General features: G+C 36.8%; 4 protein-coding genes across 6 annotated transcripts in view; 1 reads left to right on the top strand and 3 right to left on the bottom strand.

Moving 5' to 3' along the window:
* Positions 1–3,754, bottom strand: part of LOC113734854 (uncharacterized) — a 5,588-nt gene extending 1,834 nt beyond the window's left edge. The window contains exon 1 of the mRNA XM_027261600.2: positions 3,183–3,754. Within this exon, the coding sequence (XP_027117401.2) occupies positions 3,183–3,617 (435 nt within the window). The 5' untranslated portion in view covers positions 3,618–3,754. The remainder of the gene's footprint in view (positions 1–3,182) is intronic.
* Positions 3,755–26,211: 22,457 nt separating this feature from the next.
* On the top strand, positions 26,212–33,506 carry LOC113735728 (uncharacterized). The gene is made up of 2 exons (XM_072083021.1): positions 26,212–29,720; positions 30,026–33,506. The coding sequence occupies exons 1-2, from the start codon at positions 26,212–26,214 to the stop codon at positions 33,504–33,506; spliced, it is 6,990 nt and encodes a 2,329-aa protein (XP_071939122.1).
* Positions 33,507–42,633: 9,127 nt separating this feature from the next.
* On the bottom strand, positions 42,634–50,710 carry LOC113734853 (uncharacterized). The gene is made up of 2 exons (XM_072082500.1): positions 47,119–50,710; positions 42,634–44,311 (listed from the first exon to the last, which is right to left on the bottom strand). Exon 1 carries the CDS (start codon positions 49,900–49,902, stop codon positions 48,622–48,624), a length of 1,281 nt encoding a protein of 426 aa, XP_071938601.1. The 5' UTR covers positions 49,903–50,710; the 3' UTR covers positions 42,634–44,311; positions 47,119–48,621.
* Positions 50,711–50,889: 179 nt separating this feature from the next.
* LOC113734852 (uncharacterized) lies at positions 50,890–64,461 on the bottom strand. 3 transcript variants are annotated; one of them, XR_011841638.1, is made up of 5 exons: positions 63,541–64,461; positions 60,655–60,733; positions 55,330–59,396; positions 52,444–52,522; positions 50,890–51,185 (listed from the first exon to the last, which is right to left on the bottom strand). XR_011841638.1 is itself a non-coding variant. In XM_072082499.1 (3 exons), the coding sequence occupies exon 3, from the start codon at positions 58,111–58,113 to the stop codon at positions 56,833–56,835; it is 1,281 nt and encodes a 426-aa protein (XP_071938600.1). In that variant the 5' UTR covers positions 58,114–59,396; positions 60,655–60,733; positions 63,541–64,461; the 3' UTR covers positions 54,955–56,832. The 3 variants fall into 3 exon arrangements, 1 of the variants encoding a protein (XP_071938600.1); XR_011841639.1 differs by lacking the exon at positions 50,890–51,185 and having other exon boundaries at positions 52,471–54,461; XM_072082499.1 differs by lacking the exons at positions 50,890–51,185; positions 52,444–52,522 and having other exon boundaries at positions 54,955–59,396.
* Between the last annotated feature and the right edge of the window lie 7,628 nt (positions 64,462–72,089).

Below are 72,089 nucleotides of genomic sequence, written 5' to 3'. Positions count from 1 at the left end.
AGCATTTACATGTCAAAGCCCAAAATTAATATGATAAAAAAAGCATCTGAAAGAACCAAAACCAAGCTCAAAAGTTCTGAAAACCAGATTATTTCTCAACTTCAAAGGTAGCAGTAACCCAGCACAGACAGATTCTCGACAATGGTTAGCTTAGGGTGTCACCTTTGAATGCAGAAGCAAATTTCAAACTATTTATTGGTTCAAGTAGCATCAATCATTTCATGAGTTGAAGCTTGCATCTTGTTAAAAGCTTCCATTTGAGTTAGTTGCTGACTACCTACATGACAATGCAACGAGAGATGCAAGGAAGCAGCTTTTTTCTTTGGTTGAAGCTGAAGAACACTCGTTTTATTTCTGTAATCTTATTGGAATTTCTTATCAATGTTCAAAAAAGGACTTTGTAACAATATTGCAAGACTTTCCTTGATTATCCATTCATCCCAACAACCTTAAACACAATAACTTCAATAAGAGTTTTACTTTCTGAACAGTAATGTACTTGCATGCCTTTTCATGATTCTCTATGTCGTTAAAACCTTCACCAGCCATAACTTTTAATTGTTATCTTTCCTTCAAATATTAGAATTTAGAAAACAAGGCTTTAACCTCAAGCCTTGCAGAATGGGGTCAATGCCTTAACCTCATGAAAAAAAAGTTAAAAACGACTAGGACTACCAGGGTATCTAATCCCACTTGCTCCCCAAACTTTTATCTCTGAGTGCCACTGTGGCACAGCAAAGTGCTTTCACAGTTGGCATCCTTTCAGATCTCTACACATTTAGCACTGCCCCACCGGAAATTCCTCCTGCTTTTTACCATACTCCATTTTGGTAGCCTCCAGCACGTGTTCAGGGTTAAGCCCCGAAAGAGTTAAAAAGGACATGACCTCAAGTCTTCACCTTTTAACTCTGTGTCAACTACATGCGTATTTGCATAGCTCTATAATTGTTCACTGAGAATAATAAGGTAATGCAAAAAAAATCGGTCAATTTCAAATTTGGGCCTTAAAGCGAGGGGGAAAAAATCACAAGGTGTTTTTGTTCTCCAAAAAGCAACAAAATGAAAGAAGGTGGATCAATATGCTTTTTCCCTCCATGAAAGGTATTTAAAAAATACTTGCTAGTGTATTTTTGTCCCAAAAAACACCCTTCATATTTTTGCTTCAGTCTTGCATGTTTCACTTCCAATTCTTCATGCTCCCTTTCCAAACACTTTAGCTTCTCTTTTTTCTCCACAATTCTTGATTGTAATATAGCACAGTGTAGTAAAAAACGGGGTTCTCATCCAACCCCTTGGCTGTTCATACCTCTTTTCATGCTCCCTTTTCCCAAGTGTTGTAAGGGGTCGGATGAGAACCCCGTTTCTAGTGGTTTCATTAATCTTAAGGTCAAATGCTTCTTATCATTATTAATCTTAAGTTCAAAAAACTCCATATATCATTTCGCATTACGTTTCTTATTTGGTCTGATTTCATCTTGTTCTTTGAGATAAGTAATTTTTTCACACTGTATGTCATAGTGAAATAGAACTGTTATTTTTAACCATAGTGGTTAGAGGTGTAAAATGCAGAAGAGCACAACGGCCCTATTGGGCCTCAAGCACAAATTGCAGAACCACCTTATTTAAGCAAAGCACACTCTTACTATGTAGTATTACTTTGATTCATAACTCACAACCGTCAAACATACTGTTCGTGAACGTCTCAAGCAACAAAAGATGCATGATGAATAACAGATTCTAGCATAAACAGAGAAAATAAGCCATCAAAGACTATATGTATAAACTGACATACCATAACAGATAACTTATGCACCTTAATATAAGTACAGCAAAAAATTAGATATGCCTCAAGAATCAATAGTCTAAAGCACCATTAATGAGTACAACAATTAAGCTCCTACACATCTTCATTAATCAAGGCATTTGAGGCTTTTGCCTAATTATAATAACTTATCCACTGAGCCCAACGAACTAATCCCACTGCTTACTGACCAAGGGTCAAGATAAGACAAAAAGAGATCCGATGGCCTTTAAGAAAAGCAAAGCTAAAAAAACGCTAGGCTTGTTCTTCACTTTGCTATTTTTGTGCTTTTCCTGTACTTTATCATGGTCACTTGCTTCAGAAATGAGAAGTGCTAGGCTTGCTTGTAGCTTTGAATTGGACATAAGCAAGCAGTTCGTTTGGTTTTAAGTACCATGTCTTTACAGTTGTTCAAGACAATTATTCAATTAAAATATTATTCAGACTCCTTACATGCAGAAAACACCATAATTCTGCTAGGGGCAACCAGCAGAAGAAATCTAAATTGTGGATTCAAGTTACTTAATATGTGCTTTCATCCAAATGAAGGGTAACAAAACACCACATTACATTCTGAGAAAATCTAGATGAGCACATTTTTCCCTTACTACACAACATATAGTTTCACTATTCCAAAATTATCTTAGTCTGCATATTTTCTAGTGACCAAGACTCCTGCAACGAGTTGTATAGTCAACCTGACAACCCTGTCATTTGCGTTCATCCTAAACTTCTCAATTTGTGTGTATATGTAACAAGGTTTAAGTAGTTCAAATCCGACACTGGTAACTTCAATACAAATAGTTCCCTAGTTCCCTATTCACAATAAAAATCTTGCCAAATTTGATTCCCCTTTTTCTCCGTTGAAGAAAAACCACTCTTACAAGCTCAATAACACTTTCCAAACCAAATCAACCCTACATTGCTTCAAAAATCACCAAAAGTGCTAATAACTCATCCTCCTTGAAAAAAAAAACCGACTCTCATTCTCCACCTCACAGTGAAGAACTAATACACAAACTAAATCAACAACAAAATCAGTAAACTTGGTACTAATCAATCACAAAAAAATAAAAAAACCACAGGAAAAATTATTGAAAAGGGCTTATAAATTTGAGCAGCTTCTGTTAAGGGGCATCTCTACCGACTTTTCTACGAAAGGTAAATATATTTGTGTGCATTTAGAATTAAATTCAATCAATAGCCCAAATTTGTGCCCCATTCATCATTAAAGCTTCAAGAACACACCCTTTTCACTAAGTTTCCCACAAAAAAAAAAAAAGAAAGGAGAACAATCAACAGAATTAAGTACATTCTACTGCAGAAAAGGATTAAAGATCAGTAATAACGAAGACTGGGTGGCTAGACTTATTGAATTCACCTGAAAAGTGAGGCTAAAAGGGTTCTTAAACCCACGTTTGGGGAGGCGGCGGCGAAGAGGGGTTTGGCCACCTTCAAATCCAAACTTCATAGTCCCTCTGGCCTTCTGACCTTTGTGACCCCTCCCTGCAGTTTTCCCTTTGCCCGACCCGATGCCACGGCCTTTCCGGGTCTTCTGCTTTCTGGAGTCCCTGTTGTCTCTCAGGTCATTCAAGGCCAAAAGGCTGCTGCTGCTGCTATAGCCCCTATTCTGGTTAGAATGAGAACAAGAACAGGAATAATATGACCCCAGAGCTCCATTGCTTAAGCTGGTACGGCAAGGTTGAGTAGACAGGAGTTGTTTTGGGGCAGTTTGGGAGATGGGTTTGTTGATTTTCGTCCAACCATTGCAGATTCTCGAGGCTGAAACCAGTGAAGCTAGTTTTCTACGCAGCATTTCCCTGTCGATTTTTGTCAACTGGGTTTTCTGTAACTACAATTGAAGGAGGTTGAAATGGCAGGATTCAGAGGAGAAGTAAGAGGCCGAGGGAAGGAGGAGCTGCCCGCCCTGAGTTCTCAGAATTATGTTTTGAGGCCTACAGATTTAGGGAATTTTCATTTTCTACCCATATTAAAAAAATTTTTTTATGCCCCTTCAAGTCCTAGGTTATAACCGTCGCAAGATTCTTATCCCGTGCACTTGCACGGGTTATATTTTTAGTTTAACTTATTATCAAATTATATCTCGAAAATAAAGATATTTATTTAGTAGATAAATTTTATAATCTCTTCAAAGGGTGTCATTATCACGAAACTAGTTTGAACTATCGAAGAGGATATGCGAAAATTAAAAATCACAATAGGGACAAATATGAACCTTAAAATGTATGTTTTATACATTAGATCAAAACTCAAAGTAATTAAAGAAAATTAACACAGTAATTTACTTTGTTTAAGTTCTCTAATATAAATATCCTGAAGAAAAGCATATAATGATTAATTATTCAATCTTCTTGAATAAAAAATAGAGATGCTTCTTATATAGTTCGTTTGCACAATTGTTTACCTATTGCATCATTACTGTAATTCACGTAAATACATGCCAAAAATATAAAAATTAAAAAATTGAAACATAGGCTTATTGCTTATTTGGAAATAATATTTTCTAATAATCCCAAGCATTTCCTTATCAAAGAAAGCGGAAGTGAAATATAAGCCCTTAAAATATCATAACATGCGAGTATAATGTTCTTTTTTTTTTTTTTTTTATATTTGTCCTCTTATTTATACAATACATTCAATCTTAGGAATCAAATTCTTCTTGCAACAAAAAACAATATAAAAAAGGAAAAAGAAAAAAGGTATAAATGTATTTTTACACGAATATCCCACAAGGTAAAAACACAAAAAGTTTTTTTAGCACTAAAAATTTCATCAGGCATTATAATAAGGCCACATCCTTAAATGTGCAATAAGGTTCCTATGTGACCTGAGGCAATTGCAACAAAGAAATGTGAAACAATAAATTAACATTCACTATACAAAAAGATTAAAAAATTAATCATGCAATATGTATTAACTGATTGAAGGGTTACATATTCAATTCAAATATTCTTGGCTAAATCAAAAGTAGAATATTACGCTACTTGTGAAGTCCTACATATGAAATAAAAAAAATGACAATAATTCATATTATAAAGTAAAATAAGTATATTAATGAAGAAGTGAAGGATATCTGAGTTCATCAAATTTGTAAACCAAAACCCATAGAGAAACATTAAAGTTCGAAGAATAATCTTACATGATAAAAATATCTTAAAAAGTTAGGCAAAATTTTCTATCTAAATAGTTGTTGAACATAAATAAATCTTCTCAAAAAGAAACGAATATGCAGAAAATAATAGAACAATTGACGAACTAATTATTCTTGACATGATAGCAATGCCAACTACAAAGCATGCCAACATAAATAATTTTTTCTTCTTTAGAAACTAGTCAAGCTTTCATAATTGCAAAGCTATCAAGTCTCTCAAATCACGCGGCTTAACTACGAAGCATGCCAACTAATCTTGGTCCCAAATTATTTCATCACACAAGAAATGCACGCATTAACACCCATGAGGAGGTCTGAAACTCTCTCCTACAACTAACTGAACATGTCTCCATGTTCATGACTACAATATATGTTGTTCAATCTTATCTTTTAATCTTACTAGTAGTAATGAAAACGCAGAAAATACCAAGTTTCTTGTTGATTCAATGAAACCAAATTTCCAATGAAACCGAAATGGTTGCATTCGGCATCAATGAACCAAACCCAAGTATCAATTATTTCCTATTAATTTTAGAGTACAAATTCTTGATATAGTAAAGTTGATTACACTAAACACATGACAAATTCCAAGCATTCCTAAAAATTTTAAAGAGCAATTTAACTCCTATTATAAAGATAATAACATGCTTCGCTTCATCTTCAGGTTGTACGATTGTTGCAATACATATGTATATTATATAATATCAGTATATAGAAAAAACCTTCATGCATAGCTTTCCAATGTAAAAGCAAAATAAAACTTTCAAAAGTTAGAAAATTCATAGATGATTTTTTTCTCCTAGCATAGAACTGTCTAAACTTCCCCAACTTCCTCCTCTTACCCCAAACTTCTTGCTACTCTTTCTCTAAGTGGCTATGTTTTAGACAAAGTACTCGTAGAATGAAAAATAACGGTTGGAAGGTGGCGCTATCTATAGGGGAAGGTAAAATTATCTGCTAATTCAAAAACCCGCCATATTAGATCCGATTGGATATGAAAACTAGGATACGCAATCTATATTATTTGATCAGATCAAAAGAAGGTTGGGTATCCGCTAAGTTACGGGGTAGGTTAGAGTCACATAATTAAAAATCCGCAGATACCTGACCCGCCCCGCATATATATTTTTTATTTATTTATTTTTATACACATACTATAAAATAATATTTTTAGAGTTAAATAAGCAATTTCATTGAACAAATTGCATTACAAATATGAGAGACTATAGTTTATTTACAAGATTCATTTGTAAAGATAACGATCTTATGTTTTGTTAAAAGAGTTTAATTAATGTGGAACATATATTTAAAAAAAATGTGCTTCTTATTTCAAACTTTTATTGATTTTGAACTCTTTTAATTTTTTTTCTTTTTTGTTGTATTATCTTCGCATGCTTGTTTCTTAGTGGGAGACTTTTTTTTGAGAAAATACTCTCTATTAAATCTTAGATGAATGTATAAAATACAAAATTAAATTAGTATAAATTATTTTTTAAAAAAAATTAAATGATAAATGGGGCAAAGTGAGTACCCTATAATCGGGTATCCGCCGATATGTGTGATGGGTAAAGGTCAAAAAATGGCTTATCCGCAAGATGCGGGTCGAGTCAACCAAATGGTGGACGGGACAGGTATTCGACCCGTGCCCACCCCTAGCTATTTATAAGGATTCTTGGATAATCTTTGCAACACACTTGTCATGATCAACTTGCCAACCCTACACCTAGTATCATGCAGCCCTTGGTTTTGCCAAATCCAAACAATGGCTATTTCATCCTCTTTTTTTTGTTTTTTTTTTAAACACTCAATAGTTTGAACTTGGGCTGGGTTTGATTAATATAACTACAAATTTTGGACTGCTAACTTTATTACATATACAATTGGAATTGATTAGTCCAATCTAAAGTAATTAGTTAAATAAGTCCAATACACACAAAAATATTCAACCCACCAATTAACTTAAAAGCAATACAACAAAATAACTTATTGATTTAATATATAAAATAATTTATCTAAGAAAAAGATGAAAGTTATAGTTTATCAGTTAACATTATATTTAATTTTATAATTGAGTGGAAGTAAGCATGATCTCACAATTCATTCCCCCTAAAAAAATTTGTCCTCAAAATTTACCTTTTCTTGCATCAAATAAAGATAGGTAATTTTTTTTCATTTCCTCCTCCGTTTCCCATGTTGCCTCTTCTATACCATGATTGCTCCATAAAACTTTAGCTAGTGGAATTTTCTTAGTCCTGTGCTTCTTTATTTATCGATTTAGGATACGATGTGGCCTTTCGATAAACAACAGATTGAGTTGAAGTTGAAGAGATTGACCGTCCAATTCATGCGAGGAATCTGAATCATATTTTCAAAACAATGACACTTGAAAAATATTGTGAATTCCTGACAGATTGGGCAGTAGAGTTAGGCGATAAGCGACTTTCCCTATTCTTTTAGAAATTTTGAATGGTCTGACATATTGAGAGCTTAATTTTCCTCCCTTTCGATGCTTGATAACAGCTTTATGAGGTGAGATTTGAACAAAAACTTTATCCCCAACCTTAAACTCCAAATCTCTCCTACGATTATCAGAACAACTTTTTTTTGTCTACTTTGTGCTATTTGCATTCTTTGGTGTATTAGACGCACTTTTGTATAAGCATCCTCTAAAAAAGGACAATTAACTTGTTGTTAGCATCCCATGTGCACCCACTTCTTCCCAATAAATTGTAGACCAACACTTTCGTTTAGATAGGGCTTCAAAAGGTATGATGCTAACGGTTGCTTGATAACTATTATTGTAAGCAAATTTATCAAGTGTGACATATTGATCCCAATTTCCTCCAAAATCTGCAGCACAAGCACAAAGCATATCCTCCAAAGTTTGAATTGTCCTTTCTGATTGTCCATCGTTTTGAGGATGTGCAGTAGTACTACGTTTAAGCTTAGTACCTAAAGCACCTTGTAGTCGGGACCAAAACCTAGAGGTGAATCTAAAATCTCAATCTGAGACAATACTAAGTGGTATACCATGCAATCTATTAATCCTATCCAGGTAAATATGGGTGAGTTTCTCCATTAGACCTGATGTTAATAAGTATGAAATGTACAGCTTTCGTAAGCCGGTCTATCCATACTCAACCAAGATTTTCTTTGGTTCATGGCAATCCAAATACAATATTCATTGTAATATGCTCCCATTTCCACTCTAGTATTGGTAACGGTTGAATTAATCCAGCTAGTTTTTTTATGCACTATCTTAACTTGTTGCTACGTGAGACATTTAGAGACATATTCAGCTATCTTGCTTTCATGTTATTCCACCAAAAATTATCCTTAAGGTCATGGTATGTCTTCGTATCCCTAGGGTGTCTCGTTTATTTGCTGAAATGTGCCTCCTCCAATATTTCCCTTTTTAGGGTTAAATAATTCGGTACGCAAATACTCCTTCTAAACCTCATTGTACCATTGGTGCCAGCCACAAAAAAAAAAAAAAAATCATCATCCTTACCTTCTTTTAGCTTCACTCTTATCTTCTACAAATTTGCACCTTGTATCTGCATGTCTCAAATCCATGTGACTAAGTCAACATGCAATTGAAGGTTAGCTATGATAAAACCCTTTTGTACTGGCTTGGGTTTCCACTCTCTAAGATCTATTAGGACATACTATTCTTTAGTCACCAAATGAGCAATTTGGCGCTTTATGATTGAAGGCATCTGCTACGTTATTGGCTTTACTTTAATGGTAATTGATTATACAATCATAGTCTTCTAATAACTCCACCTATCTTCATTGCCTAAGTTCAACTCTTTTTGAGAAAAAAAAAACTACTTTAAACCATAGATATTAAAACCAACCTGAGTATCAATCCGGCAGGAGGATTGGGTTGGCCGGTCAATGGTTCAACTGGTGGGGCACTAGTTGAACCGTTGGATCACACTATATAATAAAAAAAATATAATATAATTAAACAAACATATAAATTATAATATAAGAACAGAAATTCTTAAATGTCAACAAGCCATAACCTATTAGTATTTCGTAGTTTATACACACAAACCATACCCAAACGTGTTCCTTAGTTTATGAATTTATATTGATATTATACATAAACATAAATGATAAATCTAAGTGTCAAAGAAAGATAGAAACCCTAATTTCCAAATCCTTTTTCAAAATTGCTTATCTAATTGTCAAAAAGATGACAATGCCCATGTTGGTGTGGCTAGTCAAAATAAAAAATTGGGTAAAAATGTAATTTCAAAAAAATTTTCAAAACCTGTCGAGTTTAACGGGTCACCGGTTTGACTGTTTGGATCAAATGGTTCAAACCGAATCATCTATAATTTCGATCCAATTGCTAAACCGGCCCGGTTCCATGGTGGGTTCACCTGTTTGATTGGTTCAACCACTAGGCCGGGTCGGGTTTAATAACTATGTTTTAAACTCTTATGCTTAGTAAAAACTTCAAAAAATACTCCATATAGATAGTGTCTCCATCTTTTCAGTGCAAAAACAACTGTTGCAAGCTCCAAGTCATATGAGTTTTCAACTTGCATGTAGCATACTCTACAACAAGACCAATTTTCCATAAGAGCACACCTCAATCCTTCTTTAGAGGCATCTATATACATAACAAAATTTTCTATGCCATCCGGGAGAAGTAAAACTAGTGACATAGTCAATCTCTTCTTAAGTTCTTGAAACTTTGACTCACATTTACCATTCCAATCAAATTTGATTTTCTTTTGCTTGATGTGGGTCAAAGGTCTTGCTATCTTAGAAAAATTTTTAACAAACCTTCGATAATAACCTGCTAGTCTTAGAAAACTATGAACATCTGTCACAGTCTTTGATTGTTTCAAAGAAGTGATTTCTTTGTAGGGTCTACTGCTAATCCCTCTCCCAAAACAATGTGACCTAGAAATGAAATTTTCTCCATCCAAAATTCATATTTATTAAATTTGGTAAACAATTTATGAAAGGTTTTCAAAATAGCATCAAAGTGTTGCTCATGTTCTTCGGGAGTCTTAGAGTAGGCAAGTATGTTGTCAACAAAAATGACTACAAAACGGTCCAAGTAAGGATGAAACACTCAATGCATGAGATCCATGAATGCAAGAGGTGTATTTGTAAGCCTAAATGGGATTATCCAAAACTTATAATGTGATGTAATGAGTGCTAAAAGCAGTTTTGAGTATGTCTAGCTTTTGAATCTTGAGTTTGCTAGTATCCTTACTGAAGGTCAAATTTTGAAAAAACTCGGACTTCTTGAAGTTGATCAAATAACTCATCAATTCAAGACAAATGATACTTATTCTTAATAGTTACACTATTTAAACATCTATAATCAATACAAATTCTTAGTGTACCATTTTTTTTGACAAAAAGAACAGTAGCTCTCTATTGGGTGTCAATCTAGAAAAAATAAAAATTTCTACTTGAAAAATATAATTTGAATATAGCAGTGAATAGGGTCATATCCACAGGGATTGGGTGATTTATTTCATTGTGAAAACAATAAATAAAAGGGTAAAAAAAAAATCCCTTGTGATAAACCTAATATACAAGAAAGCCCCTACGGGATTGAGAATTACCAACAATGTTAAGGCAAAACTAATGGCTATTTGGAGAGGAATGCACCTAGCCTGGGAGTTGGGGATAAAGAAACTGTGAATAGAATCTGATTCGAAAGTCAGTTTGGAGTTAATCCATAAGGAGTCAGAAGACAGTCCATATCTGAACATTATTGTGATGATAAAGGAATTGAGAAGCCATTCTTGGGAGCTTCAGTTCAAGCATTAGTGGAGGGAGGGAAATGCCAGCGCCGACCATTTAGCTAAGCTTAGTGTGCAGTTAGATTCAGAGATAGTTTTGTTAATCCCCCTGACTCGATTAGAAGCTTGTTAGCTTTCGATTTAGTGGGTGTTGCTACACCGAGAATGGTATCATTGTAATGGGTTTCAGCCCTCCACTTGAATCAAATAGAAAAAAAAAATAAGGAGATATTATTTTCAATATCCATATTTTGAGAGGTTTGCCCCTGCCCCTCGGGTGTTTCCATCTATATAAATATATATTTATTTCTCTTTTGAAAATGTTTACCAACATAAAATTATATAAGAGACAAATTTTAACATAAGAAAATACATAATTTCGTTCACATGAAAGACAAGTAGTAGAATATATATAGCATTCAATCTAATGCAGATCAAAAGTTTCAACAAGATATCTAACCAAAACATAATTAAGGATTCCTAAATATCTAACCTAATAAGTTTAGCAAAAAATACAACCATACTACATCAGCATCAAAATATATATTATCAAATCCTAATGCCGATCAAAAAGCTTCAATAAGGAACCAAAGATGTCTTCGGAGCACCTACTTGACTAGAAGTACAAAAGTTGAAAGTAAAATATCCATTCTATGGAATAATATCACCTAGGGATGCATATCCATTCTATGGAATAATATCATCTAGGGATGCCTCAGGCTACTCTGGTCGTATCTCAGCATCTTTCTTACCTGGTTGGGTTTCAAACTTAACCTTAGAATTCACCTATACCACATCATCCAATTGATCATCTTAGTTATTACACTCATAAAGCATGTGGCACATAACTGCCAAAGCTACGTTGGCCTGGGTCTCCCCATCACTAAGGTCATCCTTACTCTCAGTAACATCATCCAGAATAATAGCACAACCATATGTCTCTGACACATCCTCTTGAATAGAAGCAAGTCTAGTTCTTTGGTCAACTCTCAGTCTCTTAAACCTCTCTTACCAATGACATCTATGCATGTACTCATCAAAATGGAGGTTAGAGTCTCAAGTATTCTCTTGTTCCAACTGGCTCTCTCGAACCTCGAGTGCTGCAATTCTCTCATTTGCTGCCTCAATTTGCTGGTCAAAATTAGTCCTCTCTCTATATAATTGATTCTTCTCAGATATTACCTCAATCACAACATGATCAATGTATGAGAGCTAACAAATACATCTACCTCCATGTGCTCTACCCCTATGCATAGGTGGGACATAGGGTCTCCTCAACTACCTAACATAAGAATGACCATAGCAAATAACAGGGGAGTGCTTCTAGCAATCCATGACCTACGACACCATTTACAACTTCAAAATTAAAACTTAATAAAACAATTGCTAGCTTGTCTGATCATTAATTTTTTTAAACTAAGGCATACTTAGATATTTGCTAACTTTTCACAAGCCAAGAACCCTAACTTATCATAGCCTAACTTTAAGCTCCAAATGACAAACTGTGACACCCCACTTATGTAAGTATAGGAAATTTAGTTTAGCATTAGCCTACCTCTCATAAGGGCAATTTCTTTTTTCACACAAGTCACATAATCCATAGAATTACAATAACTATATAAGATAAACAGATTTACAATGATATCTCAAAAGGTAAAATATTTAAAAACTTGTTATCTCAAACTTGTCAAAAATAACTTGGTCAATAAAAATTTTACATCTCAAAATAATACATTCCAAAGTTAAGCACAACGAGAAGACATCAAATAGTAATATGTATTGAGATGTAACTTCGAGCTTCCTGCCAGAGTTCTACTCTTCCTCATCTGAAAAATTATCATAAAATCATGTGAGTTAAAACTCAATGAGATTTCATGTGTGTTAATGTAATATCCATTTAGAATATATATATATATATATAATTTTTAAAAGAACCTCCTTTTCTTTTTTAATAGCCACTCCTCTTCAAAGCATGATGCAAAAAAAACACAAAAATGGACTTTAATTTTTTTGTATCAATATTATCATCACAAATAACAAGTATTGCAATTTAGAATTTAGAAATAATACTAATGCTTAGCCATCCTTATAACCCTGAAGATGCATGCATGACTTGTAACTACTTCAACACTCCAGTGTCAATCATTGGTCAATATGATGTGTGCACGGATTTGAGCCCAACTGATGAACACGTAAGAGTTCCACTTGGCCCAGTTACCCGCGCAAGGGCAAAACAATTCAAAGAGTCTCTTCAATCCCTTGTTCACAATGTTCAAGATCAACAAGAGGTCCATAGGAACATTGAAGGCTTGAAAGATACTAAGCAGGTTGCCTACACAATGATCCAAGCCCATGAACCGGCCATTTCTGACCACGCGTGTGCTTAATGTAGTGGCCGAACATTCACATCACTAGTCATTTAGTTGTTAGTTGGTTTTTGAGTCTTGTGTCGTGTTAGAATAGGAAGGCCGAATCGAAATGGTTTTCGATTGCTATGACTATAGCGAGGAACAAAAGGTGAACGTTGCTACTGTTGAGTTCACCGAATATGCACTCATTTGGTGGGATCAAGTAAGGACTGGTAGGAGAAGAAAATGGTGAACCGCAAGTCCGAACTTGGAGTGAACTCAAGGCAATGATACCCAAGAGATTTGTTCCAAACTACTACAACCGAGATCTCCACTCCAAACTGCAAACTCTCACTTAAGGCAACATGAGTGTGAAGGGTTATTACAAGGAGATCGAGATGGCCATGATGAGGGCTAATCTCCAAGAAGATAGTGAGGTCACAATGGCAAGATTTCTTAGAGGGTCAAACTCTGACCTTCAAGAGGCCTTGGAACTTGAGCACTATTTGGATATGAGCGACCTACTTGAATTAGTCATCAAGACCGAAAAGGGAAAGAAATTAAGGAGAGGTAGCCGACCATACCACCTCAAATTCGAATGTTTGGAAAGGAGGACAGCCGAGAAGAACATCCCACGATGCTGGCCATTCGGCCACTCCATCCACTCCTAGCCGTATCCAAGGCAACTTTCCCAACTGAACTCTCAATTCTACACCTAACAAAGTTGTTGATCCATCTAAGTCCACTTCGAAGCCTACTCAAGAAACTCCTAAACCTAGGAGTAGGGATATTAAATGCTTCAAGTGTCAAGGATTCGAAACATATCCAATTTTAATGTCCAAATCAAAGGGTAATGCTCATCACTCACAATAGAGACGTCGTGTCGGAAAATGACGATTGTGAGGAGATGCCCGACTTGACCAAGGAGGAGTGGTTGGAAATTGACTCGGCCGAGGAAGAATATTCACCAACTCAAGGTGAAATTGGTTGTTTGATAGCAAGAAAAGTGCTAACCACCCGAGTCAAGAAGGATGAACAGTTACAAAGGGAAAACTTGTTCTACACTCAGTGTAAAATAAGTGACAAAGTGTGCAACCTTCTCATCGATGGGGGAAGTTGCACCAATGTAGCAAGTTTACTAATGGTGGAAAGCTTGGAACTTCCTACGACTAGACATCCGCACCCTTACGAACTTCAATGGCTAAGTGAAGATGGTGAAGTACGTGTCTACAAACAGGTACGCCTTCCTTTCTCCATTGGCAAGTACATTGATGAAATTGTTTGCGATGTTATCCCTATGCATTCTACTCATGTCATTTTAGGAAGATCTTGACAATTTGATAAGCATGTTACCTTTGATGGTAGGTCTAATAAGTACACTCTATTACATAATGGTAAACGCATGGTCCTAACACCCCTCACACCCGCACAAGTATATGGGACGAACTTAAATTGCAAAGGGAATGTGACTTAGACCGTCAAAAGAGAAAACTCAAGGGGACTGAATCTGGAAATTGTCCCAAATCATCCTTTGAGCATTCGGCCAAGAGCCATTGTGTTGTTCCTAGTGTTACAAATGATCAAGCATTGGTTAAGTCAAACACTAAGAAGCAAAACATAATAATCAAGGCTAAGAATGTTAGGACAATCGTGAATTCTGATCAGCCTGTGTTACTTATGATATGCAAACATGTGTTTTTGAGTGCTGATGAACTCGACAAGGCATTGCCTTTTAGTGTGGTTGTTTTGTTGCAGGAATTCGAGAACGTGTTCCCTGACGAGGTTCCTGATGGCTTACCACCCATCCAAGAGATCGAGCACCAAATCGACCTCATTCTTGGAGCACCCCTACTTAACAAACCCGCCTACCGAATGGGTCTGGAGGAAACTAAGGAACTCCAAAGGCAAGTTGATGCCCTACTAGATAAGGGTTGGGTTAAAGAGAGTTTGAGTCCGTGTGCTTTATCTATTATATTTGTTCCAAAAAAAGATGTTACTCGGCGTATGTGTATTGATTGTAGGGCTGTAAATGCTATAACTATTAAATACCGTCATCCTATTTCTAGATTAGATGATATGCTAGATGAACTTGATTGTGATGTTATTTTCACCAAAATTGATTTTCATAGTGGCTATCATCAAATTATGATGAAAGAGAGAGATAGGTGAAAAACGGCTTTCAAAACCAAATATGGCCTTTATGAGTGGTTAGGAGCCTTTTGGGTTGATTAATGCACCTAGCACTTTTATGAGATTAATGAACCATATTTTAAGGCAGTTTATAGGAAAATTTATCATTATTTACTTTGATGATATCTCGATCTATAGTCACAACATTCATGAACACATGGAGCTTCTAAGATTGGTACTTGACACACTTCGAAAGGCGCGCCTCTATGCTAACCTTAAGAAGTGCACATTTTGTACTAATGAACTTGTGTTTGAGTAACCACCTCAATTAGAGTCGCTGTTCTACCGCCTTTAATCAAGTTGAGTCGTCCATCTTGGTTCTAGGTTCCGCACTCCAAACGATTGATCAACCGTCTAGATCCTTGGGCAATCGTGCTACGTGTTTCGGAACAAGTTGGCCGAGGAGCGTATCACAATACCTGTGGATATCCAATATATCACCACTAGTTTCACTACCAATAAAGGTTAAAACTCCTAACCTTATTGAAGAAAACATGTCAAAATGGATTCTAAATCGATTACCAATCCATTACCTTCCCGACCAACCTTGACCACTGTTGACAGGGCCCATTATGTTTATTATACAAGCTCTAGAGATGACTTCCAACATATTTGCCTTAGCACTTAGTTGGTATAATCACAAAATGCATACCAATTTATCAAACATATGTACATGAATGAATAAAATTATCAAGAATATGTAATGACAATCAATAACAATAATTTAAAAAAAAGTAGGTAAAGCAATCATGTGGTTAAAACTTGAACAATCACATGAAACATTTTATTGTTAGATTCGGTAATGTCTCAAGTAGTCAAAATATCTTGAGATATACACTTCAAAATTGATAAGTTCAATTTAAATTGTTAAGAACCTTTACAAGACTGGTCCTATTCTTACAGACTCTCTGTGCTCAAATTGGATCTCAATGTTATAGAAGAATTACCACTACCTCTACTGAATTTTAGATGGTTTGGCACTTACTAAAATGACATTATCACACACCTACATCTCTAAAAGTTACAATTTTATAACCACTAGAAATAGCATTTGACATATTATAAGTCTTATGAAGGACTTAATATAAAATTCACCACTTAATTTCTTCAAATAGTTCTCAAAGTTACAGCATTTGCTTAAACATCACTTAAAACTTTTAGGTTGGGCAGTTGTGCAAGTATTGCTGTATCTTGAGATAAATAACTCAACTAACTTTGAGGATTTAGAAACAAGGTTCAGAGTAGAGAAACTCTCATGAAAAGATCTTTGAGTTATTCAAGACTTAACCTACCTGAATTTGCCCATGAATTTACAGCTTGTTTTAGTCGAAAGCTGAGTCAGTCTATTTAGAGGTTGTTTTTGCACTAGATTTAAATATCAACAAGATTCGACACAAGAGGAACCAGAGTGTGACCTTTATACCTTTTGTATGTAATCAATGGCACCAGAATTCGAGTTTTCTAAGCTGAGTTAGAGGTTATACTGTAAAACTATACAAGGCTAGCTGCAATGGTCAAAAGCTACGGATTTTTTTCTTTGGAAACTAGTCAAGCTTTCTTGGTTGCAAAGCTATTAAATCTCTCAAAACACACCGCTTAACTGTGAAGCATGCCAATTAATCCTAGTCCCAAATTATTTCATCACATAAGAAATACATACATTATACCCATGAGGAGGTCTGAAACTCTTTCCAACAACTAAGTGGTCCACTATAACAATATCTCTATGTTCATGACTACAGTATATGTTGATCAATCTTTTCTTTTAATCTTACTAGCAACAAAACAATGGAAATGCAGAAAATACCAAGTTTCTTACTAATTGTATTCGACAATCATGAAGCAAACCCAAGTCTCAATTTTTTATTTCCTAATTAATTTTAAAATAACAAATTCTTAATATAGTAAACTTGATCACACTCAATACATTAAAAATTCTAAGTATTCCTAAAAATTTTAAATAGCAAATGAATTCCTATTATAAAGACAATAACATGCTTCGCTTCATCTTCATTTACTTAGCAGTAACCAAAACCATAGGGCATTATTCAATCATCCATTTGCAAAAAATCAGAATTTAGGTCAAAGAAACAAAATCCATAATTTGAGAAGAGTAAACTCGTTGAAACAAGACATGGTGCTACTGCCACAATACATATGTATATTATATAATATCAGATAGTATATAGAACATACGTTTATGCATAGCTTTCCAATGTAAAAGAAAAATAAAATTTTCAAAAGTTGAAAATTCACAAATGATTTATTTCTCCTAGTGTAGAACTGCCAAAACTTCCCCACTGCCCCTCCTTACTCCAACCTTCTCGTTAATCTTTCTCCAAATGGTTATGTTTTAGGCAAAGTACTAGCAGGAAGAAAAATAATGTTTGGAGGGTGAACCTATTTATAAGGTTTCTTATATGATCTCTGCAAGACACTTGCCACTGGTTAAAACCCCACCTCTAGTATCATGCAACCCTTGATTTTGCCAAAAATAGACAACAACTATTGCATCATCCTTTTCTTAACACCTAATAGTTTGAACTTGGGTTGGGCTTTATTAGTATAGATACAAATTGTGGGCTGCTAACTTTAATGCATATACAATTGGTTTGATTAGTCCAACCTAAAGTAATTAGTTAAATAAGTCCAATACACACAAAAATATTCAACCCAACAATTAACATAAAAGTAGTGCAACAAAATAACTTACTAATTTAATTTATAAAATAATTTTTCCAAGAAAAAGATAAAAGTTATATTTTATCATTTAACATTATATTTAACTTTATAATTGAGTAGAAGTAAGTATTGTCTCATAGAATGATGCCAAGAAGTCCCTAGATGCTGCATGAAAGGAAATAGAAGCTTTGAAGGAGCACATTAACCCAGTTGCAATCAAACCTGGATTTTGAATATGGAAAGTTAGCTTCCCTCCAAACTAGCTATGACGCTGAACAAAAAAAAACATTGAAGAGTTGGAGGAGAAGCATGCTGTAGCTCCGGTTAATGCTTCCAGGAAATGGGCCAAAAGGATAATTTGAGCTTTCCTCAAGTCCGAGCAGTTTCAAGGGGACTTGGCCAAGCTGAACAGTCCAATTATATAGTTTGGCTATACTTGAAGCCTTTCAAGTAGTCTAGTCCCTCAACCTCCCTGGTTCTACCAGGTGTAGTTCCCAAACTATAACCCAAAGACCATCAAGATGGTTGACTGACTTGTGGAAGGGTACACAAGATTGATGATATTATCAGTAACCCTGAAATACAACTAGTCTCCCTGGATGAAGAGAAATTTGAGGGGAAGTCTGAAGAGGGGAGCCGAACAACTGTGGCTGAAGTGACCAGTAAGGCTGCTAGGAAGAAGCCTATAGAACAATCCAAACTAATTGCCCTTTTTGTATGAACAATCTTGTAACTATTATCTCTATTATTAATGAATTTCCATTTCAGATTTACAGTTCAAAATTTCCTATGTTTCCTATCTGCTACTCCTATTCCCCAGTATACTTTGAAAAATTTTCTAGGTATACTAAAGTTTTTATGCTTTTCACCTATCTCGGGTAATTATAAGAAGTTTGGCAAACATAGGATAGTTGTTAATAATATATTTAAAATATTTTGAAATTTACCACCTTTATTGAGTTCAGATAGTTGTTATTTATCCTTCCAGATGGTCGATAGAACCCAAATTTTAATAATGGTTAGGTAGTTTGGAAAGAAACCTCATTTTATTGCTAAGAATTGTATTACAATAAAACTAAGTTAAGCACTTAGTGAAAGAAAATTTTCAAATTGGAGGTATGCCATGTTTGAGGAATTTCTTCCCAACTAATATGAGCTAACTTATAATGTCCAGTTTAGCCAGCCTCTATAACTCTAAAAGGGCCCTCCCAATTCATAATCGAGCTTGGTGGTAAGACTAGATCATCTAGTTTAAAGTGTATTATCTTGACCCTTGAGTTGTAATACTGAGCTATCTGTCTTTCATACTTAGCCATTCTTATAGCAGTTTCTTCCCTTCTCTGCTTAAACACATCTAACTTCTACCTCAATTCTTTCTCATTAGCTTGAGCTATGAAGTTTTGAGTCTTAGATATGGGTAGTCTAAACTCTATTAGGATTACAGCTTCTGTCCCATAGGTTAACTCAAATAGAGTTTCTTGGGCAGCAGTTTAGGGGATAGTTCAGTAAGCCCAGAGGATATTTGGCAGTTCTTCCACCCATTCTAACGTAGCCGGGTCAAACTGAAACTTTAATCCACGTAGGATAGTTCAATTAATGTTTTTCACCTGCGTATTAGTGTGAGGGTGCCCTACAAAAATAAAATGCTATTGTTTTCTTAGCTCTTGACATTAGCTATGAAATGGATTCTCAATGAACTACTTTACATTGTCAGATTTTAAGTTGTGAGGTGTAGACACCAAATTTTTGTCAAATTTTGTGTTTTTTCGAATATTTTCTATTTGATGAGCAATTTATTTTCTTGCATTTTTAAGTATATTTTTGTCTCATTTTTGCAGATTAAAAAAAAAAAAAAAAAAAAAAAAAGAAAACACAACTAAACCCATTTGACAAAATCCCTTGGTTCTCTCCTGATTCTCGGGGGGACTGACAAAAAAGGGGGAACGGCGCTTTGGGGCTCAAAATATGTACTCTTTCGGCTCTGCCAACACTCAACATTTTGCAGAGGAGAAAACAGACAAAAAAAAAAACTACTTTGGCTACAAAATTTCCTCACTCGGCTCTCTCTAAAAAGTCGGACAGGCCAACTCACACAAAGACTCCACTCTTCCTCCCCAAAAATACATCCCTCGGCTCTCTCTAGTTTCAGGAGACAAAAAAAAGACAAGCCACAAAAAGAAAAAAAAAAAAAAAAGCACTCCAATCCCTCTGGACTCACTTGGCAGAGGCAGAGAAAAAGAAACGCACGAGAGAGGAGGAAGGGAAGCTCTCGGAATTTTGCAGCCTGACCCCTCACTCTCCCTCTCTCGGACTTGGGCGGAGGAAACAAACAGAACAGAAAAAAAATCTTCCCCAACTCCTCTCGGTTCCATCTCAACCTCCCACACACCTACATTGAGGTATTTTTTTTAGTTTTTGTCTAGCACATTAAATCAATGCTTCATTGTTTAGTTTTCTTTCATTTCTGCTGGCTGCCTCGTATTGTTGTTGTTGCATTGCTGAAAATTGGGAAATGGCATGAACTAGATGAAGGAAAAGGAAATGATGTCTGTGAATGCATATTAATTGTTTGAAAAAATGCCAAAAAGATTTTTAGGGACTGTTTTGCCTTAATGTAGTCTTTTGTTATTGTTTTCTGGTTAGTTAAAATCATAGTTGTATTATAGAGGTTATAAGGAGTATTGTAATATATTTTTTATGATTTTTGGTGAAAGATTTGGGTGTTTTAAAAAATAAAAACTGGACTGTATTTTGACTTTTTGGCCACTTTCGGCTCATTTTTTGTAAAAACTAAATCCGGAAATGGAATCTACGCGAAAAATGGAGTGGGGAGGTACATTTTGAGAAATTTTGGCCACCGGAGAAGTCGCCGGAGGTGGTGGCGGCCACCATGGCCGCCAACTGGAGTGAGCTTCGGATGGCCAGAGGAGAAGAAGAAACGAATGGGGAAGAAAGAAAAGAAAGAAAAAGAGAAGAAAGAAAAGAAAAGGAAAGGAAATTGGGCTGATGTTTATTTTTTGGTTGGGCCAAGAGTTAGTTTTGGTTGGGTTTTGGAGTTGGGTTCTGGTTTATTTTTTTTTGGGTTTTCCGTTGGGCTAAGAGGTTGGAGCCCATGTATTTTGGCTGGGTTTGAGGGATAAAAGGACGGGCTGGCCTGTGTGTTTTAGCTTGGGTTTTCAGTTGGGCTTAGGTAGGTTTGGCCCAAGTAAAATAAAAGAGCGGCCCGATGCCCTTGTTCTTGCCCAGATCTGGTTACGATTTGCACTTTGACCCCTGGTCTTTGGAGTAGTTTTATTGTGGCCCAGAACATTTTAAATTCCTTTCACCTAGGTCCTTAAATTAATTGCATTTTGGTCCCTGAATTTTATCTTTCATTTAATTTTGACCCTTAAACTTTGGAAAAATATAACTTCTGTCCCTAAAAGTTTTCAATCTTTGCAATTCAGTCCCTGATGAATTTTGACTCTCTTTATTATGATTGTTTCTTTTCTTTAATAACTAATTATGTTATTTTTGAACATATTCAACTTGCAATTTTTAGATGTTCTTAAATTTCTTTGCGTTTGACATGTTAATGTGAATTTAGTATTTTAACATTATTATTATTTTCAATTAAAGTGGTGCCATGATTCTTTTGTTCATTGTGAGTATAAATAGGACAATTTGACTCCATTTAGTCACCACTTCAAACGGGAGGTACCCCTATTTTATTATTTCAATGTCAATTACGTGCTCTTATGTGCTCCTATTTGTTCCTATGTGTTTATATATTTTTATATGCTTTATTTACTTGATTTAAATATTCATTCAAATTTTCTTATATATGTTTTAGTTAATTTTTATAATGATTCAAGAGGCATTTAAATACCTCAAAAATGTAATAGATAGGATAATTAGATTTGTTTTATTATATTTTTCCCTTCTAGATTGTAGTTAGGCGCCCCCGATGTAATAAATAGGTTGCGTGTTTATGTGGCTTATGTGTTATGTGTTTTGTCCGCTTTTCTTAGGATTTTGGCATCTAGATATTATGTTTACGTGTTATGTGCTACGTGCTCTTATGTGTTTATTTGTTTTAATTTATGTTTTATTTGTTTCGCTATGAATTGTTGATGCATGACGTCACCACACTAGTCCAACGCTAGTTGTAGTTTCTCCCTCCGCTTACTTGCTAGTCCAACGCTAGCAAGGATTTTTAGAAATGGGCTAGTCCAACGCTAGACCCTTTAGGTCATTTTGCGCTAGATTCATCATTGTATGCTATTCACCACATTTTCATGCATATTTTCATTTTTAGGATCTTTTCTCATTTGCATGATATTCCCTATTTTATTATCCCCTACCCGCTATAGGTGCTAATCATGTCATTTAGAATTGCATCCCATTTAAGCTAGTTCATTTGCTTGTTCATGTTAGGATAATTATTTTTCAAACATGGGAAATGGGTGATTATAACTTTCTAGTTTAAATGCCCTATTAATCCATGTATAAGAAAATTATGTCACGAATTTTTTTTTTTGCCTCCCGTACCCTTTATGTTGCATTCCCTTTTTCTTTGATCACTTATATCTATGTATATAATTTAATTTCCTTTCTTTACTTTTAATTTCATCATTTGCATACTCGTGACACCTTCAAGGATTCATTTTGGCCTTCGCAATAAATGTGATTGGTTCAATTAAACCCTTGGATGAACATTTTGTCCCTTTCGATATTTTATTTTTGCATTCATGTAGAAAACATTCAAATATGATAAAATTAAGGGTTAGATTAGGAAAATTTTGGGCTAAACCTCGCAACTAGCTTAGACTAGGTGGAAAGGGTGCCTTAGGTTTGAATTAATCGAACCTTTGCCTTCCCTTTCTTCAACCGTGACTCCCGAATCCATTTTCTTTTGTTTTTCAAAGACCTGGAGTTGTCGAAAAGGGTTTTATTTTATTTTATTTAAATACACTTTTTGGGTGACTTGGTACACCCAAACTCGATACCAAGTGGCGACTCCTAATTTTCTTCAAAACCCTTTTTGACTAAATCTTGGACCCAAATCGTCGCATTTTTCAAAGTCCCATTCTAGGTCCTTTTTTCATTTATTATTAATAAATCATCTTTCTTTATAAACACTTTCTTTTTCATCGCGAAAAATGGGGCGCGACAACTTGGCGACTCCACTGGGGACTTAGAGAGTCCAAGCATTTGGTTTAGTTGTCTTTTCCTTTTTTAATCCTTTTTATTTATCATATTTGGATGTTTTAGGTTGCATTTTTCTTTTTTAGGATGTTTTGCGTTTCACACGTATTCGTTCTTCGTCTTTCGTGTATCTGATGAATGGTTTATTTATTTACTTGTTTGTACCGCGCTTTGCATTGCATTTGGGTGGGGGATTTTACCCTAGAGCCTCACGTTGGTTCTCGATCCCTTCCCTCCAAACGAAGCACTTGCATACGTGCATACGCTTTTATTATTTTTTGTCCCTTATTTATTTTTCTTTTAGTGGCTTGTCACGCCACTCCACCCTATTAGGATTAGGCGACCCACTTGGACGTGTGATCGTGACACGATGTGTGCGTAGCATGATCCGAGGGGTCACTCAATCTTCCGCTTTAAGCTTTGGGTTGATAGCCTTTAGCTTTTAGTCGAAGGTTGAGAATTTTGATAGATTCACTCAAACACGTAGCCGTGACACGATGTGTGCGTAGCGGTGTTTGGGGAATCGCTCGAGTCACCGACAAAGAATCTTGGGATTGATGACCCTTGGTTTCCAAGTCTGAAGGCTCGGGGACCTAAAACCTGTCGAATTTAGATGCATTAGTAAGCCAATACCTCATGCATCCATGGTAGTTTACCTAGGGTAGAGTCTGCCTTACCATATTAGGGACACCATTCACGAGGGGAGGGATCCAACCCCTCTTTTCCTTTTATTGTTTTATCTCTGTGTATTGCTTTGCTATAATGTGTTATGTGTATTCATTTGATTGAACTAACTTTTCTTGGTTTTGTCTCCATTGCATTCATAAGCCCTAGAAAATAAGAGTCCTGGCATGGCACTCTCTAAGAGCCTACCCTGTTATGACACGTTTAAATTTCAATGCATTGCATTGGTAGCATAATAACATATCATTTTAGGCTTACCCCAACATTTAAAAGGGGATCCTTTTAGGTTACATTTCATATTTACCTGCTTTAATAAAATGGCATCATGCATAAACCCTAGAAAGGGAACGCCACGTAGGGAATCCCGTTCAGGAATAAAGCCAACCTTTGTTTTCCCGTGGGTATTTAACCTTTCAAGGGACCGCACGTTTAAATTACCGCCTAACTGGAGGAATGAGACTCGTAGGTAAGGTAATTGACAAACTGCTTTCTCCATTTTTAGATGGATCGTCCTCGCCGAATTTATCAGTTGTTGATACCACCGACTGAGATTCAAAGATGGCCTACCTTCATGCTACCCAATGAATTGCATCAAGTAGCCCAATATTTGGGACCGATTGGAGACTTTAAGGAGATCAAACCCAACGGTTATTTGGTAGAGGCCTTAGTGCATCTTTGGGACCCAGAGTGTTCTGCTTTTCGAATAGGTAATAGGCAAATGACTATAACACTCGAGGAAGTAGCCGGCCTCCTTAATCTGCCTATGCATGGAACTGCCTTGGTTTTTCCGACCACTTCAGACAAGGTAGAATTTTGCAAGATCATAGGATTGAAAGAGTCGGTATTACGAGGATCAGACCAGGGCGTCGCCGTGAATATCCTGTTTGAACGTTTTGCACCGCGCGATGGGTTTGAGAGGCATGTGAAAGATTTTGCGTTCACCTCCAAAGACATATGGGAGCACAAAAGGCCATTAGTATATGGAGTAACTATGGCTGGGATTTATTTTTTCCCGAGGAAGGATCAGAAGATAGCTTTCAAATTAGCAAAAGTTGTAAATGATCTTTTTTTGGGAATCCAGGATAAACAATGCTCTATAGTCCCGACCCTTCTCGCAGACATTCTTTTAGCCTGTAACGGTTGCAAAAAGGGAGAAAAGTTCTTTTATGGGGCGAATTTGGTTCTGCATATATGGGCTATGGGGCATTTCAGGAGACGATCATCTGTTGCCAATAGCTTGCCGGTAGTTGGATACAATTGGATAGTTACACATCACAAAAGAGTCAACGAAGAGGGTCTACCGAAGAACGCATCCGAATATGTGAATTACTTGGAAACGTTGCAAGATCATGACATTAGGTGGGTATTGGATTGGACAGACTGTTCTATACCAGTACTTCGCACTAAGGTGTCAGAATGTGTTCTTTTGCTGGGTACTCAAGGAATTATCTCATATACCCCGAAGAGGTTTCTCAGACAACTAGGTCGCATCCAGGGAATACCGTCTGCATCTGAGTTAAGTGAAGTCACCGTTTTTTTTGATAAGGGAGTATGTCCGAAAGAGATCCCTATGAAGAGCCAAATCACTGAAGCTTGGAGAACAATATCCGATGATAGATGCATTAGTTATCTTCCGGAGCTCAAACAGAAGGGTGTAGCAACTTCCCAATATGAGGGTTGGTTAAGAAACTCCACCACGCAAGGGTTGCAATGTGAGCCATATGAGGAGATCAAGAAGTTGAAAGCCATCATTGAAACCAAGGACAAGGAGGTTCTACAGTTGAAGAAATCCGTCGAGGCACACAAGGAAAGGGCAGAGGAAAACAAAAGGTTGTATGAAAAGGAGCGAGAAGACCGCCAAGAGATGAAACGAAAATGTGGGGAATTACATGATCAAGCCGAACGTGTCAAGATTCCGTACGCTAGAGAAACTAGAGATTCTGTACTAGATAGACTCAGAAATTTTGGTGACCTTGTACGAAATCGCCTTCGTGACATGATGTAAACAAATGTACTGGGTATTTTGCAATGAAATGAAATCTCTTCTTTTTCACAAAATGATTGTCAATAACAGGTTTGATCAACGGGTCTCATTCCGAAAGTGTTGCATCATATTAGGCCTACCCTTGGCACAAAAAGGGCTCCCCATAGGACATGCATCCGAATTATTTAAATATCTACTAACTCATGTTTTTTTTTCTTCTTTTCTTTTCTTCTTTTTTCTTGAATAAATTACAGCAATTTGACAGACAATCCAATCCTAAATGAGTTTCTTTTCTCCACTATCAGGTATTTTTCACAATAGCTACCCGAAGAAGCCCCATCATCACCAGGTCTCGAAGTAAAGCCTTGAGACAGTCTGTAAACATGAGTTCAGTGCCAGAAACTTCGGAAAGATCTGCTATGGTTACATCACCGGACTTCACAGCATTGGGAGCTCAATTAAGTGAGATGCTTAGCAAGTTCAATGAGTTAAGTGCTGAAATGGCCGCACAAAGACGTGTAATTGATCAGCTGGTTGCTAGCAACAATGGTGGTGGTGTCCCAAACGACCAAGAACCTATCGATAATCACCCACCTGCACAAGACTATCAACCACCCCACACATCCAATACCCAAACACCTTTCTTTCCTTCTTTCGCTAACCCTCTTGAAAATACCTTCACCCGACTAAATTCAGACTTTTCCTATATGCATCCGAATTATGTATTGGTGAACCCAACCAGTAGTCAAATCCCTCAAACCCATCCACAAACCAATCTGAACATTCCCCCCAACCCTCAGGGACCCCACCACCATACTGCAGAGCCTTTTGTACTGGATACTGCATCTCAAGGGAAGGCGGCGATGGAAGAACAACCTACACCCATTGATAAAGATTTGTTAAGAAGGTTGGATCGATTCGATGATTTTATGAGAAAGAATCAAGGATTGAGCAGGCATGGTGGGTTAGATTACGATGAATTGTGTCTTTTCCCGGATATTCAGCTACCATTGGGATTCAAAACCCCTAAATTCAGCAAGTATGATGGAACTGGGAATCCTAAGACGCACCTCAAGATGTTTGCCAACAAGTTAGGTAAACCTGTGGATGATGAGAATTTGCCTATGCGTCTATTCCCAGAAAGTTTGGAGGGAGATGCTCTAGATTGGTATTCAAATTTGAAGTCTGAAGAGGTCAAAACCTGGTTGGATCTATCAACTGCTTTTGTGAAGCAGTATGAATTTAACTGTGAGTTGGCACCAACACGAACCACACTGGAGGGTACGAAAAGAAAGCCGTCGGAAGATCACAAGACCTACGCAAAACGGTGGAGAAAGTTAGCTGCCAAAGTGGAGCCTCCTATGACTGAGGAGGAGATTGTTCGTACTTTCATCAAGGCTCACGATCCACCCTATTTTGAAGAGATCTTTCGCATGACTGGAAGTCCATTTGCTGCTATCATTAACAAATTGGAGGAGTATGATGAATTTGTCAAAGCAGGAAAGATTGTTAATGTGTCTGCATTAAAGTTGCAATTAGATGCTCTACAAAATCAAAGCAACAATGGGAAAAAACCCCCATTCAAGAAGAAAGAAGGAGAAACTGCTTTTATATGGGATCAGGGCCCGTCTTTCAGACCCAGAAACCATCCCACCTATTCTTTTCCTTACCCGTACTACACCAATCCTCAACCAGTCTACCACACCACTACCCAATTCCATCATTCTCGACCAAATCATTTGAATACCTCGCCCTTACCTCCAACTCCACAACCTGTTTTTCAAAATCACTCTCGTCCCATTTACCATTCCAGACCAACCCTGCAAAACAATAACCCTTCTCAAAATCCTTTGCAAACCAGTGGAATTCAAACTCAGAGGCAATTTCGAACCTTCACCAACTTGGGCCGACCTATTGATCAGTTGTATGAGCAATTAAAAGCAGCTGGGAAAATTGGCACTGTTCCTCCCAAAATCTATCCTAGAGGTCCTCCTGCCGGTTATGATCCGCATGTAATCTGTGCTTATCATTCTGGAAGTCCAGGTCATACCACTGGCAATTGTTGGGCTTTAAAACATAAAATTCAGGACATGATTGACTCTGGAGACATCCTTCTCAGAAGAAAGGGAGAGCAGGGACCGAATGTTAGTAAGAATCCTCTTCCTGAGCATGGGAGCACTGTGGGGGTTATCATTGCTGATGAAGATTTTGTCGACCCCAGTCAGTACATTGTAGATGAAACTGAAGTAGTTGGCGTGATGGAGACTGACCATGCGGAGATGAGGAAACTACTGTCTGTTAAAGAGTCCATAACTAAGGATAGTGCTGAGGAAAAATTAAAATCTTTTGTGTTTGAGAAAGAGGAGCCGTTTATGGTAGAAGGAGGGCCTTCCGAGGTTGACAATTCTGAGGTCCCTTTTATTTTGGATCTTCCTTCTTTTGAATGGGATATATCAGAGCCTGCCATTCTCGAATTTCCAGAACAAATGCCTGTCAATAACTTGCAAGAGGTACCATGGAACTACGAGGAGCCCAGTCTGTTAATTGGGGGTAAAGATTGTTTGAAGGAAGATATATCTACTATTACTAGGTCTGGGAAAATTGTGGGAAACTCCGATATTGATGTTCAATCCAGGGCCAAAGTTAAATCTCCGACACCCAAGCCTCGTGTGTCTGAAAATGAAGCTGTAGATTTTCTGAAAATGCTGAAAAGAAGCGAGTACAAAATAGTGGAGCAGTTGGATAGGATGCCTGCTCAGATTTCTTTTATGAATCTTCTCTTGACTTCCGAGCTGCACAGAGAAGCATTGCTCAAAATTCTGAACGAAGCTCAAGTCCCTAAAGATATTCCGGTGGATAAATTTTCTAACATTGTGGGGAATGTACTTGCTGCTAATTATATTACCTTCTCCGATGATGATCTGACTGCAGAAGGGATCGGGCATAACAGAGCTTTGTATATATCGGTCCGTTGCAATGGAAAGCTGTTGCCGAGGGTTTTAGTGGATAATGGGTCAGCGTTGAATATCTGTCCATGGAACACTCTCACCAAGCTTGGATTTCTTGATATTAAACTCCGTCCATCTGCAACTGTGGTTCGAGGATTTGATGGTTCAAGAAGGGAATCTATGGGTGAAGCAGATCTCGTATTGGAGATAGGCCCTGCTCAATTCCAAGTTACTTGCCAAGTCATGGATTTCTCCAGTGTTTACAACATTTTACTTGGAAGACCTTGGATACATGCTTCCAATTCAGTGCCATCTTCTCTGCATCAAATGTTGAGATTTATTGTGAATGATCAGCTCATTACTGTATTTGCTGAGGATGACTGTACCATGATCATTGATGCAAAATTCAAAGGTGAAGACAGAAAAGGGACTCCAATTTCATCTCATCATGTTGCTGACATAGTCTCTGTAGGATGGGCATCTAGGGATAAGTCGTTCACTCAATCAGATTTGCCAGAGGCCAGTATTATGATGGCTAGGGAGATGATCCGAGGCGGATACGAAATAGGAAAAGGTCTTGGGAGGGAATTGCAAGGAATTTTGGAGCCAATAGAGATCCCGACGCAGAAGGATACATTTGGACTGGGATTTCATCCAACTGCTAAGGATAGAAAGGAAATGCAAGCTCGGAAACAAGCCGAAAAGAAGGGCAAGCAAACTGCCTTATATATCCCTCCGCTATATCACATTTTTCCTCGTCCATCGGAGGTGATTATGCCTGAAACGAAGAATCCTGTGGAGGAGATTGAAGTGGACCTGTCTCAGCTATTTGTCGGGGCTACTTGTGAGGAGGAGCCATCAGAGAATGCAGAATTTTTGCCAATTACCGAAGGAGCTATTCAGAACTGGACTGCTGATTATCTTCCCTCTCGAAGGGAATTTCGGTAAATTTAAGGGGATTGTCTTTTGTCTAGATCACATCCAGATAGGACGGTAGTCTGGATCTTTTGTTAAAAGAAATTGCTTTCATCTTTAAACCTTTATTCTTGTTTCAGTTAATATAACTTGCTTTGTTCAAGAAAATTGCTGAAACGAAAATAAAGGTTTGGGTTAAATATGTCTTTAAATAGCAATCATGTCTGTATATTTATCTTTTTGTGAAGTCACGATGCATTTTGAATTTAATGAAATGAAAGGCTTCTCCAGTATTTGCTATTTGTTTATTACTTATGTTCTATTCTATTTTCAGATGGCCACAAATAAAATCCTTTGACCCTTTGGATGTCACCATTTTGGAATTCGATGGCTGCAATCTCGATATCTCTCATGAATTTGAAATCATGCAATCTGAAATTCAAAGCGAGAGCGATATTGAGGAAGAATTTGAGTCTATTTCAAGGGATTTAAAACAGTATGAAGAGAAACCCAAACCCAACTTAGAAGAAACAGAAATCATCAATATTGGCACTAAGACGGAGGTTAAAGAAGTTAAAGTCAGCATTCATTTGAATAGGAAACAAAAGGAGGAAATGACTGAATTCTTAATGTTTTTTCAAGATGTGTTCGCATGGTCATACGATGATATGCTAGGGATCTCTACAGACATAGTGGTTCACAGGTTGCCAACCGATCCAAATTTTTTACCTGTAAAGCAGAAGCCACGTAAATTCAAACCAGAAATGAGTCTCCAAATAAAGGAACAAATCGTGAAGCAGCTCAATGCTAAGATAATCATGGTGTCTCATTATCCCATCTGGTTGTCGAATCCTGTGCCAGTGCCTAAGAAATCTGGGGAGGTGCGAGTATGTGTTGATTACAGAGATCTGAATAAGGCTAGTCCGAAAGACGATTTTCCTTTGCCAAACATTCATATTCTTTTGGACAGTACTGCCGGACACGAAATTAAATCTTTTGGTGATTGTTTTGCTGGGTATCATCAAATTTTAATGGCAGAAGAAGACAGAGAGAAAACCTCTTTTATCACCCCATGGGGAACTTTTTGTTATAGAGTGATGCCTTTCGGGTTGAAGAATGCTGGAGCCACTTATCAGAGGACTATGACTACCTTGTTCCATGACATGATTCACAAAGAGATGGAAGTCTATGTGGATGATATCATAATTAAATCCAAGAAGGTTGAGAACCATCTGGTTGATTTAAAGAAGCTGTTTGAAAGGTTAAGGAAGTATAATTTGAAGTTGAACCCTGCAAAATGTGCTTTTGGAGCTCCGGCTGGTAAGTTATTGGGTTTTATTGTCAGTAAAAAGGGTATAGAGATAGATCCTGCGAAAATAAAAGCAATTCGAGATATGCCCATTCCGAAAAGTCAAAAAGATGTGAAAAGTTTTCTTGGAAAGATCAATTTCATTGGCCGATTCATTGCACAGTTAACCTCTACCTGTGAGCCTTTATTCAAATTGTTGAAAAAGAATGCGCCAATGGATTGGAATGAAGATTGTCAGCAGGCTTTTGATAAGATCAAGAATTATTTGTTAAATCCTCCGGTCTTAGTGCCACCTCAGTCAGGGAGACCTCTGATTATGTATTTGTCTGTTCTTGATGAGGCTGTCGGATGCGTTCTGGGACAGCATGATGAGTCTGGAAGAAAGGAGCAAGCCATCTACTATCTGAGCAAGAAATTTACAGCATATGAGGCCAACTATTCTTTCCTCGAGAGAAGTTGTTGTGCTTTAGCATGGGCAGCTCAGAAGTTGAGACATTATTTGCTCGGTTATACCACTTACTTGATTTCCCGTTCTGATCCTCTGAGATACCTGTTGGAAAAGTCGATGCCCACGGGACGTATGGCTAAGTGGCAAATGATCCTTTCCGAATTCGATATTGTCTTCACAACACAAAAGGCAGTCAAGGGTCAAGTTATAGCAGATCATTTGGCAGAAAATCCAAGAAATGATGATTACCAGCCGTTGCATACCTACTTTCCTGATGAAGAAATTCTGTTCGTTGGAGCAGTTGAGAACATGAGTGAGCAGCATCCTGGATGGAGGTTATTTTTCGATGGTGCATCAAACTCTTTTGGAGCTGGAATTGGAGCAGTGTTAGTGTCGCCTGAAGGGAAACATTATCCTGCTACTGCCAAATTACAGTTTCCTTGTACCAACAACATGGCTGAGTATGAAGCTTGTATTTTTGGATTGAAAATGGCATTGGACATGGAGATCAAGGACCTGATAGCATTCAGTGATTCTGATTTGCTTGTGCACCAGACGCTTAAACAGTGGGTAACTCGGGATTCAAAAATTATGTTGTATCATTGTAACTTGCTTAGTTTGGCCAGCAAATTCAGAAATTTGGAACTCAGACATATTCCCCGCACTCGTAATACCTTTGCTGATGCTTTAGCTACTCTGTCTTCGATGATCCAACATCCAGATGAGTTGGTGATTGAACCTATACAGATTCAACTTCAGAATAGGCCAGCGCATTGTCTGGTTACAGAAAGGGTCACTGATAGTCGCTCCTGGTACAAGGATATTAAGGAATTCATGAAAACGGGATCTTACCCTCCTGATACTGATTCTGTTGCAAAAAGTTTCTTACGCAGAATGTCATCAAGATTCTTCTTGAATGGAGAAGTGCTATACAAGAAAACATCTGATTTGGGCCTTCTGAGATGCATCAATGAAGAGGAAGCCGATTATATGATGAAAGAAGTGCATAGTGGGGTTTGTGGGCCACACATGAATGGGCATCTACTGGCTAAGAAGATCATGAGAACAGGATATTTTTGGCTTACCATGGAGCATGACTGTGTAGATTTTGTTAGAAAGTGTGTCAAGTGTCAAATGCATGGTGATGTTATACGTGCTCCTCCTACAGAATTGCATAGTATGACTGCTCCATGGCCATGTTCGATCTGGGGAATGGATGTGATCGGAACTATTGATCCTCCTGCTTCAAATGGGCATCGATTCATTTTAGTGGCGATTGAATATTTCACCAAGTGGGTTGAGGCCGCGTCCTATAAGCATGTGACTAAGAAGGTGGTGTCGGATTTCTTGAGAAATAATATCATCTGTCGTTTTGGGGTACCAGAAACGTTGATCACTGATAATGCTAAAAACCTCAACAACGATATGGTGGATGGATTATGTGAACAGTTCAAGATCAGACATCGAAATTCTGCCATTTATAGGCCTCAAATGAATGGAGCCGTCGAAGCCGCAAATAAGAACTTGAAAAAGATTATCCGTAAGATGACTGAAGCACACCGGGATTGGCATGAGAAGCTGCCTTATGCACTAATGGCATACAGAACTACCATCAGAACTTCTACTGGTGCAACTCCTTACTCTCTTATGTATGGAATGGAAGCAGTCCTGCCTGCAGAAGTTGAAATTCCTTCCTTGCGCATTCTGATGGAAGCTCAGATAGAAGAAGCTGAATGGGTCAGAAAACGTCAGGAGCAGTTGTCTCTGATTGATGAAAAGAGGTTGAATGCCGTGTGTCATAGACAATGTTATCAGCGACGAATGGCTCGGGCTTACAACAAAAAAGTCAAGCCCCGCTTATTTGAAGTTGGAGATAAGGTTTTGAAACGGATTCTTCCAATGCAAGATGAGTCTAAAGGAAAGTTTGCTCCCAATTGGCAAGGACCATTCATTGTTAAGAAAGTGCTATCCGGAGGAGCGCTTATTCTTATGGAAATGGACGGTCAAGTTTTTCCCCAACCAATCAATGCGGACATGTGCAAAAAGTTTTTCATTTGATTAAAAAAAAAAAAAAAAAATCTTTAAAAATACTGCAAAAGACGGATTTCAGGCATACCTCCTCTCATTTTTCCATTTCGATATTCTACCCCTAATTTTTCTTCTTTCCTTTTGACTTTTCATAACCATTTTTTCTTTTCGCTTGGTTGTCCCTTAAGATCACTAACCCCATACCGGGGCAATTTGTTTCTAAAAAAAAAAAAAAAAAAAAAAAAAAAAAAAAAAAAAAGAGAAAAAAAATAGAAAAAATAGAAAAAAAAATAGAAAAAAAAGAGAGAAAATAGAGATTCTGTCAGAATTAAACTGGGGCAAATTTTATCTCTTTCTCACCCTAGATCGGGGTAAGTTTTGAAAGAATGCTATCTCAAATGATTGCAAACCCATCATATGATCCGCTGTCAAGCATTTCAAGCCTTAACCTCTCCTTTGCTACTCTGTCCGATCCTAATCACAAGAACCAAAATTGCCGAATTTCGTCTTTTGCAGTACTTTGAAAAAAAAAAAAAAAAATTTCAACTAGCAAATGATGTAAATACAAACTTTTCTGAAGCATGTCAGAGAAGATTATCTCACTGATGCTACTCATTATCAGAGTATGACTGCAATGATACAGTTGGGGTTAAAATTGTCTTGTCTATGTCTTTAGGTGAAAACCTGAAAGGGCACCTTCTAAAAAAAAAAAAAAAAAAAAAAAAAAAAGAGAGAAAAAAATAAACAAACAAAAAACAACAAAAAAACAAAAACAAAAAAAAAAAGAAAAAAAAAATGAAAATGAAAAGGGTGGGGGTAACCTTAGTGAAAACCCGAAAGGGCGCTGAGGTAGGGTTTTGGAGTACAGGAGAATCAGCGGCAGAGAAGAAGATGTTGAGGTCTGAAAGCTGGTGACTATGTTGATTTGGGTCTCGTTTATACTGTTGTTCTTTTGCCAACAATGAATTCCAAAATGGATGACTAACGAAAGGGTCAGATGGAACATTTTTCCTCATCAAAGGCCATCCTCTAAATACGAATCCAAATTTTGATCCTTGGGTCTATATTCAAAAACTCAACAATTTTGTTTTACTATTCTATTTGCTATTTCATTTATTTATTATGTATCATTGTTTATTTCATATTAGCATTATTGCATGATGAATACTATTTTTTGTAATTGTTTATGTTTCTCATTTATTGGGTCTCATTCAAAAGACAATCCCCTATAATTTATCCAAAAGGGGTCCTGAGATTGAAGATCTTATGGTAACAAAGTCTGGATGACTGACATTCGACGGTTACAAAGATTCTGAAGAGGTTGTCGACCGGACCTAAAGAAGCAGTTTATCGATATTGAAACTCATGTTTACACGGCTCTCAAGGCAAAGGGATCTCATGGTGGTGGCAGTGTTTTCATCACAGTTGTTTCTTTTCTTTTTGCCTTTTTGCAGGAAAGGTTACGTGGCATAATACTGGCTTAGTTGAGCATGATTCACACTGGGGCAAATGGTAGAAGGATTGAGCTCCAAGTTTTGCTGTACATTTTCGAAGAAAGAAAGGAAACCATGATTCCCTTCCTTTTAAAGTTAAAAAAAAAAAAAAAAAAATCACGTAAGTTGTAAGTCCACCAAGTAAGTTTGTCTTTGATTTATTACAACTTGAACAACATGCATTTTAATCTGTCAGTTTGATAGTATTGGACTTGTGTTTTCATTTCTTTCAGTACTTAATTGGGCTAAAGTCTATCCCACCAATCTGTCAAAAAAAAAAAAAAAAAAAAAAAAAAACCTTCTTGACTATTTAATCTCCTGTTGGAGCGTAATCGCGTCCCTCCGCGCATCTTTTTCTAAAAGACAAATTTAATTTGCTGTTAGTGAGTCTCAGCGTCCACCGCGCACCCTTCTATCCCCCTTCTTGACTATTTAATTTCCTGTTGGAGCGTAATCGCGTCCCTCCGCGCATCTTTTTCTAAAAGACAAATTTAATTTGCTGTTGGTGAGTCTCAGCGTCCACCGCGCACCCTTCTATCCCCCTTCTTGACTATTTAATTTCCTGTTGGAGCGTAATCGCGTCCCTCCGCGCATCTTTTTCTAAAAAAAGACAAATTTAATTTGCTGTTGGTGAGTCTCAACGTCCACCGCGCACCCTTCTATCCCCCTTCTTGACTATTTAATTTCCTGTTGGAGCGTAATCGCGTCCCTCCGCGCATCTTTTTCTAAAAGACAAATTTAATTTGCTGTTGGTGAGTCTCAGCGTCCACGGCGCACCCTTCTATCCCCCTTCTTGACTATTTAATTTCCTGTTGGAGCGTAATCGCGTCCCTCCGCGCATCTTTTTCTAAAAGACAAATTTAATTTGCTGTTGGTGAGTCTCAGCGTCCACCGCGCACCCTTCTATCCCCCTTCTTGACTATTTAATTTCCTGTTGGAGCGTAATCGCGTCCCTCCGCGCATCTTTTTCTAAAAAAAGACAAATTTAATTTGCTGTTGGTGAGTCTCAGCGTCCACCGCGCACCCTTCTATCCCCCTTCTTGACTATTTAATCTCCTGTTGGAGCGTAATCGCGTCCCTCCGCGCATCTTTTTCTAAAAGACAAATTTAATTTGCTGTTGGTGAGTCTCAGCGTCCACCGCGCACCCTTCTATCCCCCTTCTTGACTATTTAATTTCCTGTTGGAGCGTAATCGCGTCCCTCCGCGCATCTTTTTCTAAAAAAACAAATTTAATTTGCTGTTGGTGAGTCTCAGCGTCCACCGCGCACCCTTCTATCCCCCTTCTTGGAGCGTAATCGCGTCCCTCCGCGCATCTTTTTCTAGTTATGATAAGTTACTTTTCTTGACTGTTTTAGTTAATAATTGTGCTTTCTCATTCATTTTGTGTTTCATGTTTAGAAGTTCTAAGAAGCTCAAACTTTTTCAACTTTGCAAAGATCGCAGTTGGTCAATGCACTTGTTTTATTGTGGTTCACTTGGATTCGAACTACGTTTGACCTGATTCCCATGGTGGGATACGTAGGCAACTCTACATGAGTTCGGTCACATGTTTTGCAATTTCATTACATCTTTTGTTCACTAATTTCAGCCGAGTGTTACTTTTCTTTATTTTAGCTCAGGTGCGGTTAGAAGAGACAGGTAAGCAATTTGGTGTCTACGTCTTTGTCTTGAGTTTCTTTGAAACTCTAGACAAAGAGGGGCAAGCTGTAGACACCAAATTTTTGTCAAATTTTGTGTTTTTTCGAATATTTTCTATTTGATGAGCAATTTATTTTCTTGCATTTTTAAGTATATTTTTGTCTCATTTTTGCAGATTAAAAAAAAAAAAAAAAAAAAAAAAAAAAGAAAACACAACTAAACCCATTTGACAAAATCCCTTGGTTCTCTCCTGATTCTCGGGGGGACTGACAAAAAAGGGGGAACGGCGCTTTGGGGCTCAAAATATGTACTCTTTCGGCTCTGCCAACACTCAACATTTTGCAGAGGAGAAAACAGACAAAAAAAAAAACTACTTTGGCTACAAAATTTCCTCACTCGGCTCTCTCTAAAAAGTCGGACAGGCCAACTCACACAAAGACTCCACTCTTCCTCCCCAAAAATACATCCCTCGGCTCTCTCTAGTTTCAGGAGACAAAAAAAAGACAAGCCACAAAAAGAAAAAAAAAAAAAAGCACTCCAATCCCTCTGGACTCACTTGGCAGAGGCAGAGAAAAAGAAACGCACGAGAGAGGAGGAAGGGAAGCTCTCGGAATTTTGCAGCCTGACCCCTCACTCTCCCTCTCTCGGACTTGGGCGGAGGAAACAAACAGAACAGAAAAAAAATCTTCCCCAACTCCTCTCGGTTCCATCTCAACCTCCCACACACCTACATTGAGGTATTTTTTTTAGTTTTTGTCTAGCACATTAAATCAATGCTTCATTGTTTAGTTTTCTTTCATTTCTGCTGGCTGCCTCGTATTGTTGTTGTTGCATTGCTGAAAATTGGGAAATGGCATGAACTAGATGAAGGAAAAGGAAATGATGTCTGTGAATGCATATTAATTGTTTGAAAAAATGCCAAAAAGATTTTTAGGGACTGTTTTGCCTTAATGTAGTCTTTTGTTATTGTTTTCTGGTTAGTTAAAATCATAGTTGTATTATAGAGGTTATAAGGAGTATTGTAATATATTTTTTATGATTTTTGGTGAAAGATTTGGGTGTTTTAAAAAATAAAAACTGGACTGTATTTTGATTTTTTGGCCACTTTCGGCTCATTTTTTGTAAAAACTAAATCCGGAAATGGAATCTACGCGAAAAATGGAGTGGGGAGGTGCATTTTGAGAAATTTTGGCCACCGGAGAAGTCGCCGGAGGTGGTGGCGGCCACCATGGCCGCCAACTGGAGTGAGCTTCGGATGGCCAGAGGAGAAGAAGAAACGAATGGGGAAGAAAGAAAAGAAAGAAAAAGAGAAGAAAGAAAAGAAAAGGAAAGGAAATTGGGCTGATGTTTATTTTTTGGTTGGGCCAAGAGTTAGTTTTGGTTGGGTTTTGGAGTTGGGTTCTGGTTTATTTTTTTTTGGGTTTTCCGTTGGGCTAAGAGGTTGGAGCCCATGTATTTTGGCTGGGTTTGAGGGATAAAAGGACAGGCTGGCCTGTGTGTTTTAGCTTGGGTTTTCAGTTGGGCTTAGGTAGGTTTGGCCCAAGTAAAATAAAAGAGCGGCCCGATGCCCTTGTTCTTGCCCAGATCTGGTTACGATTTGCACTTTGGCCCCTGGTCTTTGGAGTAGTTTTATTGTGGCTCAGAACATTTTAAATTCCTTTCACCTAGGTCCTTAAATTAATTGCATTTTGGTCCCTGAATTTTATCTTTCATTTAATTTTGACCCTTAAACTTTGGAAAAATATAACTTCTGTCCCTAAAAGTTTTCAATCTTTGCAATTCAGTCCCTGATGAATTTTGACTCTCTTTATTATGATTGTTTCTTTTCTTTAATAACTAATTATGTTATTTTTGAACATATTCAACTTGCAATTTTTAGATGTTCTTAAATTTCTTTGCGTTTGACATGTTAATGTGAATTTAGTATTTTAACATTATTATTATTTTCAATTAAAGTGGTGCCATGATTCTTTTGTTCATTGTGAGTATAAATAGGACAATTTGACTCCATTTAGTCACCACTTCAAACGGGAGGTACCCCTATTTTATTATTTCAATGTCAATTACGTGCTCTTATGTGCTCCTATTTGTTCCTATGTGTTTATATATTTTTATATGCTTTATTTACTTGATTTAAATATTCATTCAAATTTTCTTATATATGTTTTAGTTAATTTTTATAATGATTCAAGAGGCATTTAAATACCTCAAAAATGTAATAGATAGGATAATTAGATTTGTTTTATTATATTTTTCCCTTCTAGATTGTAGTTAGGCGCCCCCGATGTAATAAATAGGTTGCGTGTTTATGTGGCTTATGTGTTATGTGTTTTGTCCGCTTTTCTTAGGATTTTGGCATCTAGATATTATGTTTACGTGTTATGTGCTACGTGCTCTTATGTGTTTATTTGTTTTAATTTATGTTTTATTTGTTTCGCTATGAATTGTTGATGCATGACGTCACCACACTAGTCCAACGCTAGTTGTAGTTTCTCCCTCCGCTTACTTGCTAGTCCAACGCTAGCAAGGATTTTTAGAAATGGGCTAGTCCAACGCTAGACCCTTTAGGTCATTTTGCGCTAGATTCATCATTGTATGCTATTCACCACATTTTCATGCATATTTTCATTTTTAGGATCTTTTCTCATTTGCATGATATTCCCTATTTTATTATCCCCTACCCGCTATAGGTGCTAATCATGTCATTTAGAATTGCATCCCATTTAAGCTAGTTCATTTGCTTGTTCATGTTAGGATAATTATTTTTCAAACATGGGAAATGGGTGATTATAACTTTCTAGTTTAAATGCCCTATTAATCCATGTATAAGAAAATTATGTCACGAATTTTTTTTTTTTGCCTCCCGTACCCTTTATGTTGCATTCCCTTTTTCTTTGATCACTTATATCTATGTATATAATTTAATTTCCTTTCTTTACTTTTAATTTCATCATTTGCATACTCGTGACACCTTCAAGGATTCATTTTGGCCTTCGCAATAAATGTGATTGGTTCAATTAAACCCTTGGATGAACATTTTGTCCCTTTCGATATTTTATTTTTGCATTCATGTAGAAAACATTCAAATATGATAAAATTAAGGGTTAGATTAGGAAAATTTTGGGCTAAACCTCGCAACTAGCTTAGACTAGGTGGAAAGGGTGCCTTAGGTTTGAGTTAATCGAACCTTTGCCTTCCCTTTCTTCAACCGTGACTCCCGAATCCATTTTCTTTTGTTTTTCAAAGACCTGGAGTTGTCGAAAAGGGTTTTATTTTATTTTATTTAAATACACTTTTTGGGTGACTTGGTACACCCAAACTCGATACCAAGTGGCGACTCCTAATTTTCTTCAAAACCCTTTTTGACTAAATCTTGGACCCAAATCGTCGCATTTTTCAAAGTCCCATTCTAGGTCCTTTTTTCATTTATTATTAATAAATCATCTTTCTTTATAAACACTTTCTTTTTCATCGCGAAAAATGGGGCGCGACATGAGGTATACTAAAACGACACACATTGTTTCTCCAAAATAATTTTTAAATGAACCTTCCTATGATTGAACTAATTGGCTCAACTTTTATCCACTTGGTTGAGCAGTCCATGCTGAATTAATTGGATCCAAATTGTGTTTGACTAGTTGAGATATGGCCAACTCTTCTGCAATAAAATCTTCCAATGCTTGGGCCATGATTGCAGTTCAATGCTGGTACATAATGTCATGCTTTGCCAGTTATACCACCTATTGAGTCATCCTTCCTGATACTTCTGGCTTGGTGAGGATCTGATGCAATGGTTGATCCGTCACCACCACTATGCTATGGGCTTGAAAGTAAGGTCTTAACTTCCTTGTAGTGTGCACTAAGGCTAACACAAGTTTTTCTATTGTAGAATATCTTATCTCAGCCTCTTGTAAAACTCAGCTCACATAGTAGATTGGCTTTTGAACTCTCTACACCTCCCTAATTAAAATAGCATTAATAGCTTCATCACATAGATAAATATATGAACCGAACCTCCCCAATATTTTTCAATTTCTCAAAGGCTTGCTATCACTCTTCGTTCCACTCAAAATTTGGACCTTTCTTAAGGACCTTAAAAAAGGGTCATCCTTGAATTGCTGATCTAGACAAGAATTTGTTCAAAACTATTATCTGTCTTATGAGTCTTTGAACCTCTTTAATAGTCTTTGGAAGTGACATCTCTATGATTGCACTTAGCTTGTTTGAATTCGCCCAAATTTTGTCTTTGGATACCATGTATCCTAGGAATTTTACTGACCTAACCCCAAAAGTGCATTTTTTAGGGTTCAATCTCATCTTGTTTTATTTCAAAATAGTAAAGATTTCCCACAAGTCAAGGATGAGTTGTTCGATAGTTTCACTTTTAATGAGCATGTCATCCACATATATTTCCATATTTCGACCTATCTGTGATTTGAACAGCTTGTTTACTAGACTCTTATTGGTTGCTGTAGCATTTTCTAATTCGAAAGGCATTGTTGTGTAATAATATGCTCCCACTTCTATTATAGAGGAAGTTTTCTTCTTGTCCTCCTCCATAGCTATCTAATAGTACCTTTTGAAAGTATCTAAGAAACAAAAAAAATTTCAAATCCCACAGTTGAATCTATTAACCTATCAATGTGAGGCAATGGATGACAATCTTTTGGACAAGATTTGTTGATGTTAGTGAAGTCCACGTACATTCTCCATGCCTTTTCATCCTTCTTGACTAGAACCAGATTGACCAACCAGCTCAAGTAGTAGACTTCCATGGCAATTCAAGCTCCAAGAGCTTCTTTATCTCTTGGCTAATGGTCTTATTTCTTTTTGTGGCAAAGTTTCTCTTTTTCTGCTCAATTGGCTTGATGTTTGGATTCCCATTAAGTTTGTGGACTACCAGTTCGGTCAATATTGAAGTTGATTTTGACACTTACCTAAGTTTTCATGATTAACAAACAAAATGATGATTTGGACTAATGCTTTTGCATGAGAAATGATTTAGAACAGAAATCAAGAAAGGTTGAAAGACAATAATGTTTGTCGGACGGAAGGATCGGAGGCAAGGCGCAGCATTGGACATCTAACAATCAAAGAGTACTTACCAAACACAACCTCTTAGATGCAGAATAAAATTATATGACATCCAAAAGATAGAACAGAATATCGAACACATTGATCAGACACTCATCTTCTCTATCGATTGTTCGATACAATTGAAGGTAGAACTCAAACATTCTGGTTGTATCGAATGCAAGGCTATTAGACACAACACTAAAGGATTGGTCATTCAAAAGAAATAATAAAAGATCATTTAAAACTATCGAACACTTGTATCAGACTACGACCCAAGGATCAGACGTTTGACCGGCCTAAGAGGTAGTTTCTACAGCATTGAATGCTGGACCGTTGAAACCCATTTTAACATCAACTCTCACCACTTATATAAGGAGTAATGGCTAGAACTTGTAATAACTTTTGCCTACATTGAATGCAAGCCTTTAAGAGTGATTTTAGTTAGGAAATACTTCACTCTTTTTCCCTTCTTGTAGTTCTTTGTACCTTGTATAGCTTTTCAATTGTGACTGAGCATTCAATTTGTAGCTTTGTGAGAATTGATTTGGACAAGTTGTAAAACTCTTTAGTTCAACCAAAGGCAGTTTGGGGTGAGCAAGAAGTGCACATTCCATTGTACAACATTGGTTTGCTTCACAAATTGAAGAAGTTCAATAGCATATTCAACTCCAAGTTTGTGTCAAAGTTTGAGAGTTTATTTGGTTTGCTTAATTCTTTTCTATTTCCTATTGCTACTTATCAACTTGTTTAAGTGACTTTAAATTGCTTTATCTTGTTCAAATTTCTTAATTATTGCTTGAGAAACTTATGTGATTACTTATGCAACTTGGTAAATTTAAATTAAATTAAAATTTGTGTAATTTTTGTGGTGACCCCACTTCCCCCTAAGGTGAACCAGAGGGTTGGCGGGCCATCTGCCTAGCTCTCGCCAGGACTCACGCAAGCAAGCTAGCAAAAATCCTTCCGAAGTATAACCTAATCTATTACAACATCGTTTCCCTCCAAATAGGCCGGTTTCTAGAATCACATTAACTTCAGAGATAACGGTTCCTTAAGATAGCCAATGTCGATTCTTAAAATATCTTCCCGAATACAACCCAAGAAACAAAAAAAAAACAATTCAAATACATCCTTACAAGCCAAGTAACAAATTCATACAAGCCACATACAAATCCAGGGTTTACACTTTTCCAACTTCAAGTGGCAACCCGAAACCAAAGCTACATTGTTTAATTCAAACTACATGCTTAAAGTACAAGTAGATCTCAAGTCTTCCTCAGTTGTCAGAACCTGTAAAAGAAAACCACAACGTGGGATGAGCTACACAGCCCAGTGAGGTTCCAAGACGCTCTAACAGTTCAAATAGGTCAGGTAAGTTGTGCACATCATATGCATGATTCGGGGTTACACAATGGCATGTTACCATGAGGTGATAATCATTACATGGGTAATTGCTACCTTCAAAACACATGTAGAACTAGTACTTTTGGAATGAATGGCCATATAAATACATTTTCATAAATTTTCAGTCAAACAAATAGTGGCTCGTCCGACTAGAAGAACATTACAAGGATTGCTTCATCTCAGAGGTTAATGCTCATGAGGAGTCTTACCCGAGAATGCCAACTAGGAGAGCAATAATATTATTAATAGTAAAGCAAGCACGAAAGGATACGGTGTTCCAGTGGAACTTTGTCGGTCATCTGCACCTTATAACTCCCGGATCCCCACGGTTGACTGGCCATCACCTTATCCCTCCAGTGGTAATACTCGAGTATACCGAAACGGTTGTCCAGGGTTCCAACCTACCCGACCGAGCCCAGTCCTGGCTCGAGTAGGTCAGTAACCGAGGCGGGGCCCAAGTTCAGCTTATAGCTTACAACATGCACAGGTAACAAAATAATTCGACAAAAGTAAAATTCATCATTTGAATAGGTCGAGGAAGATAAAGTACACACTCGCCTAACAATGATGGACAACTTCATATGAGCATATAATTTATGATAATCAAATAATCAGTAACCACATAGATTAGAAAACGGTAAGTAAACACGGTTAACGGTAAACGATAAACGGTAAACGGTAAACGGTGGTAATTACGGTTAATTGGTAGACATATGTCATTTTAATAGGCCGCCATTGGCCGTTTTGCACTTTTACCACGTAAGAGTCGAGGAGATTCACTCCAACGACGCAACCACATTTAGATTCACAGATTCATTAGAAAATATTTCACACACTTCACCACTCGAACGGCTAGTGTGATAAAGTACACACTGCGCACTTCGATGGATCGGAACTTATTTCCCAAATTGTCACATAACGAGTCACAAGAGCACTTTAACCAAATAAGCATAAAATAAGCAGGCTAAGCACATATTGAGTTTACAAGATTATTTGATAGGGTTAATCATTTAACCAATTCATGTCGATATGCAATGCATATATATATTTCTTAAATAGGCACGAGTATGGTAAATACTTAACGATCATGAAATGAGCATGTCCTAGACTTACTCAATTACGTATTCCTATATGGAACACTCACCTAGTCAAACAAGGGCAATAGGTTCAATTTGAAGTTCAAGTGTCCTCTGTCGGATCCTCTTAAAGGTTCTCGCGTGCGCCTGAACGAATAGTAATAGTCTATCATTTACAATTCCTACTATTGTTGAAAATCGTGTCATAGTACAAACTTAGGAAAAATCTCGTGAACAAGTCTTAATTATCCTAAATCTAAATTCTCAAGCGGGGTTTCAAGGTACAAGAGAAATTAAGTCTACATCATGAAATTCAAGGATAAGACATTTGAATATTATCGAAGGAATAAGGAGTACTTGAAAAACTCCATTTCCTTGGAATACGGAAAATTTCAGTTTTGATGCAATACTTTGAAAAATCGTAGCTCACCTTTTACATGTCAAAGATTGGAAAACTTGGTACCGTTGGAAACTTCCTTCAAAATGCTAAAAGTTCCTAGAATACACTTTTTCATGATTCTAAATGGAAGATAGTCAAAATGGGCTCAAAGTTACTGTTTTGGTTCATAAGGCAGATTTAAGTTAGTTTTTGGCCAACTTTGGAAATTCGGAAAAATTCACTTGTTTGGAAATAGCTTTTGAAATTTGCAACTCTATTAGTGTTGTAATTCAAGAGTATAACAAAACAAACGGAATGAGGAACGGAGTTTTGAGCACCAAGATACGGTAGCTCAAAGTTACTAAAATTTTCTTGTTAAACAAGGGTTTTCCAAAATCAAGTCTCGAACTTTGGTAATTTATTTGACCCATGAATCGGTCTCGGAATAACACCATAATTAGCAGTATAATACTACCATATAAGGGTTGTTCCTCTACCAAATTTCATGGAAAAATAACTTCGGAAAGGTGGTCAATCAAACACCTAAAATTTCGCAAATACTAAGACAAAACTGCCTTGAACCTTTTGTTTTTCCATTTCAGACATTTGGTCAAAGAAACATTCCTCCAAACCTGGTTCATTTGTTTAGGCAAAACTTAAAGAACGTTCATGGTGCATTTGGTAAGTGTTTAGCATCAAAATATTCAGTTAGCAAGTCTTTGCCAAACCTTGCATCAAATCTGTCTAAAAAAATCAGGGTTTTCAAGGACAGAGTAGGTTTCATATTTTGATCACAGATCACTCAAATTAACTCAGAATTTGGCATGGTTTAAGGCGTTGGAAAATACATTCATAGAGCTATAATTTCACAGAAGAAATCATTTTGAAATTCGGAACACAACTAGCTCGAATTTGAGTCACAAGTTGCAGCCTCAGCATTTTGTTCTTGTAAAGCAGAGAAACAGAACAGCCGACTTAAAATAGTTGGTTTGGCTCACATACATGGAACCAGAAAGTGAATTTTATATCGTCGGAAAGGTTGGAATGTCTAGTTTCAAATGCCGCTGACGGCACTCGATTTCGACATCGGAGTTCAAAATTATGGCCGAAATACGAAAGCTGGTCAGAGCATTTCGGGAATAGTTCCAGATTTACTAGCTTTGTTAAATCGATTTATTTGACCAACCAAACCTCAATATTTTTCAATGAAACTTTGTACACCATATATTCAACATATCAACATGATATACAAGTCATGAAACTCTCAAAATTTTGCAAAAAGGGTTGCGATTAAAACAGGGCAAATCTGAACATTTTTTTTGAACGATGCATCTTTTGGAGTCTAGACTAGCTAGGTATCATTAATCTACCTATTTAAACACTAAACTAGCATTATATCCATCATCAATCCAAGGGTGGGAGTTCATAGAGCCCACCATCAAAATTTTCCGACATGAAATAAAATAAATAACATGTAATTTTGGCAAATAATTCCACCACAATAAATCTGTCATCGGCTAAACAGAATTTCCAGCAGCTAATTGGTCATAACCCAACTTTTTACTCGGCTAAAACATGATATTAAGTACTCAATTTCAGCATGCAAATACTTGACTAGCTAATCAGATCATCCAAGTCATTGTAGGAATTCATAGAGCCCACTCACCAAGTTTCCATTAAAACTCAAAAGAGCTACCATCGGCTAAGCTGGAAAAAAAATTGCAGCAGCTATGTTTCAACATTTTTGGTCAATTCATCCAACGGATCAAGTACTTTACAACTGAATATCTTACAAGACTTAAGACACATATATTTCATGAATTAACTTATCTTAACCAATTAACACTTCCAGTTCACAATTAAGTTCAAACAACAATCATAAACCTCAAAATTTCCAGGTTCAAACTCACGTTAGTTCACAAAATTTTCCAGCAGCTTGGGTGTTCTTAATTCAGCTTTTCCTCGGCTAAATCAAAGTGTTAAGGCTCAAATTCAACATGTCATCACTTAACTAGTTAATTAACATATCTAGCTCAAGAATTAAGTTCGATTAACAACTACCAATTTTCCCCAAAATCCAGAAATTTTCCCAGTTAGCCTCGATTGATCATGCATGAAACAGATTTTCTGTTTTCGTTTTGTTTTCTTGGTTAGCCGAGTTAATCATCCTCATTCCAGCCTCAATTGTCATGTTGTTAGCTAGATAAACATGGATATCAACTCAGATTATCACATTTAATTACATTAGACTGCATTTCAACATTTCCAGCTCACGGTAATTCCATTTCATCAAACAGATTTTTCTCAAACTTCTGATTTCAACATCCGATCGAATAACTCTACATGCAAGGCCATAATCTTCCTATTTTCACTTAGCTAATCACCATGCATGCTCAGATGATCTCAGGGAAACAAAATTAAAGCTGCAACTCCTCATCCATTCTCGGCAGAACCAAATGCTACCGAAACAAATTTTTCCTAAGTTTTGATTTCATCATCCGACTGCACAATCAACATGCATGTCCATAGACAGTTCAATCTACCACTAATCAACTTATTCTAGTTCAGTAATTACCTAACAATGAAGGTTATACGCACGGCAGAAAGCTGAAGTTTCTCCCCTCTTGATTCACACGTGACTGGATGTGATGTTCTTGGTTGCAGAGGTTGCAGTAGTTGCGGCTGGAATTGATGGAAATGGTGATGATTAGCAGCTGGGTGAGGTTTAGAAAATGCAGAGGAAACTCACGCACGGCCTCTCCCTCTCTTCCCTCGAGCTCACGGACAGAAACAGGAAAGATTGCAGCTCGCGATTCCTTTCTGGTTCCAGCCTCTGGTCCGAAAGGAAATGGAAGCTCTCACACATTCACTTCCGGTCGATGTTTACGAGGTGAAGGATGAAGTGTGGTCTGAGATGAATGGTTGCAGAGGATATGGAGTTGCGGTAGTGGTTTGTGATTTAGAAATGAAGTAGAAAATATGGTGCCGCGGTTTTGGAGAAGGAAGAAAGAATGGTTTACGGTTTTGGAGCAGAGGTTGCGTATCGAATTGGATAAAATGTGATTGGCCGATAGTTGTGGTGATTAAATTGTTGTCAGAGGTTTCGTTTGGTTTGCATGGAAATGTAAGGGCATTTTAGTCTTTTCACTTTGCTCCCCAACCTCAACTTAATTTCTCAAATCCAACTTAATTCTAAAAATTATCCCCAAGCGTGATTTAAACGCCTAATTATACCCTAATACACCTAAACCATTTTTATCGAATAATTATCGATTAAACTTGAATATTGAGATTCCTAGTAATTCTTATATTATTTAGCGATTAAATTAATTATTAGAATTTCCAATTATTATTTCTCAAGGAATAGAGTTAGTCTAACTCGAAATTTATCGATTTAGTAATGTAAAGTCAAGTGAAATAATAATCAAATCCAAGAATGTCAATTTGCACATAAAAATTATTTTTACGCACTTATTGTGAAAACAAAGAAAGATAAGAATATATTTATCGAATTTTTCACACCTTAATTATGTTTAGTATACTTGTATCATGTTTATCTAAAATTTATAGGCTTTGTCTCATAGTGAACATTCTTATTAGTGTTTAACGTTATTCACTAATTTAGAATTAGTTATAGAAATTCAAGAAATTTTATATACTTAATCTACTCAGGTAACATTAATTTTCAACATTAAGAAAACTAAGTATTTTAGTATTTTATTTTAAGGCGATAAATTAATCTAACTCAAGAAATATTAATTTAATATAGCAAAACGGAATAATTCAATATTGGCACAATTATATTATTTATTACTTAAAAATTATCTCTACACTTTTATTTCAAAACAATTAATTACCATTCTAGAATTCGAAGAAATTAATGATTAGATCAATGAAATAGTTTACCATCGAAATATGAAGTTAATGTAACAAAACCACGAAGTTTAGTAGTTTAGCACAATTCTTTTATTTTGTATATAACGTTTAATTCTACATACTTATTTAGAAACAATTTGACTTCGTGCTAAAATTTATTAAAGAATTAAAATGCAAATAAAATATGCACTGATATTTATGTCTATTTTTCAGGGTTCTCACATCCTCCCCTCCTTAAGAGAATTTCGTCCTCGAAATTCATACCTTCTGAAATCTCGGATAACCTTGAACCATGTGATGTGATCATGTCAGGTGTTCGTTCAGACGCCACTGGTCGGTTCCTCCTTCCATTGACTTGTCGAGGGACAGTTCCATTTCCCTGTTGAGTAGTGGTTTCTCGTGGATACCTCCTTGGACAGTCATGAACTTTATGACTAGTACTCCCACATCCCATACACTTTCGTCCCTTTAGCCAACAGTTTACTTCAGTGTGATTCGTCCTTCCACAATATCCACAAATTGGACGAGGTGTTGTGACCTGACTTGTTTGCGAGGTTTTCTTTGATCGTGTCTGTCCTACTGAAGTCTCTCGCGACATAGTTCCTTTTGGTTCCTTTATCCTGAGTGGTGCAGGAAGTAACAGTCCTACCCCATCCACTTCTTTTCTAACTTTGGGTGGTGGTCCATTTTCTCCTAGTGTACTGTCAGATGCATCTCTTTTCCTTGCTTGAAAAGCTCTCAGTTGAGATTTTGTGATTTCTACCCTTTGCGCTTTTTCGAGAGCGTCGCTCAATGTTTCAACCTGTACTGCGGCAAGGGCATCTTGGATTTCCAAATCTAATCCTTGGATAAATCGTCTTATTCTCTTCCTTTCAGTAGCCACCAATTCTGGGGCATACGTAGATAACTTCGTAAAGCGTGTTTCATACTCAGCTACACTTAAAGTTCCTTGACGAAGCTTTATGAAATCATCTTCTCTCTTTTCTTGGACTAGTGGTGGAAGAAATTTTCCATTAAATTCTAGGACAAAGTTCATCCAAGTTCTCGGAGTTTGTTCCCTTTCCCACTTATTTCTTATAACGTTCCACCATGCTCGAGCCGGTCCTTCAAGTTGGAACACAGCGAAATTTACTTCTCTCTCCTCGGAATAATCTAGTGCATCAAATATATTCCTTATATTTTCCAACCAATTCTCAGCTATATCGGGGTTTGGACCTCCAGAAAATTTAGGAGGGAAAAACTTTTGAAATCTCTCTAAAGCCCTATCCTCTCCTATTTCTTGGTTTCCCCGTCCAACACTTTGACCTTGTTGAGCTACTAAAAGCTCTAGTATATCCGTCATGCGGTGTAGAACTTGTCCCATTTGGTCATTTCCTCTCCCAGCACTGGGCTCGGCATTTTGGTCAATATCGGATCCATTATCTACTCTTTCATTTCGGGGTTGTCTAGGTTGACGTCCCTTTCGTCGTCTCCCAGCTTCCATTCTCACAACTAGTCTCTACAATTATGTGAAAATGACTCACTAAACTAAAAATTATCTATGCACACGTATTTTTAACAATTTTCAAAATGAGCAATAAAACTATATCCACAGATAACATTTTCACAAATAGCACATTAACAGTTAACATAGAAGTTAAACTAGTCTCAATTAGGTTGCATACTATTACAAAATTAGAGCTAATCAAGTCATAATACAAGTTGAAATCAGAGGTCATTTATCCAAAGTTTAAAAATCTTTAGCAAGCCAACCAATAACTAAAGTGCATTTATCTCTAAGAATAACCAACCTTGGGATTTCTAGTTAAAGCCTCAAGTACCATTTTCAATCTCAGGGAATATGTACAACTGACTCACTTAAGCGTCAAGTGGGAACCAAGTCAATTCGCACTAGGACTGGCCATCTCCAGATGCAAATCAACTCAATCACCACCATTCCTCAAAGAAAATTTCACAAAATGTCTCAATCAAGCAATCGATCTAAGATTCACATTCAATTTCATATATATACTTACGAAGATTACAAGCCTAGAGGATACCTCGAATCTTACAATTTACCCAGTCAAATTCGATCTTATAGATATCAGCTAGTACCAATGTTCAAAAACTCAACTATCACTTTTCAAATCAATTCTCACACGATTCTCTTCAGTTTCTTACCATATAAGAAACCCTATTGTGTAAACCCACTTAAAAACAAACACTTCAATATTACTAAATAAATCATCAAGTATTAAGATCACATTCCACTACTAAACAATCAAACTCCACAGTCTGGCATCTTATGCTTAAAGTCTAAGATACACTACAAAGATCTAGAGCCTAAGCTCTGATACCACCTGTGGTGACCCCACTTCCCCCTAAGGTGAACCAGAGGGTTGGCGGGCCATCTGCCTAGCTCTCGCCAGGACTCACGCAAGCAAGCTAGCAAAAATCCTTCCGAAGTATAACCTAATCTATTACAACATCGTTTCCCTCCAAATAGGCCGGTTTCTAGAATCACATTAACTTCAGAGATAACGGTTCCTTAAGATAGCCAATGTCGATTCTTAAAATATCTTCCCGAATACAACCCAAGAAACAAAAAAAAAACAATTCAAATACATCCTTACAAGCCAAGTAACAAATTCATACAAGCCACATACAAATCCAGGGTTTACACTTTTCCAACTTCAAGTGGCAACCCGAAACCAAAGCTACATTGTTTAATTCAAACTACATGCTTAAAGTACAAGTAGATCTCAAGTCTTCCTCAGTTGTCAGAACCTGTAAAAGAAAACCACAACGTGGGATGAGCTACACAGCCCAGTGAGGTTCCAAGACGCTCTAACAGTTCAAATAGGTCAGGTAAGTTGTGCACATCATATGCATGATTCGGGGTTACACAATGGCATGTTACCATGAGGTGATAATCATTACATGGGTAATTGCTACCTTCAAAACACATGTAGAACTAGTACTTTTGGAATGAATGGCCATATAAATACATTTTCATAAATTTTCAGTCAAACAAATAGTGGCTCGTCCGACTAGAAGAACATTACAAGGATTGCTTCATCTCAGAGGTTAATGCTCATGAGGAGTCTTACCCGAGAATGCCAACTAGGAGAGCAATAATATTATTAATAGTAAAGCAAGCACGAAAGGATACGGTGTTCCAGTGGAACTTTGTCGGTCATCTGCACCTTATAACTCCCGGATCCCCACGGTTGACTGGCCATCACCTTATCCCTCCAGTGGTAATACTCGAGTATACCGAAACGGTTGTCCAGGGTTCCAACCTACCCGACCGAGCCCAGTCCTGCCTCGAGTAGGTCAGTAACCGAGGCGGGGCCCAAGTTCAGCTTATAGCTTACAACATGCACAGGTAACAAAGTAATTCGACAAAAGTAAAATTCATCATTTGAATAGGTCGAGGAAGATAAAGTACACACTCGCCTAACAATGATGGACAACTTCATATGAGCATATAATTTATGATAATCAAATAATCAGTAACCACATAGATTAGAAAACGGTAAGTAAACACGGTTAACGGTAAACGATAAACGGTAAACGGTAAACGGTGGTAATTACGGTTAATTGGTAGACATATGTCATTTTAATAGGCCGCCATTGGCCGTTTTGCACTTTTACCACGTAAGAGTCGAGGAGATTCACTCCAACGACGCAACCACATTTAGATTCACAGATTCATTAGAAAATATTTCACACACTTCACCACTCGAACGGCTAGTGTGATAAAGTACACACTGCGCACTTCGATGGATCGGAACTTATTTCCCAAATTGTCACATAACGAGTCACAAGAGCACTTTAACCAAATAAGCATAAAATAAGCAGGCTAAGCACATATTGAGTTTACAAGATTATTTGATAGGGTTAATCATTTAACCAATTCATGTCGATATGCAATGCATATATATATTTCTTAAATAGGCACGAGTATGGTAAATACTTAACGATCATGAAATGAGCATGTCCTAGACTTACTCAATTACGTATTCCTATATGGAACACTCACCTAGTCAAACAAGGGCAATAGCTTCAATTTGAAGTTCAAGTGTCCTCTGTCGGATCCTCTTAAAGGTCCTCGCGTGCGCCTGAACGAATAGTAATAGTCTATCATTTACAATTCCTACTATTGTTGAAAATCGTGTCATAGTACAAACTTAGGAAAAATCTCGTGAACAAGTCTTAATTATCCTAAATCTAAATTCTCAAGCGGGGTTTCAAGGTACAAGAGAAATTAAGTCTACATCATGAAATTCAAGGATAAGACATTTGAATATTATCGAAGGAATAAGGAGTACTTGAAAAACTCCATTTCCTTGGAATACGGAAAATTTCAGTTTTGATGCAATACTTTGAAAAATCGTAGCTCACCTTTTACATGTCAAAGATTGGAAAACTTGGTACCGTTGGAAACTTCCTTCAAAATGCTAAAAGTTCCTAGAATACACTTTTTCATGATTCTAAATGGAAGATAGTCAAAATGGGCTCAAAGTTACTGTTTTGGTTCATAAGGCAGATTTAAGTTAGTTTTTGGCCAACTTTGGAAATTCGGCAAAATTCACTTGCTTGGAAATAGCTTTTGAAATTTGCAACTCTATTAGTGTTGTAATTCAAGAGTATAACAAAACAAACGGAATGAGGAACGGAGTTTTGAGCACCAAGATACGGTAGCTCAAAGTTACTAAAATTTTCTTGTTAAACAAGGGTTTTCCAAAATCAAGTCTCGAACTTTGGTAATTTATTTGACCCATGAATCGGTCTCGGAATAACACCATAATTAGCAGTATAATACTACCATATAAGGGTTGTTCCTCTACCAAATTTCATGGAAAAATAACTTCGGAAAGGTGGTCAATCAAACACCTAAAATTTCGCAAATACTAAGACAAAACTGCCTTGAACCTTTTGTTTTTCCATTTCAGACATTTGGTCAAAGAAACATTCCTCCAAACCTGGTTCATTTGTTTAGGCAAAACTTAAAGAACGTTCATGGTGCATTTGGTAAGTGTTTAGCATCAAAATATTCAGTTAGCAAGTCTTTGCCAAACCTTGCATCAAATCTGTCTAAAAAAATCAGGGTTTTCAAGGACAGAGTAGGTTTCATATTTTGATCACAGATCACTCAAATTAACTCAGAATTTGGCATGGTTTAAGGCGTTGGAAAATACATTCATAGAGCTATAATTTCACAGAAGAAATCATTTTGAAATTCGGAACACAACTAGCTCGAATTTGAGTCACAAGTTGCAGCCTCAGCATTTTGTTCTTGTAAAGCAGAGAAACAGAACAGCCGACTTAAAATAGTTGGTTTGGCTCACATACATGGAACCAGAAAGTGAATTTTATATCGTCGGAAAGGTTGGAATGTCTAGTTTCAAATGCCGCTGACGGCACTCGATTTCGACATCGGAGTTCAAAATTATGGCCGAAATACGAAAGCTGGTCAGAGCATTTCGGGAATAGTTCCAGATTTACTAGCTTTGTTAAATCGATTTATTTGACCAACCAAACCTCAATATTTTTCAATGAAACTTTGTACACCATATATTCAACATATCAACATGATATACAAGTCATGAAACTCTCAAAATTTTGCAAAAAGGGTTGCGATTAAAACAGGGCAAATCTGAACATTTTTTTTGAACGATGCATCTTTTGGAGTCTAGACTAGCTAGGTATCATTAATCTACCTATTTAAACACTAAACTAGCATTATATCCATCATCAATCCAAGGGTGGGAGTTCATAGAGCCCACCATCAAAATTTTCCGACATGAAATAAAATAAATAACATGTAATTTTGGCAAATAATTCCACCACAATAAATCTGTCATCGGCTAAACAGAATTTCCAGCAGCTAATTGGTCATAACCCAACTTTTTACTCGGCTAAAACATGATATTAAGTACTCAATTTCAGCATGCAAATACTTGACTAGCTAATCAGATCATCCAAGTCATTGTAGGAATTCATAGAGCCCACTCACCAAGTTTCCATTAAAACTCAAAAGAGCTACCATCGGCTAAGCTGGAAAAAAAATTGCAGCAGCTATGTTTCAACATTTTTGGTCAATTCATCCAACGGATCAAGTACTTTACAACTGAATATCTTACAAGACTTAAGACACATATATTTCATGAATTAACTTATCTTAACCAATTAACACTTCCAGTTCACAATTAAGTTCAAACAACAATCATAAACCTCAAAATTTCCAGGTTCAAACTCACGTTAGTTCACAAAATTTTCCAGCAGCTTGGGTGTTCTTAATTCAGCTTTTCCTCGGCTAAATCAAAGTGTTAAGGCTCAAATTCAACATGTCATCACTTAACTAGTTAATTAACATATCTAGCTCAAGAATTAAGTTCGATTAACAACTACCAATTTTCCCCAAAATCCAGAAATTTTCCCAGTTAGCCTCGATTGATCATGCATGAAACAGATTTTCTGTTTTCGTTTTGTTTTCTTGGTTAGCCGAGTTAATCATCCTCATTCCAGCCTCAATTGTCATGTTGTTAGCTAGATAAACATGGATATCAACTCAGATTATCACATTTAATTACATTAGACTGCATTTCAACATTTCCAGCTCACGGTAATTCCATTTCATCAAACAGATTTTTCTCAAACTTCTGATTTCAACATCCGATCGAATAACTCTACATGCAAGGCCATAATCTTCCTATTTTCACTTAGCTAATCACCATGCATGCTCAGATGATCTCAGGGAAACAAAATTAAAGCTGCAACTCCTCATCCATTCTCGGCAGAACCAAATGCTACCGAAACAAATTTTTCCTAAGTTTTGATTTCATCATCCGACTGCACAATCAACATGCATGTCCATAGACAGTTCAATCTACCACTAATCAACTTATTCTAGTTCAGTAATTACCTAACAATGAAGGTTATACGCACGGCAGAAAGCTGAAGTTTCTCCCCTCTTGATTCACACGTGACTGGATGTGATGTTCTTGGTTGCAGAGGTTGCAGTAGTTGCGGCTGGAATTGATGGAAATGGTGATGATTAGCAGCTGGGTGAGGTTTAGAAAATGCAGAGGAAACTCACGCACGGCCTCTCCCTCTCTTCCCTCGAGCTCACGGACAGAAACAGGAAAGATTGCAGCTCGCGATTCCTTTCTGGTTCCAGCCTCTGGTCCGAAAGGAAATGGAAGCTCTCACACATTCACTTCCGGTCGATGTTTACGAGGTGAAGGATGAAGTGTGGTCTGAGATGAATGGTTGCAGAGGATATGGAGTTGCGGTAGTGGTTTGTGATTTAGAAATGAAGTAGAAAATATGGTGCCGCGGTTTTGGAGAAGGAAGAAAGAATGGTTTACGGTTTTGGAGCAGAGGTTGCGTATCGAATTGGATAAAATGTGATTGGCCGATAGTTGTGGTGATTAAATTGTTGTCAGAGGTTTCGTTTGGTTTGCATGGAAATGTAAGGGCATTTTAGTCTTTTCACTTTGCTCCCCAACCTCAACTTAATTTCTCAAATCCAACTTAATTCTAAAAATTATCCCCAAGCGTGATTTAAACGCCTAATTATACCCTAATACACCTAAACCATTTTTATCGAATAATTATCGATTAAACTTGAATATTGAGATTCCTAGTAATTCTTATATTATTTAGCGATTAAATTAATTATTAGAATTTCCAATTATTATTTCTCAAGGAATAGAGTTAGTCTAACTCGAAATTTATCGATTTAGTAATGTAAAGTCAAGTGAAATAATAATCAAATCCAAGAATGTCAATTTGCACATAAAAATTATTTTTACGCACTTATTGTGAAAACAAAGAAAGATAAGAATATATTTATCGAATTTTTCACACCTTAATTATGTTTAGTATACTTGTATCATGTTTATCTAAAATTTATAGGCTTTGTCTCATAGTGAACATTCTTATTAGTGTTTAACGTTATTCACTAATTTAGAATTAGTTATAGAAATTCAAGAAATTTTATATACTTAATCTACTCAGGTAACATTAATTTTCAACATTAAGAAAACTAAGTATTTTAGTATTTTATTTTAAGGCGATAAATTAATCTAACTCAAGAAATATTAATTTAATATAGCAAAACGGAATAATTCAATATTGGCACAATTATATTATTTATTACTTAAAAATTATCTCTACACTTTTATTTCAAAACAATTAATTACCATTCTAGAATTCGAAGAAATTAATGATTAGATCAATGAAATAGTTTACCATCGAAATATGAAGTTAATGTAACAAAACCACGAAGTTTAGTAGTTTAGCACAATTCTTTTATTTTGTATATAACGTTTAATTCTACATACTTATTTAGAAACAATTTGACTTCGTGCTAAAATTTATTAAAGAATTAAAATGCAAATAAAATATGCACTGATATTTATGTCTATTTTTCAGGGTTCTCACATCCTCCCCTCCTTAAGAGAATTTCGTCCTCGAAATTCATACCTTCTGAAATCTCGGATAACCTTGAACCATGTGATGTGATCATGTCAGGTGTTCGTTCAGACGCCACTGGTCGGTTCCTCCTTCCATTGACTTGTCGAGGGACAGTTCCATTTCCCTGTTGAGTAGTGGTTTCTCGTGGATACCTCCTTGGACAGTCATGAACTTTATGACTAGTACTCCCACATCCCATACACTTTCGTCCCTTTAGCCAACAGTTTACTTCAGTGTGATTCGTCCTTCCACAATATCCACAAATTGGACGAGGTGTTGTGACCTGACTTGTTTGCGAGGTTTTCTTTGATCGTGTCTGTCCTACTGAAGTCTCTCGCGACATAGTTCCTTTTGGTTCCTTTATCCTGAGTGGTGCAGGAAGTAACAGTCCTACCCCATCCACTTCTTTTCTAACTTTGGGTGGTGGTCCATTTTCTCCTAGTGTACTGTCAGATGCATCTCTTTTCCTTGCTTGAAAAGCTCTCAGTTGAGATTTTGTGATTTCTACCCTTTGCGCTTTTTCGAGAGCGTCGCTCAATGTTTCAACCTGTGCTGCGGCAAGGGCATCTTGGATTTCCAAATCTAATCCTTGGATAAATCGTCTTATTCTCTTCCTTTCAGTAGCCACCAATTCTGGGGCATACGTAGATAACTTCGTAAAGCGTGTTTCATACTCAGCTACACTTAAAGTTCCTTGACGAAGCTTTATGAAATCATCTTCTCTCTTTTCTTGGACTAGTGGTGGAAGAAATTTTCCATTAAATTCTAGGACAAAGTTCATCCAAGTTCTCGGAGTTTGTTCCCTTTCCCACTTATTTCTTATAACGTTCCACCATGCTCGAGCCGGTCCTTCAAGTTGGAACACAGCGAAATTTACTTCTCTCTCCTCGGAATAATCTAGTGCATCAAATATATTCCTTATATTTTCCAACCAATTCTCAGCTATATCGGGGTTTGGACCTCCAGAAAATTTAGGAGGGAAAAACTTTTGAAATCTCTCTAAAGCCCTATCCTCTCCTATTTCTTGGTTTCCCCGTCCAACACTTTGACCTTGTTGAGCTACTAAAAGCTCTAGTATATCCGTCATGCGGTGTAGAACTTGTCCCATTTGGTCATTTCCTCTCCCAGCACTGGGCTCGGCATTTTGGTCAATATCGGATCCATTATCTACTCTTTCATTTCGGGGTTGTCTAGGTTGACGTCCCTTTCGTCGTCTCCCAGCTTCCATTCTCACAACTAGTCTCTACAATTATGTGAAAATGACTCACTAAACTAAAAATTATCTATGCACACGTATTTTTAACAATTTTCAAAATGAGCAATAAAACTATATCCACAGATAACATTTTCACAAATAGCACATTAACAGTTAACATAGAAGTTAAACTAGTCTCAATTAGGTTGCATACTATTACAAAATTAGAGCTAATCAAGTCATAATACAAGTTGAAATCAGAGGTCATTTATCCAAAGTTTAAAAATCTTTAGCAAGCCAACCAATAACTAAAGTGCATTTATCTCTAAGAATAACCAACCTTGGGATTTCTAGTTAAAGCCTCAAGTACCATTTTCAATCTCAGGGAATATGTACAACTGACTCACTTAAGCGTCAAGTGGGAACCAAGTCAATTCGCACTAGGACTGGCCATCTCCAGATGCAAATCAACTCAATCACCACCATTCCTCAAAGAAAATTTCACAAAATGTCTCAATCAAGCAATCGATCTAAGATTCACATTCAATTTCATATATATACTTACGAAGATTACAAGCCTAGAGGATACCTCGAATCTTACAATTTACCCAGTCAAATTCGATCTTATAGATATCAGCTAGTACCAATGTTCAAAAACTCAACTATCACTTTTCAAATCAATTCTCACACGATTCTCTTCAGTTTCTTACCATATAAGAAACCCTATTGTGTAAACCCACTTAAAAACAAACACTTCAATATTACTAAATAAATCATCAAGTATTAAGATCACATTCCACTACTAAACAATCAAACTCCACAGTCTGGCATCTTATGCTTAAAGTCTAAGATACACTACAAAGATCTAGAGCCTAAGCTCTGATACCACCTGTGGTGACCCCACTTCCCCCTAAGGTGAACCAGAGGGTTGGCGGGCCATCTGCCTAGCTCTCGCCAGGACTCACGCAAGCAAGCTAGCAAAAATCCTTCCGAAGTATAACCTAATCTATTACAACATCGTTTCCCTCCAAATAGGCCGGTTTCTAGAATCACATTAACTTCAGAGATAACGGTGCCTTAAGATAGCCAATGTCGATTCTTAAAATATCTTCCCGAATACAACCCAAGAAACAAAAAAAAAACAATTCAAATACATCCTTACAAGCCAAGTAACAAATTCATACAAGCCACATACAAATCCAGGGTTTACACTTTTCCAACTTCAAGTGGCAACCCGAAACAAAAGCTACATTGTTTAATTCAAACTACATGCTTAAAGTACAAGTAGATCTCAAGTCTTCCTCAGTTGTCAGAACCTGTAAAAGAAAACCACAACGTGGGATGAGCTACACAGTCCAGTGAGGTTCCAAGACGCTCTAACAGTTCAAATAGGTCAGGTAAGTTGTGCACATCATATGCATGATTCGGGGTTACACAATGGCATGTTACCATGAGGTGATAATCATTACATGGGTAATTGCTACCTTCAAAACACATGTAGAACTAGTACTTTTGGAATGAATGGCCATATAAATACATTTTCATAAATTTTCAGTCAAACAAATAGTGGCTCGTCCGACTAGAAGAACATTACAAGGATTGCTTCATCTCAGAGGTTAATGCTCATGAGGAGTCTTACCCGAGAATGCCAACTAGGAGAGCAATAATATTATTAATAGTAAAGCAAGCACGAAAGGATACGGTGTTCCAGTGGAACTTTGTCGGTCATCTGCACCTTATAACTCCCGGATCCCCACGGTTGACTGGCCATCACCTTATCCCTCCAGTGGTAATACTCGAGTATACCGAAACGGTTGTCCAGGGTTCCAACCTACCCGACCGAGCCCAGTCCTGCCTCGAGTAGGTCAGTAACCGAGGCGGGGCCCAAGTTCAGCTTATAGCTTACAACATGCACAGGTAACAAAGTAATTCGACAAAAGTAAAATTCATCATTTGAATAGGTCGAGGAAGATAAAGTACACACTCGCCTAACAATGATGGACAACTTCATATGAGCATATAATTTATGATAATCAAATAATCAGTAACCACATAGATTAGAAAACGGTAAGTAAACACGGTTAACGGTAAACGATAAACGGTAAACGGTAAACGGTGGTAATTACGGTTAATTGGTAGACATATGTCATTTTAATAGGCCGCCATTGGCCGTTTTGCACTTTTACCACGTAAGAGTCGAGGAGATTCACTCCAACGACGCAACCACATTTAGATTCACAGATTCATTAGAAAATATTTCACACACTTCACCACTCGAACGGCTAGTGTGATAAAGTACACACTGCGCACTTCGATGGATCGGAACTTATTTCCCAAATTGTCACATAACGAGTCACAAGAGCACTTTAACCAAATAAGCATAAAATAAGCAGGCTAAGCACATATTGAGTTTACAAGATTATTTGATAGGGTTAATCATTTAACCAATTCATGTCGATATGCAATGCATATATATATTTCTTAAATAGGCACGAGTATGGTAAATACTTAACGATCATGAAATGAGCATGTCCTAGACTTACTCAATTACGTATTCCTATATGGAACACTCACCTAGTCAAACAAGGGCAATAGGTTCAATTTGAAGTTCAAGTGTCCTCTGTCGGATCCTCTTAAAGGTCCTCGCGTGCGCCTGAACGAATAGTAATAGTCTATCATTTACAATTCCTACTATTGTTGAAAATCGTGTCATAGTACAAACTTAGGAAAAATCTCGTGAACAAGTCTTAATTATCCTAAATCTAAATTCTCAAGCGGGGTTTCAAGGTACAAGAGAAATTAAGTCTACATCATGAAATTCAAGGATAAGACATTTGAATATTATCGAAGGAATAAGGAGTACTTGAAAAACTCCATTTCCTTGGAATACGGAAAATTTCAGTTTTGATGCAATACTTTGAAAAATCGTAGCTCACCTTTTACATGTCAAAGATTGGAAAACTTGGTACCGTTGGAAACTTCCTTCAAAATGCTAAAAGTTCCTAGAATACACTTTTTCATGATTCTAAATGGAAGATAGTCAAAATGGGCTCAAAGTTACTGTTTTGGTTCATAAGGCAGATTTAAGTTAGTTTTTGGCCAACTTTGGAAATTCGGCAAAATTCACTTGCTTGGAAATAGCTTTTGAAATTTGCAACTCTATTAGTGTTGTAATTCAAGAGTATAACAAAACAAACGGAATGAGGAACGGAGTTTTGAGCACCAAGATACGGTAGCTCAAAGTTACTAAAATTTTCTTGTTAAACAAGGGTTTTCCAAAATCAAGTCTCGAACTTTGGTAATTTATTTGACCCATGAATCGGTCTCGGAATAACACCATAATTAGCAGTATAATACTACCATATAAGGGTTGTTCCTCTACCAAATTTCATGGAAAAATAACTTCGGAAAGGTGGTCAATCAAACACCTAAAATTTCGCAAATACTAAGACAAAACTGCCTTGAACCTTTTGTTTTTCCATTTCAGACATTTGGTCAAAGAAACATTCCTCCAAACCTGGTTCATTTGTTTAGGCAAAACTTAAAGAACGTTCATGGTGCATTTGGTAAGTGTTTAGCATCAAAATATTCAGTTAGCAAGTCTTTGCCAAACCTTGCATCAAATCTGTCTAAAAAAATCAGGGTTTTCAAGGACAGAGTAGGTTTCATATTTTGATCACAGATCACTCAAATTAACTCAGAATTTGGCATAGTTTAAGGCGTTGGAAAATACATTCATAGAGCTATAATTTCATAGAAGAAATCATTTTGAAATTCGGAACACAACTAGCTCGAATTTGAGTCACAAGTTGCAGCCTCAGCATTTTGTTCTTGTAAAGCAGAGAAACAGAACAGCCGACTTAAAATAGTTGGTTTGGCTCACATACATGGAACCAGAATGTGAATTTTATATCGGCAGAAAGGTTGGAATGTCTAGTTTCAAATGCCGCTGACGGCACTCGATTTCGACATCGGAGTTCAAAATTATGGCCGAAATACGAAAGCTGGTCAGAGCATTTCGGGAATAGTTCTAGATTTACTAGCTTTGTTAAATCGATTTATTTGACCAACCAAACCTCAATATTTTTCAATGAAACTTTGTACACCATATATTCAACATATCAACATGATATACAAGTCATGAAACTCTCAAAATTTTGCAAAAAGGGTTGCGATTAAAACAGGGCAAATCTGAACATTTTTTTTGAACGATGCATCTTTTGGAGTCTAGACTAGCTAGGTATCATTAATCTACCTATTTAAACACTAAACTAGCATTATATCCATCATCAATCCAAGGGTGGGAGTTCATAGAGCCCACCATCAAAATTTTCCGACATGAAATAAAACAAATAACATGTAATTTTGGCAAATAATTCCACCACAATAAATCTGTCATCGGCTAAACAGAATTTCCAGCAGCTAATTGGTCATAACCCAACTTTTTACTCGGCTAAAACATGATATTAAGTACTCAATTTCAGCATGCAAATACTTGACTAGCTAATCAGATCATCCAAGTCATTGTAGGAATTCATAGAGCCCACTCACCAAGTTTCCATTAAAACTCAAAAGAGCTACCATCGGCTAAGCTGGAAAAAAAATTGCAGCAGCTATGTTTCAACATTTTTGGTCAATTCATCCAACGGATCAAGTACTTTACAACTGAATATCTTACAAGACTTAAGACACATATATTTCATGAATTAACTTATCTTAACCAATTAACACTTCCAGTTCACAATTAAGTTCAAACAACAATCATAAACCTCAAAATTTCCAGGTTCAAACTCACGTTAGTTCACAAAATTTTCCAGCAGCTTGGGTGTTCTTAATTCAGCTTTTCCTCGGCTAAATCAAAGTGTTAAGGCTCAAATTCAACATGTCATCACTTAACTAGTTAATTAACATATCTAGCTCAAGAATTAAGTTCGATTAACAACTACCAATTTTCCCCAAAATCCAGAAATTTTCCCAGTTAGCCTCGATTGATCATGCATGAAACAGATTTTCTGTTTTCGTTTTGTTTTCTTGGTTAGCCGAGTTAATCATCCTCATTCCAGCCTCAATTGTCATGTTGTTAGCTAGATAAACATGGATATCAACTCAGATTATCACATTTAATTACATTAGACTGCATTTCAACATTTCCAGCTCACGGTAATTCCATTTCATCAAACAGATTTTTCTCAAACTTCTGATTTCAACATCCGATCGAATAACTCTACATGCAAGGCCATAATCTTCCTATTTTCACTTAGCTAATCACCATGCATGCTCAGATGATCTCAGGGAAACAAAATTAAAGCTGCAACTCCTCATCCATTCTCGGCAGAACCAAATGCTACCGAAACAAATTTTTCCTAAGTTTTGATTTCATCATCCGACTGCACAATCAACATGCATGTCCATAGACAGTTCAATCTACCACTAATCAACTTATTCTAGTTCAGTAATTACCTAACAATGAAGGTTATACGCACGGCAGAAAGCTGAAGTTTCTCCCCTCTTGATTCACACGTGACTGGATGTGATGTTCTTGGTTGCAGAGGTTGCAGTAGTTGCGGCTGGAATTGATGGAAATGGTGATGATTAGCAGCTGGGTGAGGTTTAGAAAATGCAGAGGAAACTCACGCACGGCCTCTCCCTCTCTTCCCTCGAGCTCACGGACAGAAACAGGAAAGATTGCAGCTCGCGATTCCTTTCTGGTTCCAGCCTCTGGTCCGAAAGGAAATGGAAGCTCTCACACATTCACTTCCGGTCGATGTTTACGAGGTGAAGGATGAAGTGTGGTCTGAGATGAATGGTTGCAGAGGATATGGAGTTGCGGTAGTGGTTTGTGATTTAGAAATGAAGTAGAAAATATGGTGCCGCGGTTTTGGAGAAGGAAGAAAGAATGGTTTACGGTTTTGGAGCAGAGGTTGCGTATCGAATTGGATAAAATGTGATTGGCCGATAGTTGTGGTGATTAAATTGTTGTCAGAGGTTTCGTTTGGTTTGCATGGAAATGTAAGGGCATTTTAGTCTTTTCACTTTGCTCCCCAACCTCAACTTAATTTCTCAAATCCAACTTAATTCTAAAAATTATCCCCAAGCGTGATTTAAACGCCTAATTATACCCTAATACACCTAAACCATTTTTATCGAATAATTATCGATTAAACTTGAATATTGAGATTCCTAGTAATTCTTATATTATTTAGCGATTAAATTAATTATTAGAATTTCCAATTATTATTTCTCAAGGAATAGAGTTAGTCTAACTCGAAATTTATCGATTTAGTAATGTAAAGTCAAGTGAAATAATAATCAAATCCAAGAATGTCAATTTGCACATAAAAATTATTTTTACGCACTTATTGTGAAAACAAAGAAAGATAAGAATATATTTATCGAATTTTTCACACCTTAATTATGTTTAGTATACTTGTATCATGTTTATCTAAAATTTATTGGCTTTGTCTCATAGTGAACATTCTTATTAGTGTTTAACGTTATTCACTAATTTAGAATTAGTTATAGAAATTCAAGAAATTTTATATACTTAATCTACTCAGGTAACATTAATTTTCAACATTAAGAAAACTAAGTATTTTAGTATTTTATTTTAAGGCGATAAATTAATCTAACTCAAGAAATATTAATTTAATATAGCAAAACGGAATAATTCAATATTGGCACAATTATATTATTTATTACTTAAAAATTATCTCTACACTTTTATTTCAAAACAATTAATTACCATTCTAGAATTCGAAGAAATTAATGATTAGATCAATGAAATAGTTTACCATCGAAATATGAAGTTAATGTAACAAAACCACGAAGTTTAGTAGTTTAGCACAATTCTTTTATTTTGTATATAACGTTTAATTCTACATACTTATTTAGAAACAATTTGACTTCGTGCTAAAATTTATTAAAGAATTAAAATGCAAATAAAATATGCACTGATATTTATGTCTATTTTTCAGGGTTCTCACAATTTTGACTAGATTTATAATCAACATAATTCATGCCCCCCCTCTTAGGTTGTTTGGGCCTTACAATTGGTATCGAAACTTGATCTTCTAGATATTAGTCTCAATCGATTTAGAAATAGATCATGACAACCAGTAATGCTTTGTTCTTAGAGGTTCAATCTATTACTAGGCCTACCATATTTAATGGTGTTAATTATGTTACTTGAAAAGAAAAAATAAAAATATTTTCGCAATTTATTGATACAGAATTATGGTATATTGTGCATAAAGGTCCTTATGAGTCTACTATTGAAGATAGGAAAACTTGTCGAACTAGATTTAAAACTAGAAGTGTCCTCAAAACAAAACAAATCTCACCTTAAATGCTAAAACTATGAATGTGTTGTATAATGCCTTAGGTGCAAATGAATCTATTAGAATAAAAAGTTGTAGTATGGCTAAAGAAATTTGAAATAAATTGAAAGAAATTCACAAAAGAAGTTATAATGTCAGGGAACAAAAGAAATCCTTACTTGTGACTAAATATGAGTCTTTCAAAATGAAACCACATTTAAATATTAATAAGATATATTATAGATTCAATGATATCATTAAAGATCTATTAAAGAAGATACCTTGGGTAAGAAAAATAGAAAAATCTTAAATATTTTGTCTAAAGATTGGGAAAGTAAAGTTATGACTATAAAAGAGGCTAAGATTTAAATTCCATGTCTATTAAGTCTTTTTATAAATTCTCTAACTTCCTATGAGTTGAACCTCAAATCTAAAATACCAAAGGAGAAGGATACAAGAGTGAAGAAAAACATTGCACTCAAAAACTTCTCAAGAAGAAAATGATTTGCTCTCCATAGATGATGATGATGTGGAGATAGATGAAAACGACTTTGCTCTACTCACTAAAAGTTTCAAGAAAATCCTTACCAATAAAAGAAGATTTAAAAGGGTAGGACCAAGCAATAACAACAATCAATTTTCTAAACCTTCCAAAGACAAATAAAAACAACATATGCCAAGTAAAGTGACAAGTGCTATGATGTGGCCAATGAGGACACTAAATAAATGAGTGTTCAATGAATAAAAAAAAGGGCTAAAGGAGAAAAAGACAGAGATCAACAACTTCCAAATTACTTGGAATGATTGCAATTCGGATGGAGAAGTTGAAAAGGAAGAAGAAGCAATTCAAATGGCATTTATGGCCATTGGTGATAATCAGACAACAACTAGTTACTCTATCTTTAAAAAAGATAATAATGATCTGGAATCATTTGTGATAAAATTGCATAATAGTTTGAAGAATTTTTATGCTAAAAACAAAGAGTTAAATGTCAAAATTAATGCTTTGCTAAATGAAAATTTTAAAGTCTTTCAAGAAAAAAAAGGTTGATAAAGAAAAGTGATAATTTGAGAAATTTAAAATTAATATTGTTTGTAATCAAGATTATTTGAAAAAGAAATTAGAAGAAGAAACAAAATTTTATGAAAAGGTCAAAGAAGAACAAAACGTGTTGAGAAAAAGAATGGATGACTTGGTTGGTTTTCTTCAAAATGAAAAACAAAATTTTTTGCAAAAGAAAGATGTTAAAAATATTCATAGTACTAATGAGTTCACTATCTATAGAAAGAAATGAATAAGATTTATTAAGCCCACCTTTGTAACTAATATTATATGTAATTATTGTTGTCAAATTGATCATATGAGATATGAATGTTATATGAATAAAAATTTGAGTCATGACATGAGGGCTATGTGAATGGTTAGAACTTGCACTAACACTCACGGATACAAGAGTTATGTTGATGGTTAGAACTTGCACTAACACTCATAGACCCAAGAATAAAAGGATAACAAACAGTATCTTTTGATCCTGTGTTATGTTTGATAAACACCACAAAACAATCAAAGTGATTCATTGATAGTGGATGTTCAAAGCACATGACTGGTGACCCATCTCAATTCATAAAGTTCAAGCCAAAAAGTAGTGAAAAAGTCACTTTTGAAGATAATATGATGGCTAAGACAATTGGAATAGATGATATTGGTAAAAAAATGGTGAAAGTTTCATTTAAAATATGCTTTTAGTTGATAACTTGGGATATAACTTTCTTAGTGTTAGTCAATTATGTGATAAAGATCTTTATGTGTTATCTAAAAGGTATGAATGTTTGGTTCTTGAGGCTAGTTCTAATTTTGTGTTTAAAGGTAGAACATATAATGATATTATATTGTTTACCTTGAAAAAAATTGATAATAGTAAATTAAATGTCTCAAAGTTACAAATGATAATCCTTGGTTGTTGCATAGAAGACTTTGTCATATTATAACATGGATTTGTTGAATGAAATTTCTAAAAAGGAACTTGTAAGAGGCTTGTCAAAAATTAAATTTGAAAAAAATAGAAGTTGTGATGCTTGTCAATTTGAAAAACAAAAAGGTCTTTTTTAAACCTAAAAATTATGCTTCTGCTTCAAGACCTTTTAACCTTTTACACTTAGACTTATTTGGACTTACTCAATTTGCAAGTTTAGGTGGTAAAATATATGCTTTTATAATTATTGATAATTATTATAGATATACTTTGATGAGGAACCGCCAAGAACTCAAGTCGTCACTTCACAAGGGTCGAATAGGGATGACCTACGTGCACCATCAATAAACCTTGGACCAATGACTCGAGCAAGAGTAAGAAAGATGCATGAGCACCTCCAAACATTTCTCCAAATTGTTCATACCGGCATTGGAAGGATTGAAGAGGCTAAACACACAATGGTGAGCCTACTCCAAGTCCATGAAGAAGCCGCAGATTGCTAGAGGAAGAGCAAACTGCATAATGGGCTTCACTATCGAGTTAGACGACCAGTATAGGCTTGAGAATAAAGGTTGGACAGCTCATGTGGGCCTTGGCCGACCAGCCCTTGCTCAATTGGGGCGAATTAGTACTTTCCAAATTCGGTGTTCTTAGTAAGTTAGGTTAGGGTTAGTTAGAATGATAACCTTTCCATTACTAGTTAGGATTTCAGGTCACAAAGCCTATAAATATGAAGGCTTGGCCGAGACTTCATCATTCATTATTCAATATAACAACACAACTTTCAGTTTTAAGAGTATTCTCTTAGCTTTGGTTAACTTTGAATATCTTAGATTTTGTTCTAAGTGTTCTTATTGGCTTATCAAAGAATAATCACACTTGTTTATGGCGCCTTTCTACCAAAAATCATAAGTTCCTTTAATCTTTTATTGAGGGTTAAGAATTATTCTTAGTTCTCATCCAAGGGATTCTAAGGGGGTTTAGGGTTCCATACGATCAAATCTTGAAGTCACGTGTCTAGATCCTGTTGTTGGAATACGAGTTCTTCCAGTCACGGTTGGGTTCGTATCATCTGGTAATCAGAGCTAGTTGACAACTCCCAGGTTATATCCTACATTTTTCTTGTTTTGTTTGGGTCATAGTTTGTCGCTTCAATTCTGTCTCGTAGTCTAAACGAAAAACATAAAACAAAAAATTTCTTTTGTGTTGCTAGTTTTCTGTGTTCCTTTGCTGTCCATTTTGTGTCCAGTGTTTGCCGAATTGAACCTGTTGTTTCTGTCCAGTTTTTGTTCATTGATTGTCGTGGCTTAGCGTCTTCAAGTGTTGGGTCAAAAAAAAAAGAGAAAAAATTTTGCGTCGCCAACTCCTTGTTTATGTTGCTATCTGTATTGTGTCTTGTTGCTGCCGATCTGTTCTTGCTTTGTTACTGTCCAAATTGTGTTGTTTTTTGTGTCTTGCAGCCCTACATTTACGAGTCAAAAAAAAAAACCAAAACAGAAACAACAAAACAAAACAGAATTTCTGGTCGCTAATCTTGTTGAAGCAAAGTCGGATTTCTTGAACAAGATGGTTGGGAAACCTTTGGTATCTTGCACTACTATAAGGCTGATTGCCTTTGTTCTTGAAAGCTTTGATAATATCTTGAATTTCTTAGAAGTTCTTGGACGGAAATCTTGAAAGCCGTGGGTGTTCTTGAACTTCTTGAAACCCAACTAACTAGTTCTTCATTTGGTGGTTGTTCTTGCTCACAAATCGTAGTCGTAACCTTTGTTTTGGGTTGAGACCGAATTGGGAGAAGAAAAGGAGATCTGGTCTGCGCCAATACTACCACAAAAACAAAAAAAAAGCGGGAGATGCAAGAAAGCAACAAAAGAAACCAGTTTCGGTCCTACCAATTTAAGGAAACCTATTAGAATTAGGAAACCTAGTTGACTTGGGTTTGTAAAAACAAATTCGAGTTCTACTTGGAATCCCAATTTCTGATTGGTAACATAAAACCACGTGGGAAACCAGCCACCAGCCGCCACTCCTACACAACAAAGGTCCAAGAAGCCCTCCTTTACACTTTCCAAAAAAAAAAACAGCCAAGTGCAAGATCGGGTAAGTCCTTCTAGGATCCATAAATTTCCGCCATTCTATCTCTTGTTTTAATAGAGTCGGTTGAGTCAAGTAGAGTCGTTTCCAAATCTGTCTTAGCAAGTCATTACTTGTCTCGTTTGTTAAGTTCCAAAGCTGAAACGCAAATATTCATTTCGTTGAGTCAAGTCCCAAAAAAAAAAATATCTGTTTCGAGTTCCCAAAACTCAACTCACGTGCCAAGTGAACTTACCATTGGTAGGCCATTGAACAACTTATTGAGCTGATCTAACCTCTTCAAAGGTAAAATCAAGCTTTGAGAATATTTTGGTTGAGCCTAAGAATGAGTGTGTGACACACGAGCGCGAGCATAAGTACTAAGGGAGCGAGTGAGGAGATTATTTTTCAAAAACTAATTTTTTCTTGCAGGATTACCTCAACATATCTAACACAGGAGAAGATTGTTTCTCGGCTTTTGACTTCAAACTCTTTGTCGAATCACTAAGAGGCGACATCCGACGAATCATGGACCAAAAATTAGAAATTGTCCATGAACGACTTGACAAGGTGGAAACTGCCCAAAGCGAATCACAAGGGAGTAGAAGCCGAAGGAAATTGATCCAACATGAGTCGGATAGCTCCCACTACTCCGACGATAAGTTAGGACCACAAACGAGGAGAACCAACAAGAGCTACAAACCAAGGGGAGAGGCAATCAAAGGAATCAAAATGCAAGTACCACCTTTCGAAGGTAAATCCGACCCAAATGCCTACCTCGAGTGGGAAAAGAAAGTTGAACTCCTGTTCAATTGCAACGACTACACGGAAGAGCAGCAAATGAAACTCGCGGTCATGGCATTCTCCGAGTATGCCATCATCTGGTGGGATCAAATTACCACTAGTCAAAGGCGTAGTGGAGATATTGAGATCACCACTTGGTCTGAATTGAAAGTTCTTATGCACAAGCGCTTTGTTCCTAGCCATTATCATCATGACTTGTACCACAAGTTACAAAACTTAAGGCAAGGGAACCAAAGTATTGAGGACTACTATAAAGAGATGGAAATCATCATGCTCCGAGCGGACATCGTAGAGGACCGAGAAGCTACCATGGCAAGATTCCTTAGTGGTCTACGAGCGGAGATCGCGGATGAGGTCGAGATGTACCATTACGTGGAGTTGAAAGATATGCTCGAGAAAGCCTTAAAGGTGGAGCGAAGGCTTAAGCGGAGGGGTCAGCTTAGAACCTTCTCTACGCCTTCACCTTCGTATAATTGAGCTAGCACACCAAGGAAGGAGACCAAGCCATTGGGAGGCTATACCACGCCAGCCAAGCCGAAAGCTATGCCGACCACGGAGGAGGGAAAACCCATTTCCAAGTTGTCCCATGAACCTCCTAGGGCAAGGATCCGCGACACCAAGTGTTGGAGGTATCAAGGACTTGGTCATATTGCTAGCCAGTGTCCAAATCAAAGGATAATGATCGTGCTTCCGAGCGGAGAGGTAATATCCGACGATGAGAATGAATACAAGGAAATGCCACCACTGGAAGAAGAGGGCGACATGGAAGCGGTAGTGCAACCACCATTGGAGGAGTCCGTTGAATTAAGACTTGTTGCAAGGCGTGCACTAGCCGCACATGTCAAGGAAGAAGAAATCCAACGGGAAAACATCTTTTACACTCGATGTCATGTGAATGGTAGAGTGTGTAGCTTGGTGATAGACCTTGGAGCTCCACCAATGTAGCAAGCTCAGTGATGGTCGAGGCTTTACGACTTCAAACCCGCGACCATCTCCATCCATATCGCCTACAATGGTTAAACAATTGGGGAGACATCCGAGTGTCTTAACAGGTACTTGTTTCCTTTAAAATTGGTGCTTATGAAGATGAAGTTCTTTGTGACGTAGTACCTATGCAGGCTAGCCATATTTTACTTGGTAGACCGTGGCAACTTGATAGGAGTACTAGCCATGATGGTCGAACCAACATGTACACCTTCCTACATAAAGGGAAGATGATCACACTTGCACCACTCATACCTAAGCAAGTGTATGAGGACCAAATAAAAATCCAGCAAGAGTGTGAGAAAGTTGATGAGCAGAAAAAAATTGAAAAACATGAAAGAAAAGAGAGGAAAAGATCCGTGTAAAATGAGAGGGAAAAGGCAATAAATGGGACGGACCATGAGGTAAAACAAGAGGGAAAAATATTATTGAGTGCAAAAGTCAAAGATGTGAGGAGAGGGCTATTGGGAGGCCCTACCATGCTACTATTTTATACCAAGGAGGTATCAAATGATGCTAACACCTTTGACCCTTCATTGCCTAGTTCTTTTACTAAGCTTTTGCAGGAGTATGAGGACGTTTTTCCTGATGATGTGTCAAGTGGGTTGCCACCCATGAGGGGTATTGAACACCAAATAGACCTCATACCTGGAGCACCACTGCCTAACCGACCGGCCTATAGAAGCAACCCCGAGGAGACCAAGGAGATTCAAAGGTAAGTGGAGGAGCTTCTAGGCAAAGGATGGGCAAGAGAAATTTAAGCCCTTGTGCTGTCCCAGTCATCCTTGTGCCAAAGAAGAACGGGTCATGGAGGATGTGCACAGACTACCGAACTATCAATACTATCACGGTAAAGTAT

This window comes from Coffea arabica, chromosome 3c, assembly GCF_036785885.1.
Source record: "Coffea arabica cultivar ET-39 chromosome 3c, Coffea Arabica ET-39 HiFi, whole genome shotgun sequence".
In the NCBI taxonomy this organism is placed as follows: Eukaryota; Viridiplantae; Streptophyta; class Magnoliopsida; order Gentianales; family Rubiaceae; genus Coffea; species Coffea arabica.
Note: the sequence above shows the minus strand (reverse complement) of the source record. Positions and strands in the feature narration are given on the sequence as shown.

Excerpts from the sequence above, each read along its gene's own strand:
- LOC113734852 (XM_072082499.1), bottom strand. The coding sequence starts at position 58,113 with ATGGAAGCTGGGAGACGACGAAAGGGACGTCAACCTAGACAACCCCGA.
- LOC113735728 (XM_072083021.1), top strand. The coding sequence starts at position 26,212 with ATGAGTTCAGTGCCAGAAACTTCGGAAAGATCTGCTATGGTTACATCA. Across the intron at positions 29,721-30,025 it reads CCCTCTCGAAGGGAATTTCG|ATGGCCACAAATAAAATCCT; the intron begins GTAAATTTAAGG and ends TTCTATTTTCAG.
- LOC113734853 (XM_072082500.1), bottom strand. The coding sequence starts at position 49,902 with ATGGAAGCTGGGAGACGACGAAAGGGACGTCAACCTAGACAACCCCGA.